Here is a 67,357-nt window from a genome sequence, read left to right on the forward strand (position 1 = left end):
TTGTTGCGTATTTGCGCTATTCTAACCTACTCTGCAAAAAATTGACAAAGGCCAGTTCCATTTACTAATAAGTTTAAACTACCCCATGATTCCAAACCTTTCCCAAAAATGTAAACCTGATTTAAGATAGAGATGAATGTCGCCCTTAAGGCGCAAAATCTCTTAAATAAAAAAAAATTAAAAAAAAGTCCCAAATATGGTACTATGGTAGTTTAAAATATACTTCATTTCTCGTTATTTTATAAGTTTGATTTTAAAATGCAAATGATGAGACCGGGATTTTTCTAATCGAAAAAAAAACACATTGAAATATCTGTTGCTAAATTTCCAACGACAAACCAATGTGTCCACCACTCGCACCCATAGTGTGGGCGAGCTTCATGAAACGAAATAGCAAGCGCAGGGATGGGGGTTTCGGGTGGAAAACACTGCAGCAAGACTGACCACCGCGCAATTCCATCGCGATCCATTGTTGTTTGGGGTTCGTTTTTCCATCTTCTATTTTTTTGTTTTTTAATTCTTCCACCACCCCACAGCGTCAGCGGCCACCGGGCAACACACAGACGCCATGCCGCCCTCGGAGGGGCTCACAGAGAGAAAATGTAGATCAGTGTGCTATACGAGTTCGCGGTGTAATGTTGTCGGTTTCGTGCGGTCTTACCACGCCGTAGCACGACGGTGTAGCCCCTGTGGACGGTACGGAACGAGCAACGCATCATGACGTGCGCAAACGATCGACGAGTGTACGCGAACAAGCGTCCCGGAAGTGCCCCAGCCCGTCCGCCGCCGTCATCGAAAACGGAACGGTGGCGGTGGTGGTGGTGGTGCTGGAGGTGGTTGTTGCGGTGGCTAGCAGTGACCGGGCTCCTCATGCTCGTCTCCTCCATCGGAAGGGGTGTGCAGTGTCAAACATTCATACGACGTAAGTGGTGTGCGATTAATTCAAACAAATGTGCCAAAATAACCGTCATGCACGTGATTGTTGTGCTAATCGATATCCGGTAACATTTTTGGAGTTTGTTCTAACTGCTGCAGTGCGCTGCACGGAAAGATGTAAAGGAAACCCGTTTAGATACAAATGAATGACCTCCAAATTACGACTAGCCACGTGATCGAGCGATCACGGTGGCGCATTTCGGTGGTGCGTCTCAGAAATCTCCTGAAAACAGGAACAGGTGTGCTCGGGAAGTGTGGCCACAATTACCGCAGACAAATCGATCAATCGTATTCGCTACACTCGAACCCGATTGCGCAGCGTTGAAACGAGGAAAATGCCACAAATTATGCCAAGGGTGAGGGCGTGTTATCGGTGGCCGATTTGATGCGTGGTGTGCATTCATCATTACGGATTGGCACTTCGGAAGAAATTGAGTGGCTAGTTCGACTATAAAATTAAGGCGATCGATACCGAACTGATTGAAAATTGCTTCTTCGCAGCCCGTTCCGTTTTTTCTCTGTGTGTGTGTCTGTTTTGTCAAGATTACGAGGGACATCGATTGGCTGGCTTGTTGTTTTATTTCATATGCTTGTCCGATAAAATACGATTCATATTGTCAAAATACGATGGTATCATTACTCGAAATGCCTTTCAATTATTGCTGTTGACGGGATGACTTTGAAGCAGAAAAGATATTAAATGTTTCACATTAAAAATTTGTCATTGCCGAAACGATCGTCAGCGATCCTTAACTAGCCTTGTCCATTCACGAATTTTTAAATGATAATTGATGGATTTTTTATTTAAAACAGTTCTTTCTCTTGATTCTGCTCATTACAAACTGTTTTAGGTTGTTTTGTGAAGCATACGATAACTTTCAGCTCTTTTTCACGGCATCGAAAGATGCCACTTCAAACGTAACCGAACACACCGACACATATGGTCTAGCCCTGCAAAAGGCATATCTTATGCGTAGTAAAACATCCATCCAACAGAAACGGGGCACGGTTTATCCCAAAAACCCCCGTCGAACGGAGGTACCCAACCCCGGCTACGCCCGCATGCACTTTAAGGTGTGTACCGCACACGCAAATGGCCTTCACGTACTTCCGTTTCAGCTAGTTTTTCAGCTGAGATATCGCGACGCGGCTGTTATAATAGAAGGGCAGGGGCACCCCGCGAAACTGTGGTGGAAAGAAGGGGCGGGAGGTAGCGGAATCCGAGTTTCATTATTCCCGATTTACATAACCGTACCGTGTGTTCACGACCGATGAGTATACCCGGATGATGCACACAGTAGCAGTATGATGTATGAAAATGATCGAATTCGAATCTCCAAAAAGGGAAATTAGAACGGAATGATACATTGCAAAGGCATACAGGCGAGCAAGTCGAAAGAGAAGACGATAAAGAAAAACAACTTAGAGGTAGCTATGTAGCCACAGCATCGAATCGAGGCTAAGAGCAATTCGAAGTTGTACACAAACAAACAGATTGTACAGCGCAAACGGCTTTATGTTGCTTCATCGACATAACAACATCACGCTTCCAGCTACGTGCATTAGGATGAGGGTTTCGCGCATATTTTAAACCCATTTCAAAACAATAGCTACCAACGGCCGTTGCTTGTGTCTAATCGAAACGCAATTCGATTCGCTAGGAATCTCTCGAAAATAAGACCCGTTCCTATAATCTAGTAAAAGTCATAGAAAACATCAAAGATTTAAATTATGGAATGTTTGTAAATATGTATACTACAAAAATATAAAAGTAATGGCAACTCAATAAAACCGAACCCATTTTTTTCAGTAAATTCAAAACATTCAATCAATATTGTTTCATTACTTTTCTTATTATGAATTTTACAAACATAAATTTAATAAAAATATAAATAATAGATAGTTCGACTAATGCCATAATAAAAGCTTTGTATACATAAAACCAGATCAACTTGTTAAATAAAGCCAGATTAAATAATACTCAAATAAATTGGGATCCTACTTAAAGTTCATTCAGGAATACATCATAAGCGAGTCAAAGAAAATTTCAAATGCAGAGGTATTAGAAATATTTTTCTCATCGTTTAATACTTCTTGGGCTGGATTCTCAGTATCTCTACCCATCATTGGTAAGAGATTTAAAAAACCGCGATTAGGTCACGTGTTCATTATAAACGAATAAACTATAAACAATACACGAATGATGCACTCTTAACAGGAAATGTAATAGATGTATACCGGTCGATGTAATCCAATGTTCAATTAACATCTTAAACAAAATCCGACGGAATCCAAACAGGGACGGCCAACGTGTGTCGGACGGACGACCAATGTCCGGTGCAAGCGTACTGCGAGCGGTACAATACGGTCCACGAGTATGGCGTCTGTTCGTGCATGGCCGGCTACTTTGCCGTGACAGACAGTAATAACACGCGCCGGTGTTTGCGAGGTAACGCTGCATCCATGCATAGTTTAGGCATGAGTTTCGGTTCGAGAACAACTTCCATAAGATTTCGAATCGATACGTGTTACCATTTCTGATGCGACCGTTCGTTTACAAATTTGGTTTGCAGCGGCCACGGACATAGGGGACTACTGCCTGCACAACGATCAGTGCCATTACACGCTCAGCACGGACTCGGAATGCCGGGACAACTCCTGCCAGTGCCGCGAAGGTGCCCACTACGTCGAGCGTGAGAAGCGTTGCTACAAGACAAACTACCTTGGCGAATACTGCCGGCTGACAAACAACTGTATCGGCAACGATACGTACTGCCGAGACGGAATCTGCGTGTGTACACCAGGCAAGCATCCGAACACCGACCGGAACCGGTGCTTGCACGATGCCAAGCTGGGCGACCAATGCTTTCGCGATGAGGAATGCGTAACGGACAATTCACGCTGCGCCCAGGAGAGTTGTACGTGCCGGGTCAGCCACGTGCTCAACGAGAACCGGAACCGATGTTTACCGAGTAAGCTTTGCAACTTGGCAGTTTGCACCCTTCATCTAATTCTGTGCCCATTTCTTCTCACAGTTGCCAGTAGGATCTACGATCTCTGCGAGGAAAGCATTCAGTGCATGTACAACATTCCCTATTCACAGTGTCGCATCACGACTGGAACGGATGGGATCACTGCTGGCCGTTGCACCTGTGCCAGCCGTTTTCATGAGGCGGGATACGTGCGTCCTAAATTTGTACGTTGCTTGTAACTTCTTTTTAATACTTTTTCTATCCATTTCTCTCCCCAGAAATGTGTTTCATCGGTGCACCTGAATGGAATCTGCGAAGTGAACGAAAACTGCATCGATCCCGATACGAGCTGTCTGCACGGACGCTGCCGGTGTATTGATCATATGATCGAAGAGGACGGTATTTGTTCAGGATCCATCCTGGCACGGTTTGACGCAATACTCCTTGTTGTTGCGATTTTAATGGCCAGCCGATCATATTGCATTAGCTGACCGTAACATATCAACCCGATCGCTCGTTGGGGCGTGTGTACCAAAAATATAACACACCAAACATGGATAAATAATCCCCTACTAAGATACTCACACGTCATGTTACGGAATGATACTCAATGTTTAGCATGTTTCCACTTATTGAAAGTAAACCGAACGACATCCGCCAATCTATGAACATTCCAAATACTCTATCAGTATCGAATGTGTATCTTGTTTTAAAGAATATTTTTTATATCTACGGATTAAATCCCTTTTTAGGATAACAGGTTATATATATGGAATTCAAAAACAACGTTCGAAAAGTAGATATTCATATCTCTATTTTATTATTCATTCTATTCACGAATACTTCGTGTGAAAATCGGAAAGACAAATAAACGCATCCAAAGTGGAGTAAATACTGATGTACAAAATATCAACATGGACTTTTGTATATAAATACGTGTATAATGTATACAGAAAAAACGAATTGATGGAATACAACAAAATTGCACGGTGGGATGAAGGAAGCTAGAGCTGTAAGTACTGCAACATCAGGGCGGGCCACAGTAGGAGCAATCCGCCGGCAATGTAGGTGATGCGGGCACCAACGCTCCAGAACGCAATGGAAGCAACGATTGGTCCAACGGCCCGAGCCAGTGCTCCTAGCGACCGAAACACTCCTAGCACCGTACCCTTCTGGTGAAAGTCGCCATACTTTGAGGTGATTGTCGTCATACATGTGACCACGAACGCAGTCGCTAAAGGTACAAAAAAAGTACATCAATCGCCCGGCCTGACAAGCAAACGGGAAGAAATACTTACAGATTGCGAATAAACTCATGCCTAAATAAAGAACCGGTGATGATTCTGCTAGACCGACGGTAACAAAGGCGGGAATGATTAAGTATAGGCCAAATACGGCCGACTTCTTCACTAGCCGATCCGGAAGCCGGCGCACAACCGATCCCTGAAGTAATGCCATCAATACGCCTACCAAAAAGACATTCGGGTTAAAATATGGGACAAAAAAGATCGAAGCTTTGCGTGCTCACCTGTGGTAAGGAACATTTTTGCCTGATCGATCGAGGTGTAGCTAAATTTGTGGTACATCAGAAACGTAACTGTAAACTCTAGGCCGGAGTACAGAAATAGATAGAGGAAGTACGTAACTCCAAGGCTTCGTAGGGAACGCACGTCCTTCTGCGGTAGGTTTTCCACCGCCGAGAATCGAAACAGTGCTCTAATACTGATATGATCGAGTGCGTGCGAAAGCGAATTGATGATTTTCGTCGACCGCTTTTCCTTCGGTAGGGTTTCTTTAAGGCATAATGCCAGAAACAGGATGTCGGCTACGGCCAGCATCATCGCGAACATGGCCGGCGCGAAAAACCATAGCGTGCCGGTTTTGTCCGAGTACCGTGAAAACATGGCACCGATCATTGGACCGGCGATGAACCCAAGCGAAAAGGCAATCCCAACCAGGGCCATCGCTTTGCCTCGATTCTGTTGGTTCGATACGTCCGTTATGACGGCCATGCAGAGTGAAACGTTACCCTTGCTTATGCCACCGACGAAGCGGGCTATCACGAAGAGAAGAAACGACTCCGAGTACGCCCACAGTCCATAGGATGCAGCGATACCCGTCTGCAAAAAAAGGGGTACAAGTTGAAGTATTACCGATGAATGCAACAAGCGCAATAGTTATTTGATTTTCCTTGAAACTTACCGCACACAGCAACATCAACGGTTTCCGACCGTAGATATCGGAAAGAGCACCAACGATGGGGCTGCTTAGAAACTGCAGAAAGCTAAACATGGACCCGAGCGCACCGCCAAACAGGACGCTCGTGAAGCGCTCCGGGGCACCGATCCACACCTGGAACTGCTTAATACTGTTGGCCAGATAGCCGTACAACTGATTGTCATTCTTGCGGTAATACTCTAGCAGGGACGGAAGCAGAGGGAGTATCATCGTGAACGCCAGCAGATCGAGCAGCAGGGAAGCGAACACCACGTACGCCGTTGGATGGGTTCGGGTAATTTCGGTGATTTTCTTCGATGCTTCCGTAACTTTCTCATGCTTCGGTGAGGGTTTGAGATTGCTGTTTAAGTTGTGAGAGGTGCCCGACACGACGGACCGCTTCTTAAGCTCATCTAGGTTGTACGTCATTGTGGCGTGGAGCTGAAACAATTTTGACTCGATAAAAAGTTGTTCTACTCCGGCAAATATTATTAACAACAGTGCCAGCTGAATGGCCCTAAAGTAAAATGCGTAAGATCATCGATCACATTGGAAACGTAAATTAACAACACTTAAGATCACCATGAATGTCCATTATTCAACGAATGTTTGCAATCACCTTTCTCTATTGAGTAATACAAATTTAACATGCGGTAGGCGACACTTTTTTTCACACCTTCACGACGATCAACTGAATATTAGGATAGTTTTCTATATTTCCTTGCCAAAGACGAAGTGTACGCGTGGCCCATTTGACACTGCCACCAGCGAGGGCACAAGATGGTATTAAAACAGCAGCTTTATTGAAACACCTGGACTATCCACAGATCGGTACTTTCACTTTTGCCAAACGTCTTGTGCTTGTGTTTATCCCAAGATGCCGCCTGAGGCACGATATGCTCCAAACCCTTTTAAGTGTAAGTACCGCAGAGATCGATCGAAACACCGGAGTGTGGTAGTAGTGTAAAGCGTTCGCTCGTTGCCCGAGATGATGTTGATGCTAACGACTGCGAAAGCCCACTGGGAAATGTACATTCACCATGGCATGGAGCGCGAATAGTTTCATTATCCCATCGGTACAGTAAATGTAGGACGAGTAAAATATTGGCACTTCAAGCAACAGTCAACGAGTTGAAGATAAAACAAACAATCACACCTACGTGCCGAGTGCACGGGCATGGTTAAAGATAATGAACGACCACTGATAGGGCTTGACAGCGTCTACCAATGCACCACGGAAAACAGACGACCACGATTACTAACGACGTGATTTACTAGCAATTGTTACCTGGTGGTTTCATCGTTTGAATGAGTAATTAAACTGATTCTTCCATCACAAAAGGAGGTCAAAATAACTTTGTTTTGGATCGACATTTCTAGTGACAGCCGGTGTCATTGGAAGTAGTGATGTGCATACTGCGAGTGAGATTAGAATCATGCATAGGGTCTCCAATCCTTAAAGAATGAATGGGTAAGTAAAAGAGTAAATTAGCTCGCTTGAAACTGTGCAAATAAGTTATGTCTCGTATAGGAGATTAAGTAAGCTTAAGTGTAGATTGTCTCTTTTACTTATTCGTTAATTATTTTGAGTTTCTAATTCAAGTTAAGGATTTAAATTCCCACGTCGATTAGTAACTGTTTTACTATTGCTTTATTCATGAGTGCACTTATTTGATTCGAATCGGTGGTTTTAAAACAGGCTTTAACATCTGAGGGTATTATGATCCAGTTCCGCGTTATTGCTCGAAAGTTTCCGCATATTTGCTCGAATAGCAACCTGGGTATTTATACAAGTATTTCAAGGTATATAAATATATAGTTTTTAACAAGTTTCGAGCACTTTGATTTTTAATCAATTTTCAAAACGATCGAGTTATTGGTGTGTTTTATACTATGGCTAAATGGCTAAATAAATCAAAGTGACTTGTCTAAACACAACGGTGATATGAAAAGTGCATCCTGAATTATCATGTTCTTGGTAAATACCAAGATCCATAGAACCCACATATGCTTCGGACACATACGGTCTATAGAGATCCATCGACCAGGAGGTGCTTGAAACTGCTCGACGATAACGACGCGCGTCGTTTCGTATCCGCGCATCGTCTCGACACGCAGGTGGCGTCGTTTTGGATCGTCGAGACGCCCAGCCATTTTTTCGCTTTTTTCAAAGTGTTGTTTACCTTTTGTATGGGCCAGCGTCGAGAAGTTTATCGTTTCCGCGCTTCCAATCATAATACCCTCAATCAGTACTAAATTAAACTCGCGGGGGAAAAATTGCGATATCGATGAAAAAGGACCAAAAATACCTGTTTGACAATAAAACACATATGTGAATACTCTTTTACCGATAATTTAAACTTCAATAACATGAGCATCGCTAGGAATAAGTGTATGGCATATTTATTCATACGTTAATGAAAAAAATTAAAAAGTTGTAAAATCTACTTATTAGACGCTAAATATTCACTTATTTAACACATGTATTAACCTATTTGACCCCTAAACATACTATCCATACAAACGATGAAGCCAAATCCTCCAATCTTATTTTTTTATTTTCCAACAGTCAATCATCTAAACATTCCGAATCTGAATAACTCGCTAACTTCACTTCTGGAAGATCTAGAAAAAAAAAATTAGATAACATTTAAAGTACACCGCTAGGTATTACCGTGGAATATTGGGACCAACCTTTGAATTTCCGATCTCCATGTTTCGATATCACCACGCGTAAGAGCTGGAAATCCACCATCAGAATGATTCGCAGTAAGATCACAAAAAAACCCAAACAGGTGGCTCCGAACCAAACCCAGGGAAAGATTAGTGTTAAGAAAAAATTCTTATCTACTTGCACTAGCGAGGTGCTTTCTTTCGAGAGCGCAAAGTACACTACGAGCCGTCCACAATCAAGCCCACGCAAGGACTCAACCTTTTGAAACTCTGCACATAGCTGGTTTAGTCCTCGCGTAATGAAGCTGGCCGTTGTAAGGGACGTTGCCAGACAGCCAAGGAAAAATATCAACGATGGAAATACTATACGCCAGGGCTGGGGAAGAATTCTGTAACCGAGTCCGTAAAAGAAAACCAAAAGGCAACATAAAACGGTCGTTTCCATGGCTTCTCGTCGGAAGGTATCAGTGTGGATTATACGTACCCGCCAGGTCCATGCATCAGGAAAATGGCTAGCCATATCGTGCAGCATATTCCTTGGAACAAGGGCATGTTCTTAAGTGTTTCACAGTAAGCACCACTGCTCCAGTTGCTCCAGTACTCGTCGATTCCATCTGTTGGTATTTTCTACATTTTAGCAGGTGCTTCGTTTGGTGGAATAAATGCACAATATATTTTACTTACATTGAATGATTGGCTTTGGCTCCGTGGTATTTCCCGGTGGAAGGTTGGGTTTAGGAATGAACTTCAGATGCGCCTCAAGCAAACAGTTGTGTTTATACTCTGCAATAAGCCCATGCAGGCTAAAACTGACTACGACACATGAGGAAACAATGGCGAGCAACGAGACGACGGTGCATGCTGTGATACAAATGATGATAAGATAAAGAACTTTCGCCAACAACTTACCCCACTATCTTAGGACTTACTTTTCCACCGTGGATTCACTTGCGAGGGTTCTTTCTCCACTATTCGATGGTACGATAAAAGCACGGTCATGATTTCATCTAACGAATTGTTTAAGATAGCTTAAAATAATAATTGTACTGCTATGCCGTCGCCTTGCACTGCTCCGTAAACTTTGATACGGCGTTTTGATGAACACACATTTCACAGCCTGCTACTGGACCGCGAGAATAAACAGGGCCGACGACACCATGAATAAATTAAAAACCTTCCGTCCTTGAATCGCGCGGATTTACGTTACGAATTCCACTGTGACTTAGAAATAACGCATTACCTCATTGCGTATGCTTCAGCGAGTTAGTTATGATCTCATCATAAAGCAACATCGTACGTGCACGTTCGCGTGAATCATGTGCTCGGGAACCACGATACGGTACCAGCGACCGATAAAACACAACTAAACTGGATGTTTGAGATATGCTTTTTGGACCAGGGAAAAGGATGCTTCTAAGCAGCAATAGTGCACTATCGGACGCAGCGAAACAAAATGTTTTTCTTAATATTAAAAATCGTGCGTCAGCGAAGCCATAGTAACGATCCTCTCGATCGGACTACGTTCAACCGCGGCAGTTGAACGTGCAGCAGCAAGCCGTGATGGATACCAACAGTGCTGGAGGAAATGAAGCGACACACTGAAACGTGCCTCTGCCGTCGATCGCCCACGCCGTAGAGCGTTGGGAGAGACGATTGCGTCGCGAGAACGCCGCAAGCGAAAGAGCTCTAGAGCCGCGAGAAACGGCGCATACGCGGATTTGTTTGAAAGGGAACGGGACAGATGAAAAGAAATAAAACAAAACAAAAAGTAAACAACACGTACTACTCCGCGGTTTTCGAGTTTCTCTGTTTGACTCTCGCTACCCCATCTGGCGTGGTTGATCGGCAAAAATAAACACACATAACTTTCGTATATTAATTTACTGCTGTGGTGTGAGTCGGAATTGCCATGCGTGCGTTCCGTCTAATGAATGACGAATTTTCTTTATGTAAATAAAGACTGGACTGGGCCCTAATGCTGATCATATGGCCAGGGGTGTGTTTATTTGCGTACACTACTCGTCTTCGGTAAGAAAACAGATTTCGCACCGAGGAAGATGTACGCAAGCATAAAGCAAATGTTCATGGTTTGTTTGCGACAGTAATTCTAAATTGAATATTCTTGTTTTATTCAGACTTTACTAGAAACTAGACGAATATACACATTTTCGGAAGCAGTGTTAATTTACCACCCTGCCGTTGATTCAATAATAAGGTTACATTAATGTACATACATAGGGGTTGGTACAGTCGATCGCTAATTATGTTAATTTTCTTATATGTTACTTGGCAACATTTGCTACCATTACTATAAACTAAACCGTGACTTTCGTCATGTTTCGTCGAGTAGTTGTTGTATTCTAGCAAATTGCAGCTCCGCAGTTGCATGTGCAAAGGCATTTCTTCGAAAGTGGCGAATGTTTCCCCATTTCTTTTTATAAAGTAATAGTATCTTTCGCACATCGTAGGGGTTGATGATGCTATTCATTCTCGCTCGTTCCACATCCTCTCTGAACACATTCTGTATCTATACACCAGAAACCGACCGTCAAGTCTATATATCCATTCCATCTTCATCCAAGCTCCACCAGTCCAGGAACATCAACTAGCAACCCCGTACGGACGCCTACTTTCATGAGGTTTTTCCATTTTTCTTACTCCCATTGGTGCGAACTTGCGAGATCTTCTTTTTCCGCTTTTCACCCGACCAGTCGGCATCATCTTCATCGTCCTCGTCACCGCCAAAATAGTTACCACTTCCCACATCACGCGTGTTTGCAATGCGTCTACTAGCTATACGCGACGAATTTCTACCCATGCCTGTAACATTAAAAAAGGGTTATCAAAATGGGGCTATCGGCTAGCTGTCCCCCCCTTCGCGTACCCATGCACTTCTCCAGATGTGGAGCAAATCTAGATGCGGCCACAATGCGATTGCAGTTCGGACAATGGCAGTCGATCGCTTTTTTGGTGTTTGAAGAGCCGAATACGTCCATGTCCGGGAGATCTACGATCGTGTATGGTTTGCTATCCTCGGCTTCGCCCTCCACTGCGGCACTACAGCCTGTCTTGTTTGCATGATGCACTTCGTAGACAACTCCCAGGATGGCTTCATCCACAAGGGACTCGTACAGATAGTTTGCAGCCTTTTCTCTCGTTTCGGGATCGCTCATGTGGCGTCGGAATTCGCGAATTAATTCATTCTCATCCGCGTATTCTATGTGTATGCCGTCGTTTTCACTCATTTCGCCGTTTCAGTAGACCGCGTCGGACAGGATTCGCTGATCAACTGAACATCAAAACACAACAAATTTTCACAGGCTGTCAGATATCTGGTGCTAGGAATTACAGTTATACTAGCGGGTTCAATCTTCAAATACCCAAGGTTGCTACAGTATTGTACAGCAATGCTTGACAAACATTACAAATCAGGTGTTATTATTTAGTATTAATAGTTTTCAATAAATTTATCCCTCAATTTTGCAAGGTTATCTACCACAAGAAGAAATAGTATAGCATAGTTTGTAGAGGCTTTGGGCCATGTATCACAAGAAGAAATATTTGACTAGAAGCACATAGGAGCTGTATATGAAAATTGTAAAACAAACCTCAGATATAAATTATAAAAACCATCTGTTGGATGTTCCAAAAGAAAATAAAGTTTGTAAATACAATATGTCAAGCCATTATTTAACACACCACTTTTTTCTCAATTTGGGTTTTTCAACCGACTAAAAACAAATCAAATAAATTTCTTGAATCGCTGACGTTTCTGTAAAATATTGAATTTGTTCTACATGCTTTGACCTTAGCGCTAGCGCGACTTTGGTTTTAGCTGTCCAGTGTCGTGAAGTGAAAATTCGTGTTCAGTTCGGATTCCGTATTGTGTCTGCGTCAAACTTTTTCAGTAAGATCGTCTCGAACGCTCCTCGAAGCATCTTGTAAATTCTTCAACGCTTCTGCTGTACCCAGAAATCCCAAACTAAAACAGGTAATTCATAGTTTCTCAGTTGTGAAGAAGTGGAAAAACTCGTTTGCGAACATTGAAGTGAAATTGTGTGACCCATGTCGAGAAAAATCGATTCAGAAGCCTCCAACTTAGTCGATGTAGTGCGCCGCACGGAGTGTGACCATTTCGGTGATAATTGTGATGTACATAGATGACTCAGCGGCAAGGACGCCACCTGGCCCCGTTGAGATGATTCAATGAATGATGAAGTCATATCTTTGCCGTGGCTCGATGCTTTCCCAGCAGCCATAACAACGAAAGGCGCTGCGATGAAGTAGTCTAGATGTTGTGCTACGCCCTTTCTGGGCGCATGCATGTTGGGGCGCAGAACTACGCGAACATGGCACATACCTACATGTGTGCAGGGATACCGTTTCAGGGTCAAGTCTAAGGAAGAGCCAGTCGGTTTGAGGGAATTGAAAATGGGAACGGTTCAGGCCCAACTTTCCATCTCCCACCCCACTACGGGGTGCGTCTGACCTACAATACGGAGGATCTCGGCGACCTCCAGCGGATCCCAAATTAATGTCCTTTTTCATGCAGGCTCCCGTCGAAAAACTCTCAAGACAGCGGTACGGAAGAAACCCGCAGTAAGCGCGTTCGCGGATGACACCGTTTAGTGTGTGGGCGCGAGAATGAGACCGAAGCAACACCGCCGCCGCACAGATAAAAAAGATGCTTGGCGCATACTCAAATCAGCCCTTCCAGTTGTTGTTTTTCACCGTATCAACCTTTTGATATTGATTTTTTGGGAGTACGCACCAAAGACGACACCCCGACAGCTTCGGGGAGATTTGCTGACGCTTGTCCGATTTTTAACCGATCCTTGCCCCATAATGTATGGATTACATAGTATTGTTCTTTAAACTATGTTAATAACTATTATCAATAAATTATGGGGTTTCTCCAAGAGTATTGAGGGATTTTTAAATCATTCATTCGGTCATTTCATACTAAGAGTCTTTGTTCTTCACTCACTTGCTCATTTGTTCAATAGCCATTATTCTATGAGAAAAAAATAAGAATAAAAGACAGGAGAACTAATCGTATTCACATATTTTTTTATTATTTGTAGAAAGATATTGAAAATTTCATAGAAATTACGGTAAAAAAGGTAGAACATTAATCTATCCATTAACGAACAAATACATAATCGAGGAATAATATTTGTAAGGAATAGTAAATAACAAACATTAGGCAAATCGGTTACCTGATTCCTAAACGTACTCTACGAAAACGCCCTTTCAATTTATTTTTTGCAGAATGCCGGCTCCAGCACCCGCGGAAAATGGCCCAGCCGTGCCCAAAACCGAGCTACAGGAGATCCAAATTAAGCAGCAGCAGGTCGTCGATGAGGTATGAACCAGGACCAGCTAATCTGTGATCAATTCAGTAACCGTTCTCTCTTTCTCTCTCTCCATGTGGTCTCTGCGGGGACATCATTTCATGTGCCGCCTGCTGCTCGTGTAGTCCCTGGACAGTACCCGGCGCATGCTGGCGCTATGTGAGGAGGTAAGACAAAATGCACTTCTTTTTGGCACTAGCCGGTTTTTAACTCTAATGCTGAGAATAGTGGCAACGCTTGAGGATATGATCGTTAAGGGTTAATTAGCGAAAGTATAAGAAATGAAGGGCTTAAAGAATGCCCCGCGCCCTATCCCAGCTTTATGGATGCGAAGAGGTATAGAAGATATTTAAAATAAAAGTTTGTATCGAACCTGAGCAAAAAATGAAATTCCTATATAGACCAACAATATTTTAAAGCAATGAGTAGCGGTTCATGAAAGCCCTTGTTGGAACATTTTGTTTGTTGTTTACCTTTTCATTTTTCTACTAGTTCTAGTGAGCGTTAAGTTATTGATTCATAAGTTGCTAATGATCATCTGATCGGTCACGCGATCGGTTTAATCTACATTGTTGAAGGACTAGAGCTGCTCTAACGAGGTCATGTCAATTTTTTGCTTATTGATTCCAAGCTTGTCCAAACAATTATTTTCAAATTTTGTTGAACGGGTGTACCCTCTTCCATAGCATCACTTTTACAATATACGTTTCGCAACGCGTAAAAATGCACTGTTTATAGTTATCAATAAGATGATGATATATATTTCAGTTTATTTTGAATTTTTAAATCTCGATCTTTTGAATGTATGAATGTTGTCCAACAGAAACTGTTTTCAAAAACGAATGTCTGGTTTTTGTTTCTATAGTACCGATCGTTGAACGGGGTTTCCCTTGTTTTGTAAGCAGAATAAAGTTAATTAGGTTAAAAGGATCTATTTCATTCATATAGGTCAAGCAGCATTTGTTAGCCAAGGCCATGATTTGGTAGCTTAAGAATGATTAAATGTTGAGCAGCAGGGATCTGTTGTCACTACTCCTGTATTTGTCCATGTTGAGGTTCATATGTTTCATTTGTATAGCCTTTTGTGGTTTATTTCAATGTTTTTGTATTCTCTTATTTTACGTTGAGGCTGCGTGTATCTGTATGTCCCGATCAATGTTGCATGCCTATGACCTACCAAACATTCGAGCGTACAATCTTACAGTCTTATCACGATCAATGTCGCCTTCTGTTAAAAATTCTCCCGGCCGACATTGGTATCCAAAATAAAACTAAAAATAGTACTTTTATTTCTTTTTTCAATTTTCCAACAAATTTGGTTACTTTTCACTAGAACTGTTTTTATTATTCCTTCTAACTAGTAAATACTGCTACTGCTCTAGCGTACTTTCGTTACACAATCGTGTGTTGCATGAATGTCCACTGTATCCTTTCTTTCAACTTTGAATAATGAGTGATGGTTTTAAACGGAAAACATTGTTATGGTGTTATTATAACAACACCTGCTAACGAAAAGAAAAAGTATCAACCGATAGTATATTGTATCAAATGTTTGCCTATCTGTTTAACCTAAAGGTAAAACAATTATACTAACAAAATAGTATATTTTTTCTATATTCCTCTTATTCCTACCGCGAACATATTTTAATCATTAAACCCCCTTCAGGAGCATGGATTCTGTAATCAAAATTTAAAGATCGCAGAGTAGAAGTTGCAACTGAATGTCAACGTCAAATGTTTTCCAATAAAAGTTGTATCTTTGTGCAAAAATATTATTTTGCATTTCAAATTTATCTACAAATATCTAAAAGCTAAATTATCTAAATCCATATAATACTGTTGATCTTATTAATCCATTAGTTTTTTGTAATTGATCCATTAGTTTATTGTCTCTATTGTGAACTTGGTGTCAGATGTGTTACTTCTACAAAAAAAAAAAAAAAAATGCAATTTTTTTAAGATTTTGATGTGTTTTAGTTCCTATAACGTATTGGTTCTCTAGTGCGTACGCAGTGTCTACAGTAACATCTATTGCAGTTTGTGGACTGTTCGAACAGATAACACCATTACATAAACAAGGAATACAACAATGGAGCAGCACTCAATATAAATTCAAACTGTGCCGTCTCAGAGATTATTAATTGCGATAAAGTGTTTACACAAGATTCTTTTCAACAAGTCACTTGTTTGTAACATAAAATGTAAACCAAATTTTAAGTAGTTTTAGTTGGTAACATTAGGCGTTTTGTTTAAGTTTTGGTCATTAGTTTTGCAAGAAATATTACAACTTTGCTACTACAAATCGAAAAAAACTACCACTGCTTACTGGAAACAAAATGATACAATTTCGGTAGCGAACTTAATGCAACAATTCAACAATGTAAAGCCATACCGTGAAACGTCCATTTGCGTTTGATATCGACAAGCCAAACAAAATATGCTAATCTAATCGGTTAACCAACAGTACTACTTGTTTGTTTGGTCTTGGGTGTACATATGCGTCACAAGCGCTGGCATAATCTACACACAATCGATCTATCCCTGATGCGCGGTAAAACTGTATTATTTAATTACAACTCAACATGCAATACGCACCGAACCCTTCTCAAACGCCAACCGCTACTAATACGCCAAGCACTACAGTATACGCAGAACAATTAACAAATTACACTTATTACTGATTATTCCAAATGCCGCCATATAAAAATAGAGCAAGGAAGCCGGGATTCGAACCCTGGTGGCCCTTGACGATCAGGGAGGTGAGTCATCATATCATTGGACACATAATTCTACCTTATCAACTATTGTATTCATCGAAAAAAAAAACACATACTGACAGACATGAATATATTTTCCGTTACGTTGTATACAAGTACCACCGTAATATTTACATTGGTTTTTGTTAGTTTATTCATCTACACTCAAAACAATTCGATCAATTACACTTTACCCATAAAACTCCAACCTACCCAACATGGGTTTCATTTTTTTTTTGAACCGCTGTTTTTTTATTCTTTATCATGAACCAGTTTGCAAAACATTGAAAAAGCATTAGGTTAGCATACATTAATCACCGTTAGTTATACTCTTTGTTTAAACAATGTCCGCAGAACTGTTGTGATTTCGTTTATCATTGTACATATGTACAATAGTAATTAAGTTACATTTTCGCACATTTTCCGCAAATCCGCCGCACACGGGTTCTGCCATATTTTTTACTCTGTTAAATAAAACTATCCAACTTTTCAGTTAAGAACCAACCTTACGATCTGATTGACAAGTGAAACTAAAGTGTTTCATCGTATATCAGCATGCATTTTGGTTCCCAAGTACCTGACCAAAGTACATTCTACTTTTGCGTGGTTGACAGGATAAGTCAATCGTTATTACGACAGCACACTGTTTCGTTCATGATCTACTTACTCCCGTTTCTAGTTCATCCATTCTTCCGATACTAGTGCTCCCGACACTGAACAAATCTATACCGCACCACCTACCGCTTAATGTAGCTTTCACTAGGTTTTTCGCTAGTTGTACTTCTTCGTCTAATTCTTTCATAACTATTTTCTCTTGCACCTTCATCTTCCGTTTGCTAATTTAAGCTTAGCTTAGCGGCTTCTAACTCTCTACCCAATTTATGATGCACATTTTCCCTTCAGTCTCCCTGCTTTTTTCCGTCCTTTCAAACATTTTAGTTCTCTGTATTACTTGTTTTTCTTTCTATTTTTCCTTTGGTTGGTTACATTTTTGTGATAGTCTTAGTTGGGTTTTGAGTTGTGATAACATGTTAACTTGTTACTTTTGTCTTTTGTTGGGTTTATTGCTTCCATTCGTGCGTAGATTCGCTTTATATTCGTTGTGTACTGTTTGGACTACTTCTTTAGTTCGGTTTAACACCTTTGTCCCATTGATTTTTGGGCTCCGTTTACGGTTGTTTTATTTTCTCGTTACCGTGAGTGTTCCTGTGGTGTGTTGTGCTAATGAAACGAACTTAAATTTTAAGACAAAAAGAGTGTATAATTGAACTGTGACATCGTGCTCAATGCTCAAAGACGGATCGGAGATGTTTTATATGGTTAAGCGTAAATCGAAGATCGTAAAGCGTGCTAAAACGACAAAGATTATTTAATATTGCGGAAGGGTTATTCAAGAATGTATTTTTAATAGATAATGTATCGCTGATATTTAGTAACCGATATCGCATCACGAGTATACACTTCATAAGTGCCATTTGAACGCTAGGGCTATCCGACTGACATGACTGGATCGATGATTCAATCGACAACGGTTCGGTAGTACTGCCTTTGCGTGGCCCGGAGAGTGGTAAAAGTTAATATGCACCCTTGAGTGCGCTGCAGGGATAATTTTAAGCTATCTCGTAAGGGTCGTCTTAGAGACGGACCGCCGTAGTACGTGAATGCAATGCTAAGATGATATTTGTGATATTTTCTGATCTAGAGCACTGAGGTGGGAATGCGAACCATCGTAATGCTGGATGAACAAGGAGGTAAGATTTATCCACTGTTGAGATAGCAAAATCCAACCAATAACAATAACAAATAAAATAAAATATACACACAACTGCAACCAAACCTAACAAGTTTGCTCGCTAACAAGATAGGCTTACGATACATGCAACAGGAGAAAACTGAAACTAACAGCCGGTCGTCACTCGCTTTTCTTTCAAATGCATTTAAAACATCCCCTTGTCTTGGCCGCAGCTGACGGATTTTTTTTCTGTTATGCTACCGGTATCACACCTTAGAACCAATGGCGACTTAAAGGCAAAATGTAGTGGAAAGCACAAAAAAACAAACAAAAGGCAAACGAGCTGATAAGCTGAGCACAGATATAAACCTAGCAAGGAAAATATCACAAATCAACAAGAAAAACCAGCGAACCAACTTACCAAGCTAAACTAACGATGATTCACCCACTAAACATACTTACAAGAACCTACCAATCGGAAACAAACAAACGTACCAATGAGCACAGCACTAATCACTCTAAACTCTCTGCATCTGCATCAATAAAACACCACAACAAACAGGTATATTAAAAAAAAAACAATGAAGACAATGATGGTTCAACAAAATATTTTATATAGATATATATTTAATACTGTTACCAATTATCTTCATTTTTCGTTTGATGTGTTTCGCGAGAGTACAAGAAGCTGTGAAGCCAGCCACACTCGTTTCGTGTTTTTTTTTCAGTTTTGTTTAGTGGTTCTTGTGTTTTGTGATAAGTTTTTAATTTTACCTTTGGTAGCGTATTTATTTTTTATATAAATGATGGAACTAGTCTACGAGATTGTACCGACCATTGCTCCAAAGAAGCTTTTTATTATTTTCTTATGACTTGACTTATATAGACTTACGCAAGTTTTTAAAATTTATTATCTTGTTTTGTTTTATATGATGATCAATTATGCTTTTTCAAATCAAAAACAACTCGTTAAAAATTCAGATTTTAAACTTGTGGTTATGTGAATCTGATCTTTTAACAATTGGTATATTGGCACATAATTTTTATTTGTTCTTCTTTTTTTGAAATTTTGTGGTGATTTTAAGTTGCTTGTATTCAGATCATGGATCATGAGAACTTTAACAAGCTAAAGTAGTTATCCAGCCTTCTTCTTTATCTTATATTTTGACCCCATCTGTTCTGTACCGATCGTTATGTTTCAGACCTTCGAACGTTTTGCCTTTAAGTGATGTGTGAAGTTTTAAATTCCCCTGCTCGCCGGAGCGCCTCTAGCGTTTTGCTGGTTCCATTTTTGTTCTGGTTAATTTACTTTTCTTTACCAAAAAAGTTTGGATACCTTTTGAAATCCAGTTGTTTATTCATTACTTTTATCCGTTGGTTTCGTTACCCAGATATGGTAGAACTTTGCATGACATACAGAAAATGTTACTCTACTTTGTCTTCCACTACTTATTACTATTACTGCTACTACATAGCCTTATTCTAATACTACTACCTACCCTACACCTTTACTACTACTATTTCTACCGCTATCACGTTTGATTCCTCTACCAGTTTATTTGTTCGTTCAGTATATCGTTACCCTTCCAAAACCTTCCATGTACACACATGCTCTTTTGTAATCCACCCCCTATCTGCAGAAACAGTTACATCTATCGATACCTGTGTTTGGATTTCGTATGTCCTTTCGTATGATTGAATGCACCGTTTCGAAGTACTGTGTTCACACGACCACTGGTTCGCATTAATTCCTTCAATACACCCTCTCAAACACAACCAACTGAACCGCCATCCACTCGCTGTAATTCACTATCACCCCTTCGAACGCCTTCGACCACCACCTCCAGAATCCTCGTTCATAACACACAACTCTTATGTCATGCCTTTACATAAAAAAGGACCTCACTGATCACCGAATTGTTGATAGCGAATTCGTTCATCGTACCATTTAACTTGCCATACTATCCATATTTAATTGGCCTATATTTTTTCATCTCTTTGCCCTTCCCTGTGCTCACACACAATGTTCCCCGTTATGTTGTGTTGTGTTCACGACCCACCTCTTTACTCCTTAATTAAAAACACGAAAATGAACATCAACTTATCAACCCAACAACGTAACAACGTGTAATAACGCGCAGAGCAACTGGATCGGATCGAGGAGGGCATGGACCAGATTAACGCCGACATGCGTGAGGCGGAGAAAAATCTGAGCGGCATGGAAAAATGCTGCGGTATCTGTGTCTTGCCGTGCAACAAGTAAGTCAAGACGTGGCGTCCGGGACTTGCATTAGTGGTGCCCGACCTAACCGTTTTGTTTCATTCGTGTCGGTTTTTTGCAGAAGCGCATCCTTCAAAGAGGACGACGGTACCTGGAAGGGCAACGATGACGGAAAGGTAGTCAACAATCAGCCCCAGCGAGTCATGGACGATCGCAACGGTTTGGGTCCGCAGGCCGGCTACATTGGAAGGTAAGTAAATGCTGCAAGAGAAATGAAAACCGAAGATAAGACCATGACAACATTGGGTGTATTGGGTGTCCTGTCTGCACTGGCTACAAGCTGTTCCGTACTCTCACCCACAGGATCACAAATGATGCCCGAGAGGACGAGATGGAGGAGAACATGGGCCAGGTGAACACGATGATTGGCAATCTGCGAAACATGGCGCTCGATATGGGCTCCGAGCTCGAGAATCAGAACCGACAGATCGACAGAATCAATCGCAAGGTACGTGTCCTGTTTCGCTTCGTTCCGTTCGCTTTCTCTCGTAGCCACCAGGCTGTAGGACAGATCATTTGGATGCACTACTGGCCAACGGTGTCGGTAGCGTTTGCTATTTGCCTTTGACCAGTCGTACCCGAATGTCCCTGTTTTGTGGCGCTCGTTTGGCGACTTTGAGCGATCGTTTGTTTTGTTTCTTCATCTTCTCTGCTTTGTCTGTTCCCTGCAAAACTGGAGTGGAAGGGATGGAGGGAGAAGAGGAAAAATAAAACGAAACGAAACAACGAAACAACTCCTCAAACACCCTTCTTACTATATTAGCCAAATAGTCTTTCTTAGTTTTTTGATCAGATTATTACATCGTTAAAACATACATTCGTTTTTCACCATTACTCGTTTTTGGTATTTGTGTTCGGTTTGTTCGTTTGTTCCAAGTCGAACAATAAACGGAATAACTAGCTAGTTACCACAGAACAAGTGCCAAACAATAAGAAAACATACATAAAAATGACATAACATAATCTTGCAGCCATTTTGCTTGCGCACTCTAGTTTTTATCGTTTGTTTTCCACTCGGTTTTCGGTTGGAGGAACCCGAACTGATGTTTCTCTCTTTCCTTACTTTGTCTTTCAACTACTAGTTTTCCTGACGATTTCCTTCCTTCTTTCCCGATCGTAATGTCTCTATCTTTCTATCTGTTTTCGTCTGTTGTACGTTAGAGGAGAACTGTCTGTGTTCTAGCGTTGGATCGCGTTGTTGTGGTCTAGATGTATTTTCTATTGTGTCTGGTTGCTGTTAAAACACACGATAACAAAGCAGATTTTTTTCCTCCCCTCCACTCTGAATATGTCCACAAGTAACACACAAACAAGATTGTCCTTCTTTAGAGATACCGCTCTACCTCTCTGTGTGTGTATCTATCGTTTAATTTTATCCTTTAACGTGATTTATATAAGTTTTTTACTTTCCGTCTACCAATTACACACTCTGTCGCTCTGTCTGCCTCTGTGTCTTTTTTTCTGTCGTAGGTTCGTTACTGCCACGATGCATAGAAGCATCCTTGTAGTGTGTTATTTTTAGAGCTTTGCACACATTGCAACGCATTGTTCCGTTTCAGGCGAATAGTTCTGTGTTCGACGAACGAATGGAACGTTTGAACCATGCGAGCACCTTAATCCTTCATGAACCCAACAACGTTTCATAGTTGTTTGGCGTCATTATTTGGTGTTTAAATTGATGAGAAAATTTATTGAAAATTTTTAATCATAATTTTTATTCCATATTAGATTGAATTGGAATATTTGTTCCCATTGGATGCCACTAAATTTGTACAATCTTTTTTTTTTTTATTCCCTCCCATTTTGAGTCATGTTATTTTATTTTCTGGCATTCAATATGAATTTTTCTTCCAAATCCAAAGCAAATGATTGAGTTCCAATAATTAATTGGCAAAATATTGGGCCGTTAGGCATTCAAAAGAATACTGCAAAAGCCGTTGATGGTCACTAGATGTTTTATGATTTTATTCTATGGCTTGTTTAAGTTCTTGCTTTCGCGAAGAGTTAATACTATACGCGGTTCATCCCAGCCGATTTATGCCTCTCGTTATCCCACTCTCTGTATTTTTCCTTTGCTTTTATTTTCTATTTCGCCTCTATCTTTTGCTATCCATGTTCGTTAGTTGATTGTGTTGCTCTTGAACATGTCCTAATTGTACCAACGCAGTATGTCGGCGTGTAACCGTTACATGTAGGCATGACGTGTATCTCTCGCATTCCCACCGACTGTGGAGAGTCTTGTTTAACCGTTCCACTTGAAGAATCTGTCAACAAATAAGCGTAGATACAACCGCTGCCTGAAAGGATGTGCTAGCGAAAGTGAACGCTGTAGAATTTGACTGGCGGTGACTGGCTTTTTTCGGTTCGTTTTCTTCAGTTCCCATTTGGGCCGCATTTGCATCAGTTCGTATGTTACATTCCAAATTATGGTTCCATTCTACAAGAATTTGAAATCAATTTTTGTTAAGCAATTGGCCTACCTCTTTTGTTTGTATCGTTAATTTACAAACCGAGCGGCGTACGTTCATTCGATTACATTGTGCAAGCAAAATTGCTTGACCATGGTGTTTGCTTAAGCTTTTCATTGCGCGTTGAGCTGTAAGCCAGGACAATATCAAATTCTGCGGCGCAACGGCTTTCCACTGCCAAAAGTGCCCGATCCCAGCCGATCCGCCGTCGTCACTAAACGGTAGAGTATTGTGATTTTTCTTATCAAACCCTATTGTTGGAAAACCAATGCGTGCTGGGAGTAAGTATTTAAGTTGTGACCCATACCCGTTTGGTAGGTAGAGTCGACTGTTTTTTTTTCAAATATCTATATATGTGAATGTGCCAATGTTGATAAGTAAGTTGCTCTACGCTCGTTGCCATACAACATGAATATCGATGAAAACTACAGAATAACCGAATTCCCAGGAGATACTTCCGCAGAAACAGAGATACAGATTAGAGCCTGCAAGACCGGACGATGTCAATTCGTATAATTTTCTTGTTTATTCTTACATATATGGTTCTGTTTATGTTGATGTTCAATGTTTTCTTTGCGCTTTGCAGCCGCGCTGGTTCTTGCTTTATGCGATCCTTTCGTTATCGATGGATTTATCTTCGCAGATCGTCATCAGCAATATAATGCAACGACTTTCTGATTCCAACCTAAACTATGGTGTACAAAATTTGATGCTTCTCTACGCTAATGCTTTCAGAGTGTTTTATGAACGAATGAGCTTCTCTGCAGTGCGCGTGCGTGAAATGTCCGCAACGTTTGTTGGACGATCTCGTTAAACCTTTGAGCTACGCTTTTTGAAAATGTTCTGTTAGATTTTAAAATTTACATTTGGTCTTGACGTAGCTGAACAGTTTGTGCTGATCTTGCTTAAAAGCGATAATAATCGATTTTTTTCTAATGTGCAGACTTCGTCAAGATTAATAACTACAGTCAATTGTTAATTGTTAACAAACAATTTTGTTTGGAAAAACATGGCTGTTAGACGTTTCCAGATGATTGAAGTCATTATTGTGCTCTTTTTCTTGCCCATTTGAATTTTGTTGTAATTTATACCCTTTTCAAATTTATAATGTAGGTTTAAAGTTCACGGCTACAAAAAGTGCGGTTTTTAGTACACTATTTTTTTAACCATCTCATACCATCCTCCATCTGCTCGAATTGGTTTATTTTGTTAACTACCAAACAATCCCCAACGAGCGCATTTGCGCGCTTCTTTTTATTGCGTTTTGAGCAAGCAAAATTTTTCTGTGTTCGTTCAAGAGTTCAGTTCTAGTTTCACAATCCTTTCGCGCGCTCTCAGTTTCAACGAATAATCTGATTGAAAACCAAGTGCTCTTTTTCTTTTCCTAGTTCATATAGATATATCTTACCTTTACGAAAACCCCTTTTTGTTTATGTTTATGCATGTGACATGATTGTTATATTTTGATACTCTTCCAACGATCTAGGGCGCATCCAATGAGGACAGGATAAAGGCGGCTAATGAAAAAGCGCACTCACTTCTCAAATAAAATGGGTACCGAGTATATATATATCCGTGCATATATATAATATACACACCTAATTATACATATATATACATATACTTGTATGGTTATCGTTATTATTTTTACTTCCTCCATTTCGGATTACGAAACGAGCAAAATCGAAAATGTAAGTTGGTAGTTACGTTTTTCCTATTTCTACTCATATTTATATATGTATTTTTATCATTAGTTTCTAAAAACTACTATTAATGCGTGTTATGGACTATATTTATTAATTAAACGTATTTTTTATGCAAACATGTTCTTATACACGTAGGATGTGATATTATATTACTCTGCTGAATCTATAGAACAGAAAAATTACTCACACAAAAACATAAAAAATAAAGCCGATGTTTACGTAAAAGAAAAATAATCTGATCACTGCTTTTATTTGAATTTTGTTCAATTATAATTCCTATATTCTAAACTTTTCCCAACCTTTCTCTTCAATTCGTTTTTCTTCACTGCAAATTTGCCGAATGTAACGATAAACAATTGTAGGCAATTATATGATGGATAAAACAATATTAGGATGTTTTGTTTGAGAAAAATTACATTGGCCGAGAAAAGAATTTTTAAATTGTTGCATAATTGCCTGCTAGTTTTTTTTTTATTTTTCTTACCTGCAGCAACATATTTTTATACTTTTCTATTCTATGCTCTATATATAAGTTACCTGTATACAAAGTCTATTTGAAACAAACAAATATGCATTTTCTTTTCAAATACTTCACATCTTTTCCAACTTCTCCACACCCGATGATGAATAGCCAGTCACCCTTTTCCGGGATTAACCCTACATGAATAACCTTATTTTATACAATGTTAACATCCATAGGGAGATTCCAACGCCACCAGGATAGCATCAGCTAACGAACGAGCTCACGATCTGCTCAAGTAAGATGGTACGCTTTCGCAGACGCTATGTGACGGCTCGGGCAGCTGGCAGACCACCGTATGGCAATAGTGCAGCATGAAACAGTGACGATAGCAGAACGGCCGTATAATTTGTTCCGGGTCCTCATGTTGGCTGAACGTAGGCATTTTTGAAGGCAGAGCACGGGCCGAACGCGACTAACAAAGTGAGCAATGCAAAACATCATTGATCGAGATCCACCTAAATTGAGTTGAGCATGTCGGAAGGGAGAACGCAGGAGAAGACATACTGCATATACAATTACGGAATATACATACCATACCAGAGGTGGAGGTAATTTCAAGTGTCGACTAGACTGCTTCGCATTTAACAAACCGACGAGAATGAGTTTCGCACGAAGCTAGCGAATTAATTGCAAAACACTGCTGGCCATTTACAAATCGATGCGCAATACAAGAGGAAAGCAACAATCCCGAATACATTACGCAAACCATAGACGACGACGCGCCAGTGATAGAGCGGTGAAAATGTTACAACGATAAGCTTAGGTTTCATTGGGTTGTGCGGTTCTTTACTTCGTAGATTCGTTTCCTCGTCCTTCAGCAATGGGACGAGTTGTTCTTTTGCGTGAACAAAACCAAAGGTTAACCATTTTCATCTGCTGCGACAGTTCATCACTTTCGACATTCTTTTTTTAACACTTCTCTTTTTGAATGCTGAGTAGGCTTCGTTTCACATTTCAGGCTACCGGGACCAAAGTATCCTGTCTTTTTTTGTCGTTCTTAACTGTGAGCTAGTCAAAAGACTGTACAGTGCAATGAGGCTCACACTTTCGCACCTTTCATCCTGTATTGTACCGTAAAGTTGGTATTTTGTTTGTCAACGTAGGATAGGAAAAAAAAATCTTCTTTCCTCTTTGTTCGCGTAAGGAACGCTTTTCCGGTGGGTGAAGAAAAAAGAAAAAGTTTAAAAAAGATGGTGCAAACAAAGAGAAAACAAATCGATGAGCAGCCGAGGCGTGCTAAGATAGCTCTCTGGTTGATTGTTCCAGTTTCCGCACGTTTGCTGTGGTGCATTTTAATCCAATAAAGGTAGCGTAGCGTTTAGGGTTTAACTACAGATTGTGGGCAGCCGAAAAAAAGTAGCAAGAAGCGGTATATCGACGCGTGTTGAACATCCTTTTCCCGCATGCATACCAAACGTTTCGTTTTGTTCGTTGGTTAAAGGTATCAAAGTGGCGTGGTTTGCTTTTCTTCCCCACCGAGACAGAGAGAAAGAGCAAAAGCAACATGTTTGTAACAAACCAAAACGAACGTTTTACAAAACCGCCACTAACCAAAATATGAAAGAGGCTGACATCGCTATTACGCAAACACTTCCTTGGTTGGAGTTAGAGCTGATGTTAAACAACACACAGAACGTTGCTTTATGTGAAGGACTCGCAGAAGACGCATAGGAATGTGTTTCAATTATGAAAAGAAATTTCTTTGCGAACAATCTACTCTGCGGGAAGAAAAGAACGGAAAACAACAAACCTTACTGGACGGAAACGTCTTGGGGTCGATTTTAACGTAACATTCGATGGTCCTTACAGTGCTTACCAATAACCAACTACTCTAACTACCCGCCCTATTCTATTTGCTAATACTCTCTCTGTGTGTCTCACTGGAAAGTTCGATCAGCAGGTTCGATATGTGTGTGTATTGTGAAACTGCAGGGCAGCAACATGTTATTGCAAACTAGCTGATAGGCGCCTTTTACTAGTACTACAGCTAATTTATTTGAAACGACCCGATGTGTTTTTTTTAGAAATTGTTCTCTCATTCCCCACCGCTGGCCTAATTTCTAGGCAGTGTTAGTGACAATGCTTGCTGCTTAATGATGTTTGGTGGAGGTTCTAACGACAAGATGTGAGTTGTTTTAAAACTGTGACCCACATTGTTTTACTGGTGACAGATAATCGAAGCGACCGATGAAAAAGGCTTTAATATGCAAGGACATCCGCTTCCGCAGGATGTACGCCCTAGAAGGTACTTGGTAACGAAAAATAAATAGTTTCGCTATGCTTGGAGTTTACTCATTCGGTGCCCGCCAAGAGATAGTTTGGCCATTTTCTGGGTAGCTCTCGTTGCGATAGTTCTTATTGGCATTTCTAGCATTGGCGATGAATAGCCAGCACTCAAACGTAGAATTTCAGCACCACCGGTACGTGCCGGTTACGAGCAGAGCGTTAGCTGTAGATGATCCATTTCCACTTAACCCGGGAGCATCGGTTTGGATTTAAAATCGAGGGAAGAAAATCGAGTGTGTTTGATTTTTTTTTCTCGCGACACCTTTGAATGCACCGGTTCAATTTCAATCTCCTACCTAGCATCAATCTCAATGAAATGATCACGAAACGAACAGAAAACAAAACAAAAGCGACACATAAGGGAATACGACGTACCGAAAACAGGCCACCAGCAGTAACCTAATCCACAGCAATCCCCCCCGAACATTCAGCGGCGGTTGGGATATTTAAAAAAACAAGAAAATTACCTTACATTAAAAGACAAACGTACTTTAAATATAAATATACAAACTTATTATACATTATAAATGATACATTATTTACTTAGCCTCTCGAAAGCAAGTAAATGTGCAATGGAAGCGATAATATCATATCAAGCGAACGGTGTGAACGCAATCAAACGGAATATGATGATAAACATGAGTTAGGAATGTTAATTGAGATTGAAAAGAAGCAAAAGAGCAACACTCACCCGAAGGCGAAACGTGTATTACAAAGCAAGCAAATACATTGGCAAGCATATGGAGCATTTAAACCAAAAGCATCACCTTAAGAAGTGAAGCAAAGGGAGTAGCTTAGTGAGCAAATGGAAGAAACAACACGTCCTACGTACGATGCTGACAAAATGATGATGATGATTGCAATATTATTGCGGTGTCCTACCGATCAAAGAGGCTTGATTGATAAACAAAAGAAAAAAAAAACGCATTAATCCAAGGATATGTGTAGCAGTCCAAGTAACGAACAAACTTTATCATATACCAAAATACTGTTGGGCTTACAGACAGCGACAGAACACTGAACACAGAACACACGCGTTCAAGTATATACACTCATTATTATGTTTGAACTAATGACGTTGATTGACTAGATTCATCAGCAATAATAAACAATTGTGATAATACAATACACGAGAAGCAAAACACAAGTGAACAAGGAGAGGGAAGGGTAGAAAATGAAACCAAATGGAAGGAGAAAAAGGATCCGCAAAAGCGATAGAAGCACAGGATAATGGTAGGAGCAGCGAGGCGATAGGCAATTCCAACACGAACAACTACTCCATCGGTTCGCCATGAGCGTAGGTGATGAGTTCAATGTGAAGGGAATGTTATACAGAACACAGGCAAGGGACAACAAAAAGTTAGAACAAGGTAATGGAGTGGCAGGATAAGTGGTGGAATACTTAGAGGTTCATTTTCTTCGGAGCTGCATGCCGAGATCGATAGTCGATCGCGGAAGTTAAGCGTCGAAACGCACGCCTTTTTCCGGAAGGGTCGCAGCATATTTCGTTTTCCAATGTGAACGCTTCGATGGCGGAACATTTAACAAAATTAAAGCAATTTTAAAGTGTAACTGTCTCCCCGCATGGGATGTTGTTTACAGTTTTCTTCGTTCTTCAATGTTGTTACTATCGATGGAAATTGTGTCAGATGGAGGTGTGATAGTTGTGTTGAAGTAAACCTAGCAATAGCAACAATCTATCTCATCCACGCTGGATGTGGCTCGTTGAACAGTTCGTGATGTTTGCACATGTGTTATAAGTTCGCAGCAATGTTGATAGCGATGCTCTATCCGGACTGGGGTGATTATTTCTTCCGATCCTTACAGAAGTTACCTTCTGCCTCACAGTACCACACTTTTGTGTAGAACAACAATTAATGCACCAACCAACCAACATCTTCCAGTAACCGGTCATAATCTGCACCCACAACTAATGTTTGCTAGTCGTTTACTTCAATCCCCTCAAGAACCCAATCCGCATGTAATTGAACCGGTGGTGCAGTCGTGCACCTAGTCGTGGGCTAGCCTAAGGGGGTGGCGACGGGGCTGAGGGGAGCTGCACTCCTTATTGCCTCAAGACGATATTATCTGTTGATCCGTTGTTGCTCCTAATGGAACTGAATAGATACAAATATTGCAAATTCAGATAAAATGTGTCCAGAAACATTCGATGCAAGTATAAGACGTGATACGTTAGAGGTGGCATTTAAAAAAACAAAACGCAGGAAAAGAAAACAATGAAACAGGCAAAGAGTAGTGGAACCGAACAAAAGAACAGACGAAAACACCCAACATTAGATAAAGCAAACTACATCTCTTAATACCTAGCGATCCTCTATCGGCACTAAAAGCGAACAAGTAAAGGGAAAACGCAGTCATACCATCTCTTGTTGTCTCTTTAATAAAAAAAACTCTACGTGTGTATAAAACGAATAAAAAGGAAGGCAAAACTCCAAACTATTACCATTAATTCTGAACAGCAGCAAACAATTATACAGTAAGTAAACGCAGCGCCTCTTGCTAAGCAGTAGCAGTAGCGTCCTCTCTTTGATATAGGTTTTGGCGATGTTTTCTACTGATTTGTCTTTCCGCGCTTACTCAATATAACTAACGAAGCTACGCATAAACCAACACTCTTCTCAATAGAATTGGCAAAAGTGAACGAAGGCACAGGAAAGGAAAATAGATGGAAAAACAAAACGCAACTACCATTAAAAGAGAAAAGGGTATATGAAGAGAAGAATTGAACAATTATGGGGGAAAGATGGTCGACAACAGGAATGACGAAGAAACAAAACATAAAAAATGCAAAAGTTTACGAAATGTTATCTAGTTAAGTTTGGCTACAAAGAAAATTACTCTTAGCGTAAATGAATTCGAAAAATTGTAAATAGGAAAAAACACACGCTCATACACACACAAGTACATTCGTACAGAACACAAGAACACATCGGGAAGATATTCTAACGGATCGTCTCACGCAAACAAGAAACGGCACATACGACAGCAACAAACAAGCATTTCTAACGTTGACTCTTGTTGCTGCTAAAAAAATGATAACAAGACCCGAAAAGAGGAAAGCTGTAAACCATCTGATTCTTCGTAGAAGAACTATGGTGGAACTTATTTTATTCCTTTCACATTATACAATACAATAGTAGTGTGGTTTGTTGTATGTATATTGAACTAGTTTTAATAATTTATATGCACTCAGTGCGATTGTTCTTGTTTCTTGCTTTCAAAGTTCAATTTTTGCTAAAAATGGACGCGTCCGACGAGAGGAACGACCGTGCTCGAAAGTATAAAAACATAAATGAACAAGAGTTCAATGAACACACACGACAAAAAAACGGCCAAAACATTAGACAAGGATAACCAACCAACACAAGAACACTTTATGCATATAATGTTGCATAGACAAATTGCACCCAAAACCAAGTGATCAATGTGATGCGAGTTCTTATTCTTCGTTCAATTGTAATGTTATGTAAAATATTAAATTTTTTTAACTTGCTGTAATTTGTATTAATATCAAAATTGAACAATTTGAACACGAAACGATTTAATTAAATTAGGAGCTTTATCGATCATGATAAGTTGTTGGTTTTGTTATATTGCATTGTCCTGTTCGGGTTTGAGTTTCACGTCATTTTCCTCATGATGTGATGTCGTCAAATGTTTAAAACAAGGACGAGAACATGAAAAACTTACATCATGGAAAGCGTTACCGCGATCGTTTCTATGGCGACTGTGACTTGGGTGTGTGCGGTGGCAATAACTGCTAACGTTTGTACATAAAAATGTTGGATTTGAGGGAGATCTGACCATTATCCCGACGCAATCATCTCCCAATTCTTCAGCGTTCGCTTTTTACGTCGTTTGGTGAATTGGTTGCTTCATTGCTGCAAATATGTTTGTGTTTCTTCTATTCCAAATATAGTGCACGGGTAGAAGATAACACACAGCGCACTCGCTTTCACATTTCACAACACACTTACAAAATACACCCGGACACATTCGCATCGCATGCATCTACAAGGGTGGGAGGAAGGGATAAGAGACAAAAAAAGCTTTTTTGGTATATTTCGTATAAGAGCAAATTTTCAAACAAATAACAGATACTAATTCAAAATTGATAATCCAACCAGAAGAAAAAAAACCAATGCGTATAAACTAGCTGCAGATTAATTGAAACTGTATTACGGTTAATACTTTTTAAAAATGTATTTCAAGTATCCTGTAAAAATAAAATGATTATAATGGACCTAAAGTTGTGAGTGTGTAGTTTATTGTAACTTTTAGCAAAACATTCTTATTCATGTTTTCTCTATTTCATACCATTATTTTTTCTGTTTTTGTGATCATAATCTTTATTTTAAAGAAGACGTACCTTTCAAAATATCCCTTTCGTCCTTGGTCGGCCTTGGTGTGTACATCTTTCATGGAATCAAGCAATAGCATGCAATTGTTTTACCCAAGATTTTACCAAGAACCCAGAAATCAGTATTTTGTAAAATAAAATATAATTATTGTTGAAAAGTGGCTCTATTTGGTACATTCTATTAACTCGTGTAATTTTTTTTCTTTTTTTTTTTAACCGAGTTGTGTTGATGTTTGTTCTTAGGTTTCGTTGTATTCTAATAACGTTTTGATGGTGACTAGAAACATACCGGAAATAATTATCAATATAAGTAGTACATACTAGCATAGCCAATTTACGTTTACTTTTCGGTTTGGTGGCGTTTCGTATGCAGTTTAAATTGCACTTATTTTAAATTTTAATTTTGTTCACGAAACAAAACACCCGATGCCGGAGCACCGTTAGGCCATTAACAGTACGCATGACTCAAAAGCACGTGAATTTTAACGAGCCACCACCATGTCGGAGTGTGTGATGCGTCACGATGAGGCGTACCGTTCCGTGGTGCTTTCCGGAGTCTTTGTCTGAGTTTATGTATTATAGGGCGAGCATAATGGTATGCTAATGTACGGTTTTATTGTTCTGCGTTTTTTGCAACTGTATACATTCTAGAAATGAGATGAAAAATAATTACTGCCATCTCAGGAGCGGAGCGGCAGCATGGCAGGAAAGAACCACTCCACTTATCTCTCGTCAAACCCTTTTTCGAGGCAGAAGAGTCAGCTGTCACAAGCCTGTCTGTTGTGGAACCGCCCGGTGGACACTGCTACAGCAGCGTACGAAACTGGTACGAAGCAGCAGGGTACAATGTCAATGCACCGAACTTGCCTGGTGCCACCTTGAACTTCTCGGCGCGCTTGAAGTTTAAACCTGGGTGGGTTGGTGGGTGGGTCGTTGAAAGGAGAGATGCCGCTTAGCGCGAAGAAATGTTGGTCTGCTGGCTCGAGCGAAGAGTTCGCGGGAAAGGAAGTGCGTTGTGAAATAATAAATTCATCGCATTCTTCCCGGCCCGCTCGACGCTCCGAATCCCCGTTGTTTGTCGTCGTCAAAACTACCCTCAATTCAGCGCATCATCAGACGTTGGCGCGCAAGTTCGGTGCACCCATTGTACGCCACGTGACTGCGTGCGCGCGGGATTTGGATGGCGAGGGAGGGTTTCTAGTGCAAAACCAACGGTTGGAAGTCACGTGCAGTGACGCTCTTCTCGTGGCAGAAGCAAAACAATGCATGATCGATCGCGATCACACAAACGTTACCTCTGCTGCCAATCGACGTCTCTACCGGGTTCATTGAGCTGATGTGATCTTCGAGGAGCCGGGCAGCAGTTTTTGTGATTTAGTAGTCTGTGGATAATTAAAGTCAGAAGTTGGCGAACGTTTTCGCCTCACTTGGAGGAAAGCACAAGTTTTCAGTTGTTCTTAGTATAGCAGAATTTTTGGTTGTAGGTGGTAGGTGATATTCAATCTTTTGAACTTATCACAGTTTTTAGTAGACATTTTGGAAGCGTATTTTCGTATTGTTAAAGTGAAACAAAGAGAGAGCTTCGTACAAAATAGGAATAATCAGCAGTGTCTCTAAGGAAATTAAACCGTAGGTAAAAACATACCATCGTCTTTAACCGTCTTCGCACTATAAAATATCATACTATAGTTCGTAAAACGTTTTTTTTACATTCGTACTTTTGTATCAAATTTTTGTTGCGTTATGTCTGAAAGTGATGCGAAAAAATATATAGTGCCAGGTAGATATAATCGTAGAAAAATATGGGTACTTTAAGAACAAATTTGCATCATATTTGTGGTTCATTTAAAATTGCCGCTTTCGATTGAAACACAAGAAACAACCAACATCTTGCAATGGAATGGTGTTAGAGATACGCGTGTAAACTCAGAAATAATTCCGGATGTTACTTCAATGTGAAGGGAAGGACTGCGGGCAAAACGATTATAATCTTTGTTGCATGTGGAATGGCTAATTGGTGGTATTAGATATCGGCAATACGGAAACCATTACATCGTTATACCGAAGTGTCGCTGAGGTGATAGACAATCGGGCATGTTGGACGCTGCTGGATGTGCACAAGCCAACTTTATAAACTCTACACGTGGTTGGCGACCTTACACTTGAAAGGGTTTGCCGCGAAGCAAGTCACAATCGGGGTGATTGTTTCAGCTTCGAGTTGTGTTTTCTTTGCATCAGTTCGCATACAGTCAGTCTTATCTCCATGGTACCGCCATTTGTTTGGAACGATTTGATCTAGTTTAAGCAACCTTTATCGTTAAGAAGACGTCTAGGGAAATCTAATGATTGTGCCAAATCTGAACTAAGGATTTATTTTTCGAAGCAAGTTAAACATCCATTTTATCAGTTGTTTGCCACAATAATGGCACGCACTGTTATGGTACGCAACTGTATTGAATTGGTTCCCGACACGGAAGCCAGCAGGTTTATGCTAGCCACGTGCGTTGACCTTCGTCCTATAGGGCTCGGGAATCGCTCGCCGATAGAAAACACCTTCGGAACTAGCAATCGACAAGGATAAAAAGGAGTGTCGAAGCTGAATGACGAGTATTTGTTTCGCCAACCGAAAGCAATAGAAGAACGACGAACGATTTTTGTATCGACCCAAACACTTGTACCGTCGCAAACTGTTCAATTACATCACTATCGTAATGGTCCATAATTTCCCACTAGAATACGCACCTCACTTTTTGCGGAAGGCAGTCGTGAAGGTGGATAAATTGTGTTTCGTCTATAAAAAAAAACAAGGTGAACGTTTAATCCAACTAACTGCAACTAGAAGAATAAGATTTTGTGGAAAACAACCTATTTAAATTCAGCTTGATCCCATAGTCCAATATTTTTATTTATTGTTTCGTCTTCCATTCGTAGATGGATAGAATATTATGTGATAAGTGAACACAAAATAGTAAGGCAACATACAAGTTATATTTGAATGATTTTGAACAACTTGTCTCAAAAATTAACGATGTGGTAGAATTACAAACCATAAAAATGTTCACTACTGACGCGATGGAAAAAATACTCTTTTTTTAGATAATACCCAACATAAATATAAATATTAAGGTCATCAAACTGCAGGCCCGGAACAGGTTCACCACGGCCAGTATGCATCTTTCGCTTTGAGCTACCAAAATATTGCGTTGATTTATTTTCATTTCTATTTAGCGAGAAACCCGAACCCTCGCCAGTGGCGACATTTCGGTTAACCGGTCATCGACATCCGGGAGGGTCATCTAGGAATCTCGTGTACGATGGCTTTTTTTGTTTGGTGTGCCCATGAACCGATCCATCGCGGTGGTTAAACACGCAGTAAATTTCTTGTTCCCCACGTCGGAACCGTGGGTAAACCACCGTAGTGCAAATATGGTCATCCGTTTAGAGCGATGACCTCGCCCCACCTCGGGGGTGGGTGGACTTTTGGTGGCGAATTTTTGACTTAGATATCGTCGGTCAAAGCGTAGCCCGGGAGCGGAGGAAGAAAGAGCGGGGGTGGTCGTGGCCATTGACTTCTTACCAAGCTGAGCGATTGCACGACTTCTTATCCTGGGCAACACTTGTCACGAAATCACACCGCGGGAAACCTTCAACGGGCTTGTTTGAACGATTTGTACACAAAACGCAACGCAACGAGAATAACCCTCGCACTGGATGCAATGCAACTTCCGCTGATTACGATCCTATGCAGTATATGCAACCGTCATCGATCCCCCTGTGGCAACGCACGTGGAACCACCGATCACGCCGATCTAAGTTGGACGCACCATAAAAGATGCCGTACCCATCTGCACCAGCGGTTGCTTGGATGAAGGGTGGGTGTGCAAAAATAACAGAAGGAAACACATTCTCCGCTGAACGGATTACTCATCGGGTTCACGCTAGAGGATGCATTTCGTTCGTTCGATCTTTGTCATGGGGTCATTTCCCGCGAACGGCATGCGACGGAGTATAGTGTCCCGTGTGTGCTAACTACTACTAAGCACGTGCGGCGCGTTCGGTTAAACAGGCTAAACAATATCCGCGTCGCGAGAGCAAATCATCACGCGAGTAGTGTGCGAGTTTGGATTCCGCGGGGAAGATGGTATCCGATGCACGCGGTGTACACTACGCTGCCATCCACCCCCCGATGCCGGCTACTAATCAATCGTTGACACCGGCGAAGGTGACGCGTACCGGGCAAAGCGCTCGAAAACATCCAGCGTTCCCGCTCGCTCGTTACCGCCCCATGGGGGCGACGCACATGGCAGCGCGGATGGAACACATACGCACGCATCGGAAGCAAACAATCGGCTTGCTTCGATGATCGGGAAAAGAAGATACGCGAGCGCGCGCGCGCGTCGTAGCTGTCGATCCTTGTCGCGTATCCGTTCTGCATCATCCGCGCCTACTTGCGCGCCTTTGGTGAAGAATTTCTGTCGATCTGTTTGGCGGTTCTTTTGTGTGTATGGCTTTTACGCGCGCCCGGGTTTGGTGGGTTCGTATAAAATGTGCTCGGCGTCGAATGATAAATGCGAGTTGAGCATTACCAGCGCAGCCATTAAGACACGGCTGGGCTCGGGACACGCATATCTTTTGCCGTTTGATTGGAACGTTGCTAACCTGAGACACCATGCTCGTGGCCGTCCAGATGCGGTGGTGCCTGGCGTCGGTTGTGTTGACCCTCAGCCAGCTGACGAACATTGAAGGGCAGATAAGTCGTAAGTTTGAATCGCGCATCTCGTTTTGTTTCTCTGAGCATCGGTTAATTTTTCCTTTTCCTCGCCGCTTCACTTTCACGGTGCTTCGGAACATCGCGCACGGGGATTATTAGTATCGTCGGTTCCGTGCGGTGGTCAGCAGCAACAACGGATCGTCGGTGGATTAGACTCGAGCCGGGGTCAAATTACCTACATCGCCAGCCTTACCAAACGCGGTGGTCACTACTGCGGAGCGTCGATCGTCAACGATCGTTGGCTGCTAACGGCGGGTCACTGTGTATGCAGGTGAGTATGAGGCCGGTGCATTTTTAACTTCAGTTCCCTTGATGGTGGTTCATTTCTCCTTCCCCTACAGTGCAGTCAACAAGGTGCTCCGGGCGAACCAGATACGGGCGGTGCTTGGGCTGTACCGCATGTCGGAGTTTGCCGGAAATCGGATCGATCGTGCCCTCGGTGGGGACGGTGCGTACGAGATGGGCCTGCGGACGATCGTGCCACATCCGGGCTATGTGTGCAACAAGCCGTCGAACGACATTGCGCTGCTGGAAATGACTCAACGGATCGATTTTACGCCCACCGTGCGTCCGATTTGCTTGTCGAGCGGTGCGGACGCATCGGCCCGTGTTGAAGGACGGACGGCCGTCGTTGCAGGCTGGGGTTGGCAGCAGGAAAATCGTAATCTCGGCGACAAAGCGGACACTCTGCAGCGCGCCGTGGTTGATGTGTTCCCCAACGAGGAGTGCGAAAGTATGTACCGGCGTGGGAACCGATCGCGCACGATCGCGCGTACGCAGCTGTGCGCAGGGAAGGGTACGGGAGGGGTTGATGCGTGCTGGGCTGATTCTGGTGGGCCGCTAGTGACGAGCGATAACGTGCTGATCGGTATCGTGTCGACGGGTATTGGTTGCGCCAGGCCAGGCTTTCCCGGAATTTACACGCGAGTTAGTGAGTACGCTGGCTGGATTGTCACTGTGATTGACCGGTTTAACGGAAGCTAATGGGAGATTCTGGACCCACGGTGTCTTTTTCTAGTCAAAAATTCCAGTTTGTTGTTAAATTATTTACAATAATAGGTTCATAAGATCCTGCACGCGTACAAATGTTGTTGATTGTAAAGTTAAGAAGCAAATAAATTTAAATATTTTTACTAATGAAAGTTGTTTTCAAATAGAACTCCTGAAAATTTATTCTCCAGAAGAAAAAAACATTCAAATTAATTTCTTTGGTCTTCGAATTGAAAAAGTCTATTTTAAGTTGTTATATTCCACATGATAAAAGTTTCTACTTAAAAATAATTCCCACGACGAGTGCAAAGCAATATTCTTTTTTAGCATATATTTACGATTCAATTAGGTGAATCCACTACTCATAAAACCTGATTGGACTACATTTAAATAACGTTCGCCTTAAGTTGAAAAAAATAAAACTTCTATCCGTAAGGAAAAGTGAGACCAGCTGTGCTTCTTTTTTGACGACGAAAAACAATTGCTGATGGAAACAGTACAACGTGAGCCCGTAATTGACGCTTCCTTTCGTCGTGTTTGTGATGCACTCGACAAGGCGAAAGCGTTGGAAAGAATGGTTGTTAATCTAAATCATACCGGATAGATGATAAAACTATCCGGCTTCCGATTCACTCGCAGGGTATAACGTCTCCGCTTTTTAAGGGATGAAAACTTTACTATCCACTATCCGCTTGATGTACGCTTCGTGTGTAACCGTTAGCGCGGTGGCCAACAGACCATTTGAATTGAGTGGCGGTGCGTCGCGTTGGTACGCGATATTTTCATTGTGCAAATCGGTCATCCTTCCGCCGATTGAACCGAGTATCGCGTCACCGGCACATATGTCCCATTTCTTTATGTGCGTCGTGTGTAGGTAGGCTGTTGCATTGTTTTGTATCACTTGGAGCACTTTGAACCCTAGAAAAATGAATATGGAAACGGTGGTGAAAGGTCTTCATATTCGAACAGAACTGTAGAAGCTTTGTACTTACCAGCTCCTCCGGCTGTTATAACCTGAGCATTTTCTCCAAATATCTGCTTCGATTGTTCCTTTACGGCGCCGGCATGAGAACGCGAGACGATGATAGTCGGGTGTTTAACGTCGGCATCGTATTTAAGGTTCAGCAGAGACTCGGATAGAGCCCGGTCGCGCCAGGCCCAGGTGGTTTTCATGAGAAAAGGGTTGTGTATGATGCCGATCGTCGGAACTCCTTTGATTGCTACACAAACCATAGTAGTCACGTACTCATGGAGACGTTCTAAAAAAGAATAAGATAATTTAAGTGAGCTACAATTCGAAAGGCTAAATCAACTTGATCTACTGGAAAACGTCATTACCTGTGTACTCCTGCGTTGCGTCTAATGGATCAATCCACACGGCCACATCGTCTATGCTAACCCTCTCATCCGGTACCGTAGCGCTCTCGTGGAGGACAGTCGGATCGAGATCAAACAACTGCACATCGGCACACTGCTCCTGCCGGTCGTCCTCCTCCGAGATAATCTTCAGCTTGGGAAATATCCGCAGTAGCCCGTTCTTCATCACACAATTCGATCGATAGTCGGCATCTGTCACGGGATTGTTAGCGCCTTCTTTGGTTTTGCCTTTGCTCTGTTCGTGCAGGTCCCGCGACTTCGAGACGGCCACCACCTCGAAGCCACCGTGCTGGGCGGCCTGAATAGAACCGATCAACAGCTTCCGTAGGTTGATTTCATTCGGATTTTTACCGAACGTATAGCTGACGTTATTTGTTCCACTGCTCCACAGATAGTACAGTATGCACGTAAATAGCACGCCCAGTATCACAAACCCGCACTTATTGATGCGTATCGATCTTCCGAAATTCATTTTCGCTCGTTTTTGTTCGCTGTTACCAAACAGAATGCACTACCCTACCGAGAGTATTCAAATCATTTTGTCGCAAAGGCTCTTCGGCTGGTAATTACGTCCGGCGTGGAATGTTTCCCTTTTACTTTGCTGTGCCACCTCGATCCCCACTGTTTTTCAAAACAATCGACCTTTTGTGACGAAAGCACCTCCGACTAGAGATGGTCAAGTGTGGGAGTTGTCGCATGATAGGGGTTATCATGAAATCGTCGTTTCGTTTTAGCGGTCGCTAAAGGTGCTCATTTGTTCATTTCAGTCGCTAAAAGTTCATTATAATGAACAAATGAGCACCCTTAGCGACGAATGAGCGCCTTTAGCGACCGCTAAAACGAAACGACGATTTCATGATAACCCCTGATACGCTTCAAAGATCAAAATAGGAAGCAACGTTTTCTCAGATTACTACAGAACAATAGTTTCAAAACGAGAAACACTGGACGGTGGAGAAATTGAAATCCATGTTTGGCGTTAACATCCGGGTTTTAAACCATGTGAGCGAGAGTTTAAACCGAGTGCTTTTACTCTCGATGTGAAAAGATTGGTAGCTCGTAATATGATTCTCCTTCAAGACGGTCATCACCACATTGGAAAAATACTGTCAGTTAAACTGACAGCAATCGTAGTTCGTTCGAGGAATGATGTTATCCAGAATGAATATTTTCGTACTTTTTATGTCAATTTTCTTACAATCATCTTATAATTTATAACGTTCTGATTAAATAAACTATACAACAACCCGCTTAATGGTTATTCTAACCACTATTAAAATTCACTCCGACACAACAAACAAGACAGCTTTGGCAAGGAACAGCTGATTTCATTCCATGACGTCATCATAACCCGTTCCACATCCGACGGTGGACGATTCGTAGCTCAAATGTGTGAAACGACGGTGCACTGTTTGGAAGTAACAAATGTGCAAAACATTGAAACATTCCACCATCCCATTGTGCTGGTGAAAGGAAAGATTAGCAATCGGTGCACGAACGCAAAACTAGAGGTATTTTCCCAGCATCATCAACCAATCTCATATTCGGCCACTATTGAAGACGGCGTGAAGAGGGAGTCCCCTGGTCCAGTTTACTTTCGCGTACTTTTACGATTACACGTCGGTCAAAATGATATAGTTTTGGCGTACTGCGTTGGGGCAAAATCATTGACCTTATGCTACACAGCACCGTCCAGTCGATATACGGTTGTGCCACTATATATCATATGCGCGGGACACACCGGTCACTATCAGTCGTACGACACGGATAAGGAAAACGACAGTGTTATTGCTTGTCGGAAAATAACACTTGCCATCGAACTGCTCCAATGTTTGTACGCCGAGAAGCTGCATGAAAATGGTTTCGGCCGTAAGACGTTCTGCGTCGGATCCTCCTGCGTACCGTTCCGAAGTTCACTGGAATTGGAACACTCGACCACCATGACGGAGGGTGAATTATGGCAGTACTTCGCATCCGAGCTAGTGCAGTGCAGGGAGTACGATTTAAAGCGTGTTAAAATAGTTGCCTTTCTGAGCAGTACACGCTTCGAAGGAATCTCCGATGGGGACTACTCGTACGAGAACATCCGGAAGAAAACTACCGGCCACGCTGCCCTCGGAGGCGGTGGATTAGCCCTGTTTGGGACGGGTTGCCTGTACACCTGGCCCACTACGCTCGAGGCTGTATGCGATGCCTTTTCTTCCCAGCGGCCAGTCGACTGTGATAAACTTCTGGACGATAGTAACTACAGAAGAACGTAATTATTTGAATTCCCCTTCGTCGTCATATTTCGCACATCAGTAGTAAATTGATTGATTCGTTGTAGGTATGGCGGCTGTTACGCCACAACCCTTGGCTCGGTTTGCCACGAAATGGGGCACATATTCGATCTCGGTCACACACCAGACAGTTCCATTATGGGTACCGGACTGGACGGGATTGACAACGTGTTCGTCGGTTCGAGTGCCGCTACTGGCCCAAAACGACTGATAGAAACAAGACCACACGGACCGACCGGTAAGCTTACGCAGCTGAAGCGACCGGGTGACGTTTTCCGGGAGCGATTGGAATCGAAATGTAACGACGGAATCTTTTTCGCGCTCAACAGCGCCGTTACATTGAACCATCATCGATGGTTTAATTACAGTTTTGCTAATCCGGATGATAACGGTAGCGAAATGTTGCATTATGCACACAGCACAAGAACGATTACCAGCACCGATTCACCGATCGTCTTGGTGGAAGTCAGGCTTACCTCAAACGGAATGATGCAAAAGTTTTGGACTTTTCCGCAAGCGAAGTGTCCGGCTAGTTTTACGATTCCGAAACTTTCAACATTTGTAGACCGAACCCTCTTTGCGATGAATGCAGTTGGATGCACTTTAAAAATGGACCTAAGCAGTATCAATTAAACTACAAATTCCATAAAACTATACATCAGTATATTTTGAGGGAAAGATTTCTTAGTATATTGTCCTATTAATCCGAAAAATTGAAACATTTCAACGATCTAGTGGGTCATGCTGGGTATGCTTTATAAAACAATGTATCAAACATCCTCAAATAAACAGAATTTATGTTAGTCATGTTAAAAAATATAAAAGCTTGAATATTTATAGTAGGTAATTCAAAAAATACCACAGCATAACATTTTTTTGTTATTCAACAGATCTCTTAATATATTTCTAAAACCAGCTAAAAATTTTCAGGAAAATCTGGTACATTTCATTTGATAATTAAAACATACTGATGTTTCTTGCAGTTCCGAACAATTTCATAAAAATTATATAGGAGCACTTCATTCATATCGATTCATATCCATTGCATCCATTATTTTCCGACGAAGGCAACCTAAGCAAATTAACGGTGGGGGTTACCTCCTGCAATCTTATCTCGTTTATTTATGTACGACTCCCGCCTGGCTAGGTCCTACTTTCGATTTATCGCGTCCATATCGTGATTTTAATGCTACATCAACCATTCTGATCCGAACACTCTCCCCATCTACCATTCTTACAGATATGCAATGCTCGATTCGAAACTTGATTCACATAGCACATTACTGCTCGGTGGCAGTGCTTGACACTGAGGGACGGCACTGTGACCCGTACCGCGGACACGCATCCTGCGATAACGAAAGCAACCAGCACTCCTAAACTGTTTTTGATAAGTGGCGAAAAGGGTGTTGCTTGATAAGATTAAACATTCCAAACCTACCGCTGGACCTGTAGTCGTCGGAAGATCGCGTTCGAAGATAGAAGCGCGCGAACCAGTTCGCTACCGTAGACCGGTTCCGACGCGCCTGAAGACGTGGTTCCCGTAGTAACCGGTGAGTTCTTGGACTGTTTGGTTCAGTTCGTTGTGCTAATAGAAGCCGCGTTTTAAACACTCAATAAAAAGTGACGAACGATGAGTAGCGAAAACGAAACCGACCTAGCCGTTTGTGAGGCAAAGATCCTCTTCCGCCAGCTGAAACCCTTTCCAACGATCGACGAGACCAATGGCTACAAAATAGACACCCGACACTTCATCGAAGCGTCGAATCAGATCATAGATGCCATGGGTAAGTATGTGTTATTTCCTGATTGCCTTTGGAATGGAGTGGATTAAGCTATATATTTTTTAAACACACAGGATGCTTTGGTAAACTTTTTTCCCCGGTCGTGAAAGACATGAGACAAAATGTACAGGTAACATTGTGTGAAACTTTGTGCTGGCAGTTGACGTTCTAAATCATGTGATACGGAAACTTTTGATTTTTTTCGTAGAAAGTTGCTGATAAGTTCAAACAAAATGAAACATTGTTCATGTACTTGGAGGATTTAATTCTTAAAGATGCGAACGGCAAAGATGTTCCGTTCGATACGGTGACCGATGGATTACTGTGGCTCAAAAGGTAGGTTGTATTTTTTCCCAATATTACGGCAACCATTCAAACTCACTTTGTAATTCACCCACAGGGCGTTTGAAATGATTGAAATGTTCTTTCGCAACATGCTGGCGGATGAAACGCGTAGCGAACAGGTGAAACCGCACCTCCGGGAAGCGTACGAAACGTGTTTACTGCCGTATCATGGATTTTTAGCCCAGAAAGCCTTTCAGGTAAATCCCTTCGGAAGTGTGAATTTCGATAAGACGGGGTTTTTTCGTTACCATACGTTGAAAGTGCCAACGTACGATAAACACATAATAATGGTGTGCTTCTTTTGTGTGCCAGGAGGTTCGTTATGTTATGGGTGGGCTGTAAAACGATACTGTTGACCAACTGTAGAAGCCATATTAAGTCAGTTGAATTGGTTCCAGACCGTATTACATTTGCTGACGGTTAACGAACCATGCGCCACTAATACACTGTTTTCAGGGCCAATTCGTCGGCATCAAGCTGCTCTTTGTTGGTAGTAGGCAGTGAATTGCACGCGCAAGGTTTTTGTTTGGCATCGTTAGGAACCAGTTTGGGCTTATTAAGTTTAACTTTGCCATTATCGGTAGCAACATTGACGCGACGAGAAAATGTCGCGTTGTTGTCGCGCCAATGTTGCTACCGATAATGGCAAAGTTAAACTTAACAAACCCAAAGTGCTTCCTAACGAAACCAAACAAAAACCGTGCGCGTGCAATTGACTGCATACTACCAACAAAGAGCAGCTTGATGCCGACGAATTGGCCCTGAAAACAGTGTAAGTGCTAGTATGGAAGCATTCATGTTGCAGGCCTTGAGAAGACTTTGATAAAAAATTTCAATTTTATTGTGAGCGAAAAATAATTAAACGTTTTATTCTATTTATACAGCTGCTTCATTTGTACGTTCCCAGTCGAACGTCGCTACTGGGCACAACGGAGACCAACGCGGACAATTTGATGGCGTTGAAGGAGTTTCTTGAGGGTTTCCGAGCAAATTTAACCCACCTGAATGATTTCTACACGAAGCATGACTTACATAGAACTTACAAAGCGTAGAATTTGTACTGCAATAAAGAGGAAGTATATTTATATTTAAATATAACAATGTACAGCGAAGTTTAATTTTGCCTTATTTTGGCTATGATAATGCAGCAAATATAACCGGACTAACCCGCCAACTCAGTGATCAGCCGATACGATACCATAGTTGTTGTCAATGTAAAGCTTAAAATCCATGATCATACAGTCAGTAAATAATTAAAACTTATTTGCAAGGTTTGTAGCAAAACCACTAAAAGCTAGTTTATTCAACAACCCTTTCAGATTTTGAATTGGATCGCTCAGTTGCACCATTCTTGCCCATATAATGCCATCGTTCCAGCTGGAACTGTTTCCTTCGAAAGGCGGACAGTTTTCGCATCGCTGGAACTCCTATTCCGATCTGCAGAACCAGTGTACCGGTCGCAATCGATTGCACCACGGTTGGTAGCAGGTGCTTTACGGTGTGTGTGGCCATCAGCAGATAGACTTGCAGTGGCAGTTGTATGAGGAACGACAGTATGAGGAAACCGGCAAAACTTGGTATCTGAAACGAGCCGGATGGAAATGTTTGTTTAGAAGCGGTCGCTTCTAGCACTCATAAGAGTCATTTTTGTCATATTACCGCGCTCATAAGGTTCCCTGTAAAGCCTAGATAGAGTCGAACCACTTCCAACGGTATTGCGACGATGAGCGAGAGGATGGACAGTATTTTTTCGATTTCATTAATATTGGTGAACTGGGGAAAATAATTTTATTATTAACGTTCTGTTCATGCCGCTTACCTCGTAGCATAGATCATTTACCTCATAGTTTAAAAATATGATTGTCACTAGAATCCAAATTCCGGCGAAGTAGACATTGAAATGGATCAAGAGTTGAACCCACATGTTGGAGATCACTTCCTCCTCTAAAATAACAACGCAAAAGAAGCAAATCCACGGAGCACCACGTTGAGAAACGAGTAGTATCTAATGTAATTGCATACTTACCTTCATAGTCGCTTTTCCTTGCAATAGTTTTATCATTTTCCTTCATTGTTTATCTTTTTTGAGTTTCAGAACCATTAGTTCGATAACTGTTTGAAGCCCCATTGCATTTCCATAGCAACCGTTTCGACAACATGTACCAGTGTTTGGCAACGGAAAGTAGTATGCTCTGCTGGGGTTTATACAGGCATGATTAAGAGGATGAAACGAATGTGCAAACTCGGAAAGCGTCTACTATGGTAAATACCGAAAAAACATACACAGCAGATAGTGATAATGGATAAACAGATTTTCTTTTTTTTATTATACGATAGTATTCATGCCACAACATTCTGCTTCCCATCGAATGCTGTACACGAATAGATAACTGTTAATATTTAAAAAAAAATAGAAAATATAGGAATGGAGACTCGATACCTCATGTCGAAACCCCGGCTGCGGCAAACAAATTGCTGTTTTCTGTGGGAGAAAAACGGTGCACCCCTAAAGAAGTCCCCTAGCATAATTTTTCGTAATCTTTTGAATGCTTCATGTTCCATCCTGCTTTAGCAGAGGCCGTCTACTCGCGTCACATCCGGAAATGTTCGCTATGTAAGCGGAAATATGAAAGAAGATATTTTTCCACTTTCTCTCTCTCTCTCGTATCTCAACGTGTACGTCGTGCTAAGGTGACCACAAGGGAGAAGAATACTAAAATGCGGGCGTTGACGACAGGGGATGACGACATTAGGCGGCAACCGATTTCTCCTGCAAGCACTTTTGCGTATGATTTATTTTATCGCCCAAACTCAGTGCCATGCCCTGCGAAGGTAGTGGAGGAAAATGGAGTAATGCTCATTAGGGAACCGTTCGTTCAATGTCGGTATGGAATGGCGATATTTACCTGACTTTTGGCGCGTATTCTAATGTGGCCGGTAACGGGTGCGTCCGGTCGATCCAGTGGCTTCTCGATGCTGAGATTGGCCAGAGCATCCTCGCCGAAAATTGATCTACGGTACGGGAGATAACGACAACGATACAGAGAATTATTTCTTGGAATAAACCAATCGCTTCGCCAGGATCACTTACCTTGCGTACATATTGGCAGCCATAAATCCACACTGGCCCGATAGTGCCTTCTCCGGGGTGAGGCACTTCATGTTGGTCGACTTCAGCAGCAGCCGCAGGTAGTCGTGCAGGTCGGTGAGCGTCGTGTTGACCGACACCTTGTTCTCCCACTCGAACTCGACCCACATCGTCCGGAACTCGGTGTCGGTGCAGGTGGCCGGTAGAATGTAGTCCATGATGTCGATCTGAATCGTATTCAGTACGACCACATTCGACGAGAACGTCGTGTCGTAAACTGGTAAAGAAACGATTAGAAGATCATTAAAGCTAGGACAGATAATGTTAGTCTTCCCGATGCCACTTACCAATATTGCCGAAAATGATGCCGTTCTCCGTGGAGGACACCTTGACATTTGCCTTGATGTTGCAGAAATCGTGCGGAGCCAGCACGACTGGGTGCGGTTTCTCCACCAGCTTCAGATCACCGACCGTGGCCAACTCGAGCGTACAGTTCTGCAGCGTGTCGCTCGTCTGGTTCACGATCAACACGTCCAGCACGATGTCGTACTGATTGACGTGCACATAGGCCTCCGCGTACACCGGATCGGAGAAGCCGGTCAACTGATTGACCTTGTTGAGTTTGCTGTTCGGCGAGGCAATGTCGGTCAGCGCCGTGCTCTTCGTACCCGCGAGCGCCTGATTGAGGCTAAGCTCGAACACGTTCTCTCCAAGCTGATCGTTCTTCCCGTTAGCCAGCTGTGTGAACGCGATCGGATCGTCCGGTTGAATTTTGGCCGCGTTCTTCTGTAGCTTGTCCTTCTTCTCCTGAGCCTTCTCTTCGCTTTGCGCGCTAAGCATGTGCGCCAGGGCATTCCGGCAGCTTTGGGTGAAGATTTCCACCACCTCGGGTGTGCGCAAGCTGAGCGTTTTCAGGCAGAGATAGATACGATCGGTGTCGTCGTTCGTGATCGCCTTCGTCGGCAGGCCGGACTTGCCGAGGTGCAAAATCGAGCTCATGATAAGCATAGCGCACGTGCACAAACGATTCTGTTTCTTCTCATTTGGCTCCAGCTGGATAAACTTGAGCGCCAACTTAGTCAGCGTCGATGCAAGCGTGGCCGCCACAAAGAAATCGCCATCCATCATGTACTGCCGCAATGGAGGCCGTTCCACCTTTTTGGTGACCCTGGAGGAAAAGGGAAAATTTATTATTATTAGTATAACATAGACATAAAACATAGAAACAATTCCCTAGAAGCATTCAACATAAAGAATACAGTTTAAATCATTTAATGAACCTAAACAAAATTTTTGCAAATATTGCCTCAAACGTTCTTAAACTTGGTTAAACAAACAACAAATCAATACTTACGGTGCAACACTGAACGCGCTCTGCGTGGCGTACGTGCCATCGGAAGTCACCTTGTTGGTGTTATTGACCACCTCCGCTGGTTTTTGTTCCTCCTCGCTGGTTTCATTGCCCGCGAGACGGCTCTGCTCGGCCTCAACTATCGGCACTTCGCCAAGCGCACGATTGACAACGCCGATCACTTCCATGATGTCCTTCAACGAGTTTGCGTACTCGCCAAGAATCCACAGCGTAGTGCGGTGAATTTTGGCCGATTTGATCGCCGGGAACGCTTCCAGCAGCTTTTCGATCACCAGCGGCTGCAGGTGCGAAAATTTCTGAATCGCTTCCCGCACAAACACCAGCACGTCGCCCGCAGCGAGCTCGTTCGAGTCGGATAAAAATTCAACCAGCACCGGAATGACGGCCGCGGCCACATCGGGGAACTTGATGCAACAACTGTGCAGCGTGCGCACGAGCAGCTGCCGATACTTGCCCGTATCCTCGTGCTCGATGTTGTGTGTCTTGGACACTTCCTTCTTGAGCACCAGCACCATCTCTTCGATGTTGCGCGAGGACACCAGGTCCATCGCTAGGGCAAGGGTTTTGCGACGTACCTCGATGTCCGTGGCACTGAGGACACGCAGCACGTCCATCACCAGCTCCTGCATGATGCGCTCGATGTTTTCATTCTCCTTCAGCGCAATCAAACGGTCGAGCACGATCAGCTTCACGTTGTTATCGCTCTCCTTGACGATTAGATCGATGTAGCAGCTTACGGCGGCCTTGATTGCCGTGGGAGCGGTGGACAGAGTGACGAGCGTGCCGGCCGCTTCGTAGCGCACGGCGTTCGAGGACGAGTTTAGCAGATTATAGATACACCGTATGAAACGCGACCGCTCGGCCGGATTCGCGTGACACACCTTGTAGATCAGCTCGACGATCACCAGCTGCAGGATGTCACCAAAGTTGCTCACCTGATCGAGACAGGAGGCCAAATAGTTGAGCGCTCGCTCCTGGTCGGCATGCAACAGCATCAGGAAAGCGTTTCGCTTGCACGACATGTCCTGCTGGGTGTCGAGGAAGTTTGCGATCAACTCCGGACCATCTGGCACGAGCCAATCGAAGTTCTTGTAGATGGTGAAAATGGCCAGCACGGCATTGCGTCGAACGTATGAGTGGCGGTGCTCGAGGCTGGTCCGAATGGTTGGCATTAGGGGTTCGAGCAGCTCCGGTTCCTTTAGCTTGCAGAGGAATCGCAACGTGGCGCCGCGAAGAAACTCGTTCGGGTGCTGCAGATCCTTCCGGTACGCATCGCACACCAGTATCATCTCCTGCAGTAGTTTCCCATCGGCGGAGGTTTTCGGGACAATCTCCCAGTAGATCAGCAGCAGCTTCTTGAGGGTATGGTTTTGCAGCGGAAGCACGAACCGAATGATCGTCATCAGCAAGTTCGGTAGCCGTTCTCCCTGCAGCATTAGCTGGATCACTTTTTTCAACGTTTCTATTTTCACGTTCACTTCGCCCTTCTCTGAAAGATGATCCAAAACATGGTGGTATTTCCAAGCGCTCTATCGAATGGAGCGGTTCATCGCCAACTTACCGAGATCCTGCTTTAGTTGCATTTCATTGTACGGCTCGATTTCGGGAGGATTTATTATCGTGTAACACGACATCCCCTCGGACACAGACGCCATATCCGCAATCTCCTACGGGTTTTACACCGATGCAAATGGTATGACTTTACACACGATCACAACGTGCAACAACCGGCTCTGATGAACTTTTCACTCCCCAAAGTTGTAGGTGATAGCGAGTAGGTGGTGTTTTACACGGATTAACGTGTTACTTTCGAGAAATTTTATATTTTTCAGCCTATTTTAACTCCCTTCGCGCAGTGTTTCACTTTACTCAACCCAATTTTACCATTCGATGACAATTATCAATACGTGTCATGTATTACGTTTATAACCGGCGTGTCATTTCTTTTCAGAGCTGTCAAAGTCACTGAACAAGGTTCATAGCAAGGTTGCTTGAAAACAATTTCATGATAACTGGTGGGAACGGGAATTGTAGCAAATTTACCTTCAATTAGATTGCATTGAATTGCTTGCTTTAGTTCCTATCACTTATTTTTCATAATAAAATGGATTTTTAATAATTTTTCATACACAAAATATTGATGTATCGACCTCGGTAAATATCATCACCTGTCACAACAAAAACTTGCCGATCCTTGCTTTCAAACATCCTCTGCATTACTAGTTCATAAATATGTTTGTTTACAATCGTATGGCCGATAGAAAAGGTGAGGTTTAATTGTTAAATCAATGTTGCAATCATTCAAACCATGGGAAGTTTAGAGGATGCCATCGTCACCGGTTTTATTTGCCGATTGTGCTCAAAACAGAAACGTTCGGTAGTTTTCATCTTCGGAGTAAGAGGCACCAAGCTAGATCTGGTGAACAAAATCAACAACTATCTCCCGATACAGGTACGGCCTATTTATCCAAGTCAGAAAACCCACAATGCACAGACACTTCACTCAAAGGTCTTTAAAAAAATCTCAAATATAGATCAATGCCGATGATGATCTTCCCAAGACAATTTGTGAACCGTGCTTGGAAAAGATTCTACAGCATCATCAAATGATCGAACGGCTCCAACAGGCCCAGAAACGATTCTTGCTAATGCGCAACGAAGAAACGCACCAAACAACCGTTGCTCCAAGGAAGGATATACCAGTGGTATCTGAATCAGCACACAGCTCCAAAACTACGAACGATAATCCAAACGATCCAGCTGCAGAACTACTAAAAGAAACTCCCAGTATCGCTACCATCAATCAACAGAATGATACTGGCAGCAGTGAGATCAGTAAAGCCATTAAACGTTTGAGGGCCGATCAACAAAACGGAGAGGCAGGTAGCGATGATGCGGAACCGTATGTTTCGGATGCGAATTCTTTAGGTCCTACTGAACCATCGCCTGCAAAGGCTCCATTAGCTCGGTTGGGATCAGTTCGTAAAAGGAAAAACCATTCACGTACAGCGAAAATAGTGAGAACGCGGCTGAAATGAAAACCCTAAAAAAAGTAGGTTTAAGTGTGCATAAGTCCATAAATATTCTCAATAAAAAATAGACAATGATCTTTTCTGAATCACAGTTTTGTCCAATGAGAAAATTTAAGCGATTGCTGTTTACACTGTCTTTATTATTATTTTTCGCTTGTTCACGTTCTGATCTTTACCTCTTCTCTCCACTTTCAATCCTGGTACTAGATTCTTCAACAAATATATACATAGTGCAACATATCACTTTGTAACGATACAGCACATGTTATCTTTGTGCCTAGGACACATTAAACTATTCCACTATTTTACTGTTTCACTTTGCAACGCGTGTTATTTAATCACACAAATTATATCGTTTTTAACTATAATGTGTCTCATTAGTGGTGTTTGCACTACAGAGCTGTCAGAGAACAAACTATTGTTTGGTACGTAAAAATGCGTTTTATGTTGCATCATCAGCAGAAAAACGGGATTCAAACGAATGCTATAATAAAGAGCGAATTAGAAATGTGTTATCATAATTGAAAAATTATCGCTCAAGATGAGTTTTTTTAGAAGTAAGAGGAGTTATCGTTTGAGTCTGAGAAAAAACGATGTGAAAATGCAATGACACAACGTTGAACTGTACTCTTCTTAAATACAACCAACCAACAGGTGGAATAGTTTAACGTACCATGTTACAGCAGTATTGCACATTGAAAATAAGTTTCAACGAACCGCAATACGTTAAAAATGAACAAATTTCCTACTTTTGTTTGGGATTAGTGTTAGCTGGCATGGAGTTGAGTTGTAATAGGTAATTTAAGCTACGAGTGACTATCCCTTGGTTGCGTGCTATCGAGAACTCGTCGTCTGATTCGCTTGCAGAGCTGTCCCTATAAAAAACTTCGTTATCGATAATGTCTAGCGCTTTGGTAATGACGCCACTATTACCACTATTTTTGAGTCCGTCTTTGGAGCCGACATCCGGTATGGCAGGAATATACAAAGGTTGTTCACTTTTACTTTTCTTCGTGAACCCTGGTAGTTCGTCCAAAATTTTCGGTTTCCAGGAGGATTTCGACTCTGTGGAAATGATGCAATATTTCGTTATTATCCTGCAAACTTCGATGATATGTAGGTCAGACTAAACACCCACCGAGATCTGCAACTACCCGCGCCATTTCTCGAATTTGTGTGTCCTGGCGTTGAACTTGGAAAATTAGCTCATTTATGGTAGCCTGTAATTCCAGCTTCTCCTGAATGGCCATTTCTTCTTTATTTTCCTCCTTTCTCACTTGCCTACAATTGATCAGATAGTGATGCTATAGATGCGATGCATTCCAAGATCCCCTCCCACTTACCTCTGATATTCCAGCAATAGTAAGCCGGCACCGATAGTGAAGATGATAATTTCGCCAAGCAAATTCGCTCCCAGGTCTATGGCCATTGCTTCGTTCAGTACCGGCACCGTGGTAGGCTTGCCCAAGTTCAGGGCCCACATTTTCGTCTTTACCTCCATCCAATTGTAAAACTGAGCCGGAGGCATACAAACGTACTTCCGAAAGAAGGGACTGTTTTTCGCACGCTCTTTTAGCAAGTTTGCAATCGGTTTAGATATCTGTTTCATGGCCAGTACGCCAAGTTTGGCGGCCGGGAATGCACCCACAACCATGTTTGCTCACGTTGATACACTGAACAGAAAGAAACTGTGAATAAAAGGTGTGCAGTTGAGAAAGTTTTGCGGTACGACAAAAGTAAATAAATTTATGCAATCTCTCGTCAGTCAAGCGAGACACCTTTGACACCTGTCAACGTTTTTATACCAGAAAGACGAAGGTGTATAGATGTTACGAGCATCGATCGGCCAAGCTAAATATACCAAGTAAATCTTGCACAGGGTGATTGTTGTAAATGGAAAAATTATACCTCTTGTAGTTTCTTCTATTGATCAACATGTCGTTTCACATGTGGTAAAATTATTTTAATTAAAAAAGTTCCGTCTAATAGGCGTTTTTTGGTTTATAACAAGTTAGTTGGAAATACTATTTGTTATTATTTATTCATTATTTGAACAACCTCGTTTTGCAACTTCGAAGTGCAACGCGAACGTCAGTCAGTCACGTAGGCACGTCTGAATTTCAAACCGTCGAATGGAATCAAAACAACGCTGGACAGCGTAGTGGATGGACGTATTGAGTCGGTTAGTTTCCCGAACAAGTTCTTTCCTGTTTCTCACCAGCTGAATCTTGCACCGCTAAAGATTATCCAATCGATAACTCTGGTCCACGTATCCGGTGGAAGCGGTCGTTATTGAATTTAACGATAAAACCGATTTACCCAGGATCGTTGGAAAAGTAAGTGCGTTGTGTTTTTTTTTTGTATTTTTTCCGTGCGCGAAATAGTACCAGCTGTTTCCATTGTTGATGCATTTTAACGGTAAGGTAGTCATTGGTCTACACAGCAGCGTAAAGTCAGGTTACGTGGAAATACGTAAGTGCGTCAAAAGTTCTTTTCTCCATCGGTGTGTGACGTAGTTGGGATTCCGAATCGTTTTTTATTGCCCCATGTTTGTGGCTGACGAAAAATCCATCGCCATTACGTTGTAAACAAAGCGTCCACGTCGCCATCGGTAGTGGTGGTGCAGCAATCGATACAGAAGAGTGCGTTTGTGTGTGTGTGTGTGTGGTTTACGATTTGTGCATGATTTTTCGAAAAAATCGTTGAATTTTGCGAAATATTGGTAGATTTGCACGGAAATTCTCCCCAAAGCTGGTAGCCGGAAGATTTGAAGAGTCATACAGCAAGTAGCTTGGACAAAGAAGACACCACCTCTGACGCCGGACGGAGAGTGTTTGGTGAGGTGCAAGCGAGACGACCGAACGCAGGCGTAGGTGGGAGTGAGCGAAACGGATAGTTTGTTTATTTTTTTTCCACCCGGAATGTGTACGTGACGAAGCGCGTTGGAGAGTTGTAAAAAAAAAGGAGGAAAAACAATCATCCGACAGTGCTTCAGTTTGTTGTGTGCGTGCGCGCGTCGTATGATTTTGCTTTGTTGATTCGAAAACGCTCGCTGCTGGGCTCGCGACTGAACGTTCGAGTTTTGGAAATCCACGGCATCGTTGAAGGTTTCGCGTCGAGTGATAGTGAGAGGAAAAACGGGCGGCCTGTTCGAGGGCGAATTCGCTGCCGCCGCGGTACGAATCGACGAGTTCTTTGTTTACAAAACAGTACCAGGTCGAGTGCGGGAGCTAGCGGAGAAGGAAGAGTGGAAAATTTGTAAGCGGGTGTTGGCCGTTTTCGTGAGGTGCATTTATTAGTTCGCAGTCAAACATCTAGTAGAAAAACAAAACAAACCATTCAAGTCATCGAGTCGAGGCAGAAGGCTGCAGAATGTTCCGTACGATTAATCTATCGGGCGACAAAGGATCGGCTGTCAGCGGCAAGGTGCCGATGACCACGTCCAGCCAGCTCATGAAGCTGGGAGCGGAGGATCTGGGAGGTAAGTAGAGGCGGTGGAAATGCAAAATTTACTGGTGGCTAGGTGCCGGTCCCCTGCACTGGACGCACAATCAATATTTCCTTTTCCCACGCAACGGGGTTCGTGCGTCTCTCGCGCGAAAGATGCGGAATAAATTGCGTCGTAGATTATTGCGCCCGACGCTCTCATGCGCAACATCCATAACATAACACACGCCCCACAATAATATCGAGGTGGCTTCGGAGCATGAAGTCGAGCACAGAAGGCTCCACCGTGCATCCACCGACCAGCCCACAAAACCGGATCGGTTTTATTCTGGTTGTTTTCTTTTCGTGCGCCTCAACATGCTTTTCTGTTGGATGTTGTTTTTTTTTATTCTCGCAAATAATTGCAACGAAAAAGAAATAAAGAATTGAAAAATTCTAAGAAGGTCTGCGGATTCTGATAATACGAGGCTGGTGATAGTCTTTTTTCTTGGTACTTTCCGGTCCGTAGCATGTTGTTTTGCCTTTTTTTTAATGAAAATATATTCATAACCATGAAGTCCTTCAACCATTAAAAATCCTTATCAAGAAGAGAAAAAAACTCTTATCAACAATCATTTCTAATGGAATTGCAGCAGCAAGAATGCGTATAAAAAGTATTATTTTCAAGAGTTTAAATACATAAAATCCTTATAAAGTCTGGAAATTTAAACTTAAATACATTAATGTTAGATATTTTTCATTGAACATTTTTCGGAAGTGATTTTTCCTGCTATGTTCTTATCATGCGATTTTATGATTTTTTGCAACTTTAAGCTTGCAAAATGTAAAATCATACGTGGTTCGAAAATGTTCCAGGAATGCTTGGGATTTTTTTCGCTGATTGTGAAACTTAGTATAGTTTTGCTATTTCGTAACTTTGCAAAACCTATCACCAAGTTATATCGAAAAAGAGAACAATTAAACTAGCAAAATTTGTTTTCAGCTAGGGAGCTGTAGCAATATGTTTAGAAAAATTCACGCTATGCTAGAGGGACACACAATTCTCCCCCTAAATACAAACCTCAATATTTGTACCGAAAACCGTCCACCTGATAAGGAAACCAAGCCATCAACGATTTCAAAGTGTGCCGGAGGCCATGAAAATTTCGTTAGGTTTTGCAATGGGATTGGCGGAGTGGAAAAAGATCGACTAGCACGACAACGCTGGTCGCGCGTTGTTGTGTCGGCTGATAAGACTTCCCGAGGGCACTGATGGCGCATGACGTATGCAACCGTGGAAACAAACCACTAACACCACCACCACCCAGCCTACCGGTAGGCGGCGGTTGATCACGTCAGCCTGCTGGGATTTCGCATTTATTTTTCTCCCCGTAAGATCAGTATAACGTTCCGGACAAATTTAGACGTGGGAAAGTGGTTTGATCAGGTCAGAGCTAAGCCTGCTGCGATAAGGCAAGAGAAGAACAAGACCCCGTCTTGCTAGCAAGAGGACGCAAGCAGCAGCAGCCTCCCGATAGTGGTGTGATGGGCGGATGATGGGTGATAATGTTGATGACGACGCACGGGGTGGAGTTGGTCGCCCAGACCATGGACAATGGCCGCCATCGATCGATAGAGCCGAACGAAAATTGAGGATCATCAGCTGTGGGAAACGGAGTTCGTATTGCGAAACAAGCTCTCGCCAGTTACGAAGAGAATGGGACCGCGAGGCGATCTTTTTCATTGCCGCCACAACTTTTTCGCGGTTGGAAGTAAGCGAAAGGAAAATCGTTGTGTTTACATTTTGATGCAATGCGTTCGCGAACGCAGTTTGCGGGCATGACTTGAAGAAAACTAAAAAAAAAACACACACATCAAACGCCTTCGTTTTCCTTACGGTGACTCATGCGAGCTGTTGATCTCTTCCTGAACGAACGTCGTCTACACCTTCCTTTCGAATGTTTACAAGCCGGGCAGCCGGGCGATTAACATGTCTCCCCGGGAGGCGCTACAATGCTTGCTGCCGATGAGTTGCACATTTTTATTTTTATCCACGACGCCAAACTACCCCCTTCCGCACTCGCTAGAGAATGGCGCTCGGGAAAGGACTGCCGGAAACAGCACCACCCCGAGAATTTACAGCTGACCCATTTGCTTACCCTGGTTGTTGCAGGGGGTGGGAGTGTAGGTGGTGTGTTCGTTGGTGAATGAACTTAATTTCGATGATTGACTGCGCAGTAATGATTGCGCCGCACGAACGTTACGTTTGCTCGTATTTGCGAAGCTCTCTCGAGGGGGCTCGATATCTAGAACGAACCGTCTGATCTACCTGATCGTGTTTCTACGCATCATGATTTGATCTGAAGGTGGGCATTCTGATCAGCAAGTAATTATTAGGACCGCAAATTATTGTATCTATATTCAAATGGCAGTTATGTTATCAAAATTGCAAACCACAATCTATCAGTGGTTTGTATATCTTTTTAATTGAATTTTAGACATTTCATAGCTAGCTTATGGATTATAATCGAATGGCCAACGTTTCATATTTTTTTGTCAACACTGGTTTTCCGTAACTATTTTACAAACTTGATGTAGGATTTTTTTGATCGATTTTATAGTTGTGACTAAAAGTATAATTTTCGGTTGGCTAATGGATAATGCCAACCGAAAATTCATCTTTGTGTCACGGGACTTCTCATTAGGTATAAACATTCTTGCAAACTCTCATTTATAATTTAGATTCCGGAAATCATTTCATCTAGCAAACATGATCAATCGTACCCTATTCAATACCCTCGGTAGTACTTGCTAATGCGTACTTTTCCAAGAACGACGTTTTACCGACAGCTTCTTTCCGGATGACTGGCCATAGAAGCATCTCGTAGAGAAGCAAACTGTGGAAAGGAATTGGTCGCACGTAGTGTGTCTAAGACGCAGTTGCGGCTTGTTTACCAGCCTGGGTTTGTTGCATCGACGCCCGGCAGACGAGATATACATGTATTATACACCTTTTCTGCGCTCACAATCACTTCGCTTCCAAGCCGGCCACAACGGTGGCCGGTGCGACGAGGATGACGGTTCGCCCAGGGTCGTAAATCAGTCGCGGATGAGTTGTTATTGGTTTTCTCGCTCGGAAGCGGACGGGACTGGACTCTGGGTCCTTCGAAAATAATGGCATTTGTCCGTTCGAGCGCGTCGAACGATAAGAGGTCGCGCGTCGCTGGTTGACGTCCACCATCAACGGTTCTGCGCTGCAGCAGCAGCGGTCAAATTGCATTCAAGTGCAACTGCGTCTCGGCGTTGATGATGCTTCCAAGGGGGAAAAGAAAAATGTAGGTCATCGGCAGCGCGCACGGTTCGTCAGTATTATCGCCATTTTTCATTATCAGGTGCGCGCACAGTGGCGTCTTGCCGGGGTATTTCGAGCGCTAAAGCCGCCCGGTATCGGTCACTGACAGCGCGGGAGTTCGTGTTAAGCCTCGGGGTGGGCCAAGGCAGCCGGGCTGTCATTAGTCGGCGGGGTGGAAATGGAACGAATGCTGCGTGTTTACACCAAGCCAATGAATAGCCTGAAAGAAGTCGAGGCTTCCTCTTGACCTTTGCATTTTAACACACATTGCGGTACGATATTATATATTCTAAAATATTCGAATCTTCAGACGGGGACGATGTCGTACGGTAAACGCTGGATTTTTTTTTTCACACTTGACACTACAAAGCGTGATCGTCTGTGCAGCGCGCAGAGTCAATATTGTTCCGCAAGCGACACAAACTCATCGCCAATAGTGACAAACCACTCAGATGACGCGAGTGTTGTGTCATTGTTGTGGCGTGCGATCGTCTGACGGGTGTTGTGGAAGCTCCTTATCTTTGCCGCCTTTGTTGTTGACAAGCAACAGCAGCTCTCCAGGTTGTTGATGTTGTTGTTTACGACGGTTGCTCACAGTTAAGCCCAAAGTCAACTGTTTTCGACGGTTAGTTGCAAGAGTAGACAACTAAGTAGTGTTTATTGCTATAATTTCGCATCCTGCTATTTCCATGCAATTTGTGTATTAGAAAAAATTTTTTTTACCATCTTAAACGTGTATTCAAATTAATATTTCATCGCATTGTTTGTTAAGAGAAAGATAGAGGTTTCAATAAGGTAATAGAACCTTTCATAAACAGCTGATATACCGGTGATCAATTTAACAATTTAGCTGATATACCGTTGATCAATCGCTCTCAGTCATACACATCTTTTCAATATGAAAATAGAAAACGTTGTACGATTGAAAGATTTACAATTGTTTAATTAGCTTGCTCAAGTTGACTTTGTTTTACACATGAAATGTTTCGTTGGAATATGGGTTTGAGTTGATTATTATTTCACACGATCTTCCAAATGGAGTTACTTTCTTTGCTGTGATTTTGTTTTATGTTACACTCCATCAGTTGCAGTTTTCCATTCCAATTCCTTTCCTTTATCACTTTAAATTATTCTGTACTACCGTTTACTTTCGTTCCCATATCTTGTAAATTTGTTTCCAAAGTTCAGCGACAAGTAACAGCGATCGTAAAAGTGAACGTTAGTGTTAAAATATTTTTTCTAATACTCAATACTAGTAAAAAAAATAAATATGGGTTATCACACTGTCACCATCGACCGTGCGCATGGATGCTGCTCTAGATGTATCTTGTCTTATAATCCCACTAGACACCAAACAATGCGAATGGGCAAGAAAGTGTTTGTTTTGCGCGCGATTACCGCAATTCATTCGGTCGCGGAAATACCGGGCCATCGACGCTGTATGTTTATGAAAACACATGCAAGCAGCGTTGTTTTATGTGAGCAGACGACACACATTATTATCATCAGTGCGCCTTTTATTGTTGACTCGATTTCTACAGCAAGCCAGCGAAAATGTGTTTGATAATCTGTTTCTTGTTTTTTTAACTTCATAATAAGGTGCGATAAGACGGTTCGGAAGAAATCCACCTACTATCTACTTGGAGGAAATATTCACCGCTTCTGCTTGCGTCTGCTCGGGCCTGTTCAGCGCAAATCACTGCATCTTGGCGCGTTATCACGGTTAATCCTCCCCGCTAATTGACCCCGAATGGAAAAAAACGAAACATTGTGTCGCTACAAAAAGGCTGATAAAATGCTATTTTTCGACGCCGTAGGTCGAAAGCTAGGCCTGTATGCGTGTGAGCCGATGTAGATCTTATTTGGTTTCTTACAACCGCAAAAGTGGGAGGGCTTGCTTCGTTTCGGAGCAAGTACTCTTTTTCCACCCATGTTGTTCATGCTAGGTTTGTTTCTTCTCTTCCGCTAGTGGGTGGAGATCGAGGGCTCCAAAAAAGATATTCAAACATTCCAAACTTGTACAGCGCAATCTCGCGCAATGTCTGCTGACGTTGTTGTTTGAAATGGAAGTGTGAAGATAAAAAAAATCTAAAGAAACAGACGGGAGGGGCTTAACTTGGAAGCCCCATCGGCATTTGCAGCCGGACCGACCGTATGTTGTTTATCGATGAATTGTTTGAAGTAGAGACGCGTGTGCGTGCGTTTCGGGTGTATGTTTCCACTTTGGAAATCGTGTCAACAAATGTAGCATTTCATAAACAGCAAGAGGGGGTGTGGACACATGAATGTATGTCGATTGTGGTGTGGAGAAGCATTGCTTACGTTACATTTCTATGTTGCACAGATGGTGCACAGCAGAGAACCGTTGCACCTCGCTTCTTCGTTCTTTACTGTTTACAAATCGATCTCGATGCACCCATATGTGCACTTTTGTTGCTTCTTTGTCTACATGTGTGGAATTTAAAAGTTTTAGAACGAGTAGAATAAGTAAAAAAAGCGAAGAAATCTGCTTTGGATTCTACAAATATAAAACACGCAATCGAAACAAAAACATACCATTGTACCTCGACACGGGCGATCGAGCGTGGTTTAATCGGGCAGGCAATCGATCAAAAGTGCAATCAACACGAATGCCCTTTTTTCTGCTAGCTTGTTTCCGGTGATTTGCTGGTGGCGCGAGGGAACGGCTAAATGAGCTGCGTATGCATTTTCATAGAGTGTTTTGGTGCAACACGTTGTGTGCAGCACGTGATTTATTTGAGAAGAAAAAAAAAAACGTTTAATTAAATATAATATTTATTATGAAATACTATTACCATTGGTAGATGGTACGATGAATGATAGATATTTATTCAATCCGAAAACTTTCAAAATACATTTATTTTCAAAATATTTTGAGGATATTGTTGCACTGTAAAATAATTTAAAATATTATTAGATTAAAAAAAAAACTGCTCAATCCTCTCCTATTGTTCTATCTTCCTGTATATTATCTTATTGTATATAAGACAACAAATGTCCACTTTTTGATACACATATAAAATGATACACATCATTGTTAATCTATGTAGCAGTATCTAATATCAACATTGTTTTATTTTGTTTATATTTAATTGGGTTGATTTCCAAGCTGTTAAACGCTTTTTCCATCGCATGTTCAAATAACTAATCCTTTAACAGTTGATAGTCTCAATTTTGGTTCAATTATTTTTTCACCTTTCATTTTTATAATTCTTCCCGCGTATATTAGACCATCTTAAATGCTGCCCCACCTTACTCTAAATAACGGCCAGATTAAATCGCAGTAAATATGCGACACGCCAGTCGGCAATTACATTTCATTTGAGCATGACGGTGTCACCCAATGGGAGGAGGTGGGTGGTGGTCTATGGGTGTCATTTTGGCTTCTGTCTTTATTTATTCTTGCATCCAACCCACATCTAACCGGCCAGAGTGTGTGGGTTGTTGAACTCGGCTGCTTCCGGGGCTCATTTCCGAGTGTGACCGTATGAGGTACGTGATCCCTATCCATCATTCCAAACTCAATATACCGATGGCATACTGGTGTGTATAAATCACGGAATATAGTGCGTGTCAAACTTCACCCGCATTTTGTACACAAACCGGTGGTTTCTGCTTCTAGTAAACGGCAAAGTCAAGCTTGTTTGTTAATTAACCGCTTCCGTTCATCGAGATTCATTGGGGTGAGAAAAAGCGCATGTCAGGAGAAAGTAAGCGTTTCCGTTGATTTGCAGCATCCAGATTTTTCACCGAATCATGTTAAATGCAGTGAAATCCAGTAGCACCTCGATCTCGGTTTCTTCTTCTCGTGTGGTTTATTTTCGTACGAAAGTCCTCCCTCGCGGGATTATCCCAGATTCGACCGGTTCAATGTTATGTCGACGGGCGGGAATTGCATTTTGCTTCTTATCGCGCGTCCCATGCGCTCCGGTGTGACAGGGAGAGTGATTTTGTGCCCGTCTAAACCGTGGCATACCCGAGTGGCGTTTTGAGACAATTTTAAACGGCCACTTGTCGGACACATGTCTCCGTGCTTCCACCCTGTGGGGGCTCTCCGCTTCTGTTCAGGCAATCATATACACTCCAACTAACTGATGCGATGATTCAATTAGGCCGGCATATGATAACGATCTCCCTGGTGCTGTTTGATGATCACGCAGCGGTATTCTGCGAACACACTGTCCCGCATGGTGGCCGGTTCCGTTTCGTGTCGTCATGCTCACGGTCCGACGCCGTGACAAACCGGCCGGCCAGTTACGAATACATCGAGGAGAGTGGAAATACCAAAGACCACACTCCACGACGGCCAGTTACAGTAATGGCGCGCGGTTTTTGCATCTAGCATTTGCCACCCCGATAGTGCTGTGGACAGGTCGTTAGATTTCCTTGAACTTGCGGTGAACACAGCGCTGCGACGCGTGTTAAAACTCATGTAGCGTTCTAGAATCGAACGTGTCTCTTTTGAGCGGCCCTCGTCACCGTTGTTCCGGCAACAAGGAACGGGTTTTACGGCCCCGGCAGCGTCTCGGAGGTGGTGGAATGGCTTCTTGACCTACGCCAATCGCTCGCGTTGCTCGTAACACGTTCTTGTTGGCGGTTGTAAACCCGCGATTGTTACGTGCGAACACATTGCTTTCTCTGGTAGGTGGGTTTGGGATGAAAACAAAAATAATAATAAAACATCTCGTTTTGCAGTGGACGTTGGCCAAGGGTCTATTTTTGGTCGCTGCTCCGCTAAAGATGACAGTTGGCGTTTTTTCTCTACGTCTTTTTGATGTATTTCTTTGATGGGAAAGTGAAAGTTCCCATACTAGACTCTATTGGTCCTTTAACTCTAATGTCTGTTGATACCTGTTTAACAAGTTTGTGACGGTTTATTTGATACAATAATTCTTCTCGTATGAGAAATTGTTGCGTTACTTTTCTGTACTTTTAACATTGTTGAATCTTTGCATTCATTAAAAGATTCATGAATCTAAATGAAAAATGGAGCAAAAAGTTATGCAGATTCATGAAGCTGAATCCGAATTACACAACTCAAATTTGCATCTTCAAGTAAAGAGGCATTTACTGATACGTTACTCATACTTCTTGATTTATTTTTTTATTTAAAGTACACGTTTTTGCCTATTTTTATTACCAACGATGAAACTTCTTAAGTTTGTTTTTAAAATTATAACTTGAACAAAGTATTGAACGAACACTATTTAGGTTGAAAAAAAAAACAAACAAAAACCTGGTATTTAAAATAAACTTCATTGTTAATTTTATAATCAACGATAGAATTGGAAAATCAATCAAACAGTTGAAATACAAATGTAACATATGTCGAATGTAAAGTATATAAGGATATAAGAAAACCCATTTGAGCCGTTTCAGTATAGATTACTGCTTTTAAGACATGGTTAAATTATGGATCTGTTGGACAATAGTTCTGGTAACAACTGTAATCCTTTTACTCATTTCACATTACACTAAAGTAATGAATATACATATTTCAGTCAGATTATGGCGAACGTAGAAGTTGCAGAGCAAATATTTTGTTATGCAAATTGGAAACATATGGAATGGACAAAATTCAAGTCACGTTCCGGAGAATTTCGATAAGGTACGCTCTGCTTATGCAGGAATGGTGTTGTGCTAAAAACAAAAAGGTATAACATCTTCCCGTTTGAGACAAAGCAGAAACCACCGGAAAGGACATCGGCCACCGATATGCGCAGTCTCCTTCCGCCAGATGACCTCGGCTAAACTGGGACGCAAGACTCCATTGAACTTTATCGGCACGAAACACACACACACACGTCTTCGCAGACAACAATACCGGGGAGCAGAGATATAGAGTAAGACCTGTCCGGTCTCTTTGTTTGCCATCGACGGTTCCGTTTTCCCGGTTGGAAAAGTGGTGTTCGGAAGGAAATTCCACCTACTCATCGCCAGTCTGAAGTTTGTTATTGTCTCGTGGTCGATCGATCTGCTTCGGGTGGAAAATGCAACACAACAGCTGGCTCCTTCCCTCTTCCCTCTCCCCTTTCCTTTTTATATCGTGGTACGCATCTTCCTGCACTGGATCCGGGCGATTATATGATGCAGCTGCCATTGACGTCATTCCGAGCGGCGAGTCTGGCACTGGCTGCTGCCTCCTTCTTCAAAGCTTCACCTGTCCGCGTGGAATGTTTTTGGAGCGCACATTGGTCAGTCAAAAGGTGCAACTCGCCGTTTGACGTCGTCGAGGTGTCTTTTCTGCTGGTGTGTCTTAGTTTATTTACGGTCGCAAATTTCCGTCATGATTTATTTTCCACCGACCCCACTAACAGCGTTCCCTTGTGAGTACGTACATACGTACGTCGCCTTTGCCATGAGTCAAGGGCTTTTTAGCACTTCATGGGCCTGCACCGTTTTAAAATATCAAGAGTGTGCTTATTCCGGCGCGCTTTGCAGGGTGCGCTTTTGATGAGAAATATTTTTCCTTCGCTTCATTTCATTGTAAACTCGTCCTTATCAGTTGGGGCAGCATGAGAGCGTACTTTCGTTTTTGTTTCGCTTCATCCTACTTACCACCTGCAGAAAAGTCAAAAGTGTTGGTTCAGCACTTCAATCAAACGGGGGTCGTTATCGCAAAACAAAATGAAGCAGGATTTATTTATTCTAGAAAGCACAATACGTCCACTGTGTACTTGTTTGGCCTCAGCCGTACCTTTCCTCTTTGTGGGATGATTTTATCGGTCACCCAAATTGCTTCTCACTACGGGGGCACCGTTTTGAGTGTCTATGTAATATAATCCATTTGAGTACTTCTTTGTAACAATTGCTTGAGAATGAAACATTTTTCTGTTAAATTGTTATATTTCAAAAATACTCTGTGTCACATGTGTGCGGATGGCATAAACACAGCTTGAAATATTAATAATATCAGACCAAACAATTATTCAATCCAAACAAACATGCTCTACTAAAGGGTGTCTGTTTTTCGTGTTTGATTTTTACTTGTTTGATTGTTTGCACGAAAACGGGAAGAACGAGTTTTATGGCAAAGTCATTACGAACCAACGCCATGATGAAAATAGATTAAACTCCATGGTGGTGCGATCTTTCCAGAAACATGTTCCCAAAGACGATGACGCCAGATGCATCAGGTTCAGCTGCCTTATTCTTGGTTTGTGTGTTGCTCCACATTCGAGACCCTTAACTGCTCCCATAAACAGCTTTAACGCTGGAAGTGTGGAGGCTGCTTGTGACATTTAAATTAAATGCGTTCGAAGCTGCCGCATCCCACGACGTTCATGTGTTAGTCCATCTGGCGAATGAAAAACGGAAATGGTTTCTGCGCGGGTTATTTAGTCGAGTTTGTTTGCTTTGTTCGGTACGACGTGGTATTTCGCGTGATAGTTTTAAACGAACATCATGAACCCCTTATTACGCAGCAGACAGATTCCCCGATGAAGCATCATATCTTCGATCGCAATCCGATCCAACACTCTTCGGCTGATTTTCATTGAATTTTCCATTTTTCAACCCTCATGAAGCTTCTTGTGGCTCTGGTATAGATTGATGTTTGAAAGACCTCAGCTGTGCATTATTTTTCGTTGCGCGATCGTACGTTCCTCTCCATCGAAACATGGCGCGTCGTGTTTGTGGCGCTTCGATCAGATCCGAACGTAAACAAAGCGGACCTGCTTTGCTTCATTTTGATTTAGCTTTTTTCTCCCTATATATGCAGTTAAATGGCGACTCATGGCTTCCCTTTTCGCGTTGGAATGTAGCAAACTAATGTGGGGTGCTGGTGATGTGTGCGTTGGCGCATGTGTTGTGCTACCTGGCAGGGGCTTGTCTTGTTTGTTTTCCACCTTTTGCTTATGCTCAAAACACTACGGAAGGGAGCCAAGGTTTTGATGGGGAGCACGAAGGGGGTCTCTACATAGGTGGGACATGTTTTGGCGCTAAAACGTCAAGCGTATGTTGGTGTTGGTTTTATGTTCCACCATTCTTCACGATGTTTCAACATGTGCGCTGTATGTGGGATGTGCTTGGTAAGGGGCTGCATAAATGGGAAAGCATTTGATATAGATGTAGTTCTTTCCTAGCAAGCGTTTTCTTCGGCAGTGGGTCAAGTAACGTTTGTGGGGGGTTTTAGCTTTTGCTAGGGAAATGTAGAAACAATATAGTTTAAATTTTATGTTTGTAGCTTTTGGGATTATAGGTAAATAATAAATCTAAACACTAGTCAATTTTGAATAGCCTTGAAGGGGATAACAACTGTGCCTTGCTATCCTCTACAATTTTCCAAGGTTTTCGGATACACACTGTATCATGCTAAAATTGCTTTATTTTACAAAAAAATTATCCATTTTTTAAATTAAAATAAAGTTAAATTAAAGTTTTAATTAAATTTAAAGCACAGTCGAGATATTCCCGGATGAGTCGTATGATAAGTCCTACTATTGTCATTAACAATAAGGTGATTTTAAAAGGAATGAGATGGGTTTTCATAGAAAAGTAAGATGTCACGTTCCATATTCATCCAAAGAATTAGTTAAAGTTCTGTGAAAAATGAATTACTACATACAAGGGTATAATAAATGTTTAGAAGTATCCAAAGTCTAAGATTTGTCAATTTTAAACGCCAGTTCCCATCGTTTCGTGTTTATTTTGTTCTCACCTCAAAATATTGTAACAGGTTCAGAACTCTCGTGGGTGCAAAACATCCGATTCCGGTTGAATGCCCGCTAGTGTTTATTGTCCGAGGGAAGTCTGCTTCCGCCATCATGTGCGGAACCGCTCTGGTGCATCTCCATTGAACATATTGAGTTGATTCCGGTGCGCGTTACCACCCTCCCACTTCCTGTCCATTGTTCACTTCGGGTGGTAGTTCCGACTCCCCGCGAGGGGTTGACGTGTTCTAGCTCATCAGTATGCGTCTAGTATGCTGACGATCGGATGACGATGGCCAAGCTCGGTGATGTGTATTAGCATGCGAATTATGCGTACGGCAGTTTGTTCGTGATAAATATTAATGTACCTTTCGAGCACCCTACTGGCAGAATGGGCGATCCTCGCCTCCGGGGGTAACACAAAACGATAGGATGGGACACACTCCACCAGGCGGTGGTGGAGAAATCAAGAAAATAGGAAACTAGTTGACCTTCGCCCAACGTGCGGTGGCTTTTGACTGTAGAAGCGAACAAAACGGTAAAATGAATAAATTTAAATGAAAGAGATGAAAAATCGTACATCAGAG

General features: G+C 42.3%; 13 protein-coding genes across 13 annotated transcripts; 6 read left to right on the forward strand and 7 right to left on the reverse strand.

Moving 5' to 3' along the window:
* Positions 1 to 568: 568 nt before the first annotated feature.
* On the forward strand, positions 569 to 4,399 carry LOC131284868 (neurogenic locus Notch protein-like). The gene is given in 6 exon segments (XM_058313727.1): positions 569 to 764; positions 833 to 922; positions 3,236 to 3,385; positions 3,510 to 3,908; positions 3,972 to 4,117; positions 4,187 to 4,399. Coding segments are annotated over 6 exon segments (1,194 nt in total).
* Positions 4,400 to 4,711: 312 nt separating this feature from the next.
* Positions 4,712 to 6,563, reverse strand: LOC131287244 (major facilitator superfamily domain-containing protein 10). The gene is made up of 4 exons (XM_058316277.1): positions 6,111 to 6,563; positions 5,437 to 6,028; positions 5,207 to 5,374; positions 4,712 to 5,142 (listed from the first exon to the last, which is right to left on the reverse strand). Exons 1-4 carry the CDS (start codon positions 6,552 to 6,554, stop codon positions 4,913 to 4,915), a joined length of 1,434 nt encoding a protein of 477 aa, XP_058172260.1. The 5' UTR covers positions 6,555 to 6,563; the 3' UTR covers positions 4,712 to 4,912.
* A 2,172-nt stretch (positions 6,564 to 8,735) lies between these two features.
* Positions 8,736 to 9,797, reverse strand: LOC131284869 (uncharacterized). Its single transcript, XM_058313728.1, has 5 exons — positions 9,728 to 9,797; positions 9,483 to 9,659; positions 9,283 to 9,412; positions 8,800 to 9,187; positions 8,736 to 8,750 (listed from the first exon to the last, which is right to left on the reverse strand). Exons 1-5 carry the CDS (start codon positions 9,795 to 9,797, stop codon positions 8,736 to 8,738), a joined length of 780 nt encoding a protein of 259 aa, XP_058169711.1.
* A 1,432-nt stretch (positions 9,798 to 11,229) lies between these two features.
* Positions 11,230 to 12,070, reverse strand: LOC131287546 (SAGA-associated factor 11 homolog). Its single transcript, XM_058316604.1, has 2 exons — positions 11,683 to 12,070; positions 11,230 to 11,618 (listed from the first exon to the last, which is right to left on the reverse strand). Exons 1-2 carry the CDS (start codon positions 12,041 to 12,043, stop codon positions 11,431 to 11,433), a joined length of 549 nt encoding a protein of 182 aa, XP_058172587.1. The 5' UTR covers positions 12,044 to 12,070; the 3' UTR covers positions 11,230 to 11,430.
* A 592-nt stretch (positions 12,071 to 12,662) lies between these two features.
* On the forward strand, positions 12,663 to 26,522 carry LOC131286247 (synaptosomal-associated protein 25). The gene is made up of 8 exons (XM_058315178.1): positions 12,663 to 12,789; positions 14,070 to 14,163; positions 14,278 to 14,319; positions 16,863 to 16,911; positions 20,782 to 20,899; positions 20,983 to 21,111; positions 21,225 to 21,369; positions 25,795 to 26,522. Exons 2-8 carry the CDS (start codon positions 14,071 to 14,073, stop codon positions 25,855 to 25,857), a joined length of 639 nt encoding a protein of 212 aa, XP_058171161.1. The 5' UTR covers positions 12,663 to 12,789; position 14,070; the 3' UTR covers positions 25,858 to 26,522.
* Positions 26,523 to 36,954: 10,432 nt separating this feature from the next.
* Positions 36,955 to 38,040, forward strand: LOC131284870 (transmembrane protease serine 9). Its single transcript, XM_058313729.1, has 3 exons — positions 36,955 to 37,042; positions 37,156 to 37,327; positions 37,398 to 38,040. The coding sequence occupies exons 1-3, from the start codon at positions 36,955 to 36,957 to the stop codon at positions 38,038 to 38,040; spliced, it is 903 nt and encodes a 300-aa protein (XP_058169712.1).
* A 600-nt stretch (positions 38,041 to 38,640) lies between these two features.
* On the reverse strand, positions 38,641 to 40,008 carry LOC131287133 (putative inositol monophosphatase 3). Its single transcript, XM_058316152.1, has 3 exons — positions 39,385 to 40,008; positions 39,039 to 39,305; positions 38,641 to 38,964 (listed from the first exon to the last, which is right to left on the reverse strand). Exons 1-3 carry the CDS (start codon positions 39,893 to 39,895, stop codon positions 38,705 to 38,707), a joined length of 1,038 nt encoding a protein of 345 aa, XP_058172135.1. The 5' UTR covers positions 39,896 to 40,008; the 3' UTR covers positions 38,641 to 38,704.
* Positions 40,009 to 40,803: 795 nt separating this feature from the next.
* On the forward strand, positions 40,804 to 42,335 carry LOC131287840 (uncharacterized). Its single transcript, XM_058316926.1, has 2 exons — positions 40,804 to 41,680; positions 41,750 to 42,335. The coding sequence occupies exons 1-2, from the start codon at positions 40,812 to 40,814 to the stop codon at positions 42,333 to 42,335; spliced, it is 1,455 nt and encodes a 484-aa protein (XP_058172909.1). The 5' UTR covers positions 40,804 to 40,811.
* Positions 42,336 to 43,300: 965 nt separating this feature from the next.
* LOC131288465 (uncharacterized) lies at positions 43,301 to 44,885 on the forward strand. The gene is made up of 5 exons (XM_058317600.1): positions 43,301 to 43,486; positions 43,558 to 43,613; positions 43,692 to 43,819; positions 43,884 to 44,025; positions 44,713 to 44,885. The coding sequence occupies exons 1-5, from the start codon at positions 43,333 to 43,335 to the stop codon at positions 44,878 to 44,880; spliced, it is 648 nt and encodes a 215-aa protein (XP_058173583.1). The 5' UTR covers positions 43,301 to 43,332; the 3' UTR covers positions 44,881 to 44,885.
* A 242-nt stretch (positions 44,886 to 45,127) lies between these two features.
* Positions 45,128 to 45,900, reverse strand: LOC131284871 (transmembrane protein 17A-like). The gene is made up of 4 exons (XM_058313730.1): positions 45,855 to 45,900; positions 45,669 to 45,772; positions 45,488 to 45,601; positions 45,128 to 45,409 (listed from the first exon to the last, which is right to left on the reverse strand). Exons 1-4 carry the CDS (start codon positions 45,898 to 45,900, stop codon positions 45,128 to 45,130), a joined length of 546 nt encoding a protein of 181 aa, XP_058169713.1.
* A 242-nt stretch (positions 45,901 to 46,142) lies between these two features.
* On the reverse strand, positions 46,143 to 50,054 carry LOC131290062 (coatomer subunit beta). Its single transcript, XM_058319442.1, has 6 exons — positions 49,850 to 50,054; positions 48,271 to 49,777; positions 47,264 to 48,084; positions 46,920 to 47,193; positions 46,735 to 46,840; positions 46,143 to 46,652 (listed from the first exon to the last, which is right to left on the reverse strand). Exons 1-6 carry the CDS (start codon positions 49,941 to 49,943, stop codon positions 46,578 to 46,580), a joined length of 2,877 nt encoding a protein of 958 aa, XP_058175425.1. The 5' UTR covers positions 49,944 to 50,054; the 3' UTR covers positions 46,143 to 46,577.
* A 492-nt stretch (positions 50,055 to 50,546) lies between these two features.
* Positions 50,547 to 51,753, forward strand: LOC131284872 (uncharacterized). The gene is made up of 3 exons (XM_058313731.1): positions 50,547 to 50,740; positions 50,823 to 51,171; positions 51,719 to 51,753. The coding sequence occupies exons 1-3, from the start codon at positions 50,597 to 50,599 to the stop codon at positions 51,751 to 51,753; spliced, it is 528 nt and encodes a 175-aa protein (XP_058169714.1). The 5' UTR covers positions 50,547 to 50,596.
* Positions 51,754 to 51,890: 137 nt separating this feature from the next.
* LOC131287364 (putative OPA3-like protein CG13603) lies at positions 51,891 to 52,995 on the reverse strand. The gene is made up of 3 exons (XM_058316407.1): positions 52,664 to 52,995; positions 52,459 to 52,601; positions 51,891 to 52,385 (listed from the first exon to the last, which is right to left on the reverse strand). Exons 1-3 carry the CDS (start codon positions 52,972 to 52,974, stop codon positions 52,066 to 52,068), a joined length of 774 nt encoding a protein of 257 aa, XP_058172390.1. The 5' UTR covers positions 52,975 to 52,995; the 3' UTR covers positions 51,891 to 52,065.
* Positions 52,996 to 67,357: the final 14,362 nt, after the last annotated feature.

The sequence above is a fragment of the Anopheles ziemanni genome, chromosome 3 (genome assembly GCF_943734765.1).
Source record: "Anopheles ziemanni chromosome 3, idAnoZiCoDA_A2_x.2, whole genome shotgun sequence".
NCBI classification, from domain to species: Eukaryota; Metazoa; Arthropoda; class Insecta; order Diptera; family Culicidae; genus Anopheles; species Anopheles ziemanni.

Bases quoted from the DNA above. Each gene is read 5' to 3' on its own strand.
- LOC131287244 (XM_058316277.1), bottom strand. From the start codon at position 6,554: ATGACGTACAACCTAGATGAGCTTAAGAAGCGGTCCGTCGTGTCGGGC. The intron at 6,029-6,110 runs GTAAGTTTCAAG...CTTTTTTTGCAG, and splicing joins CGTTGATGTTGCTGTGTGCG to ACGGGTATCGCTGCATCCTA. The intron at 5,143-5,206 runs GTAAGTATTTCT...TTGTACCTTTAG, and splicing joins CATGAGTTTATTCGCAATCT to CGACTGCGTTCGTGGTCACA.
- LOC131284869 (XM_058313728.1), bottom strand. From the start codon at position 9,797: ATGACCGTGCTTTTATCGTACCATCGAATAGTGGAGAAAGAACCCTCG. The intron at 9,413-9,482 runs GTAAGTAAAATA...AAATACCAACAG, and splicing joins GCCAAAGCCAATCATTCAAT to ATGGAATCGACGAGTACTGG. The intron at 9,188-9,282 runs GTACGTATAATC...ACTCGGTTACAG, and splicing joins CTGATGCATGGACCTGGCGG to AATTCTTCCCCAGCCCTGGC.
- LOC131287546 (XM_058316604.1), bottom strand. From the start codon at position 12,043: ATGAGTGAAAACGACGGCATACACATAGAATACGCGGATGAGAATGAA. The intron at 11,619-11,682 runs GTACGCGAAGGG...TTAATGTTACAG, and splicing joins ACATCTGGAGAAGTGCATGG to GCATGGGTAGAAATTCGTCG.
- LOC131286247 (XM_058315178.1), top strand. From the start codon at position 14,071: ATGCCGGCTCCAGCACCCGCGGAAAATGGCCCAGCCGTGCCCAAAACC. The intron at 14,164-14,277 runs GTATGAACCAGG...CTGCTCGTGTAG, and splicing joins AGCAGCAGGTCGTCGATGAG to TCCCTGGACAGTACCCGGCG. The intron at 21,370-25,794 runs GTACGTGTCCTG...TAACATCCATAG, and splicing joins TCGACAGAATCAATCGCAAG to GGAGATTCCAACGCCACCAG.
- LOC131284870 (XM_058313729.1), top strand. From the start codon at position 36,955: ATGCTCGTGGCCGTCCAGATGCGGTGGTGCCTGGCGTCGGTTGTGTTG. The intron at 37,043-37,155 runs GTAAGTTTGAAT...GGGGATTATTAG, and splicing joins CATTGAAGGGCAGATAAGTC to TATCGTCGGTTCCGTGCGGT. The intron at 37,328-37,397 runs GTGAGTATGAGG...CTTCCCCTACAG, and splicing joins GCGGGTCACTGTGTATGCAG to TGCAGTCAACAAGGTGCTCC.
- LOC131287133 (XM_058316152.1), bottom strand. From the start codon at position 39,895: ATGAATTTCGGAAGATCGATACGCATCAATAAGTGCGGGTTTGTGATA. The intron at 39,306-39,384 runs GTAATGACGTTT...ATTCTTTTTTAG, and splicing joins CGCAACGCAGGAGTACACAG to AACGTCTCCATGAGTACGTG. The intron at 38,965-39,038 runs GTAAGTACAAAG...TCATTTTTCTAG, and splicing joins TATAACAGCCGGAGGAGCTG to GGTTCAAAGTGCTCCAAGTG.
- LOC131287840 (XM_058316926.1), top strand. From the start codon at position 40,812: ATGTGTGAAACGACGGTGCACTGTTTGGAAGTAACAAATGTGCAAAAC. The intron at 41,681-41,749 runs GTAATTATTTGA...GATTCGTTGTAG, and splicing joins GATAGTAACTACAGAAGAAC to GTATGGCGGCTGTTACGCCA.
- LOC131288465 (XM_058317600.1), top strand. From the start codon at position 43,333: ATGAGTAGCGAAAACGAAACCGACCTAGCCGTTTGTGAGGCAAAGATC. The intron at 43,487-43,557 runs GTAAGTATGTGT...TTAAACACACAG, and splicing joins TCAGATCATAGATGCCATGG to GATGCTTTGGTAAACTTTTT. The intron at 43,614-43,691 runs GTAACATTGTGT...TTTTTTTCGTAG, and splicing joins ACATGAGACAAAATGTACAG to AAAGTTGCTGATAAGTTCAA.
- LOC131284871 (XM_058313730.1), bottom strand. From the start codon at position 45,900: ATGAAGGAAAATGATAAAACTATTGCAAGGAAAAGCGACTATGAAG. The intron at 45,773-45,854 runs GTAAGTATGCAA...TTGTTATTTTAG, and splicing joins AAGGAAAAGCGACTATGAAG to AGGAGGAAGTGATCTCCAAC. The intron at 45,410-45,487 runs GTAATATGACAA...GGCTCGTTTCAG, and splicing joins CAGGGAACCTTATGAGCGCG to ATACCAAGTTTTGCCGGTTT.
- LOC131290062 (XM_058319442.1), bottom strand. From the start codon at position 49,943: ATGGCGTCTGTGTCCGAGGGGATGTCGTGTTACACGATAATAAATCCT. The intron at 47,194-47,263 runs GTAAGTGGCATC...TTTCTTTACCAG, and splicing joins CATCATTTTCGGCAATATTG to TTTACGACACGACGTTCTCG. The intron at 46,653-46,734 runs GTAAATATCGCC...CTACCTTCGCAG, and splicing joins GAATACGCGCCAAAAGTCAG to GGCATGGCACTGAGTTTGGG.
- LOC131284872 (XM_058313731.1), top strand. From the start codon at position 50,597: ATGGGAAGTTTAGAGGATGCCATCGTCACCGGTTTTATTTGCCGATTG. The intron at 50,741-50,822 runs GTACGGCCTATT...TCTCAAATATAG, and splicing joins ACAACTATCTCCCGATACAG to ATCAATGCCGATGATGATCT. The intron at 51,172-51,718 runs GTAGCGATGATG...TTTGCACTACAG, and splicing joins TCAACAAAACGGAGAGGCAG to AGCTGTCAGAGAACAAACTA.
- LOC131287364 (XM_058316407.1), bottom strand. From the start codon at position 52,974: ATGGTTGTGGGTGCATTCCCGGCCGCCAAACTTGGCGTACTGGCCATG. The intron at 52,602-52,663 runs GTAAGTGGGAGG...GATCAATTGTAG, and splicing joins CTATTGCTGGAATATCAGAG to GCAAGTGAGAAAGGAGGAAA. The intron at 52,386-52,458 runs GTGGGTGTTTAG...TCATTTCCACAG, and splicing joins GCGGGTAGTTGCAGATCTCG to AGTCGAAATCCTCCTGGAAA.